This window comes from Cibotium barometz, chromosome 20 (assembly GCF_041138505.1).
Source record: "Cibotium barometz isolate CiBa-2024 chromosome 20, ASM4113850v1, whole genome shotgun sequence".
Taxonomy (NCBI): domain Eukaryota; kingdom Viridiplantae; phylum Streptophyta; class Polypodiopsida; order Cyatheales; family Cibotiaceae; genus Cibotium; species Cibotium barometz.
The window spans coordinates 45042004-45114092 of NC_141065.1; the positions used below are offsets into that span (position 1 = coordinate 45042004).

General features: G+C 40.5%; 1 protein-coding gene across 1 annotated transcript; it reads right to left on the minus strand.

Moving 5' to 3' along the window:
• Nucleotides 1-22370: 22370 nt before the first annotated feature.
• LOC147627922 (uncharacterized) lies at nucleotides 22371-26365 on the minus strand. The gene is made up of 2 exons (XM_086814896.1): nucleotides 23308-26365; nucleotides 22371-22881 (listed from the first exon to the last, which is right to left on the minus strand). The coding sequence occupies exons 1-2, from the start codon at nucleotides 26150-26152 to the stop codon at nucleotides 22487-22489; spliced, it is 3240 nt and encodes a 1079-aa protein (XP_086671022.1). The 5' UTR covers nucleotides 26153-26365; the 3' UTR covers nucleotides 22371-22486.
• Between the last annotated feature and the right edge of the window lie 45724 nt (nucleotides 26366-72089).

Below are 72089 nucleotides of genomic sequence, written 5' to 3' on the forward strand. Positions count from 1 at the left end.
CAATCCCAATGCCTTATCATTTGAGGAGTTAGTTTCTGTTTTGCTGCAAGAAGACCAGTCAAGGCAAAACAGGAATATTATGCGTGTCGCAGATCAAGCTTTCGTTGCTAGTCAGAGAAGCGGGAAAGGTAAAGCTGGCTTTTCTTCTAGTAAGCAGAAATCTGCAAATGCTGCGCAACCAAAGAAGGAAGACAAAGATGAGAAGAAGGGTGACAAACAGAAGACATTTTGCAAGTACTGTAAGGGAAATGATCATGTCATCAAAGCGTGTCCTAAGCTGGCTGCGAAAGATGCTAAGAAGAAAGAGGCTGGTATGGCTGTTGCAGATGCCTCTCCTTCTAACAATGAATCTGCTAATGTTGTGCACGATACAGAATGGGCATTCAATGCGCAGTGCAGTTATGACCCATCTTTGCATGACACATGTATGTCTGCAGTAGATTCAGATGTATGGTACTTTGACAGTGGTGCCACTAAGCATATCACCTCGCAGCGCAGTTTATTCACTTTCCTTGAGTCTGCTCCCACAGGGAATACTGTCACTTGTGCCAATAACTCCTCTTATCCCGTTAAAGGAGTTGGACAGATTGTGCTGAATGTTGCAAATTGCAACACCTTTACACTTTTTGATGCATTGTATGTGCCAGGGATCAAAAAGAATCTGCTGTCAGTCTCCGCATTTGCCAAAACAGGTTTGGTTGTAAAATTTGTGGATGACAGATGTACTGTTCATGATCTCTCTTGTGGTGACATCATTGTAGCATCTGGTTCACTATGTCGAGGGCTGTATAAGCTCAATATGGATGGCAAATGTGTAGAGGATTCAGCATGTGCTATTATGGATACGCAGGCTATTTCAAATGCAAAACTGTGGCATGCACGTTTTGGTCATCTGAATTTTGCAAGTTTGCTGCGCCTGCAGAAATCTGAAATGGTGTCTTCTTTGCCTAAGCTTGAGGCACCTGTCAAGCATGTTTGTGAGGGCTGCATATTGGGTAAAATGCAACGTGCTTCCTTTCCCAAAGATGGATCAGTGAGAGCTGAACGCAGATTGCAGCTTGTTCACAGTGATGTTTGTGGTCCCATGCAAACTCCATCATTTGGAAACTACCTTTACTTCGTGACTTTCATTGATGATTTTACCAGGCATGCATGGGTATATCCTTTGAAGGCAAAGTCCGAAGTGTTTTTGTGCTTCAAACAGTTTTTGGTTATGGCTGAAAATGTGTCAGAAAGTAAGATGGGCACCCTCCGTTCAGATCGAGGGGGGGAGTATATGTCTTCAGAATTTAATGCATTTCTGGCTGAGCGTGGGATAAAACACCAATGTACAGTGCCGTATACACCACAGCAAAATGGTGTGGCTGAGAGAAAAAACAGGTCTCTCATGGAAATGGCAAGATGTATGGTTAAGAGTCAAAGTCTACCACATGGTTTTTGGCTTGAGGCTGTCATGTGTGCCACTTATGTACTAAACAGGTGTCCCACCAAAGCATTACAGGTTGTCACTCCATATGAGGCTTGGCATAGCCGCAAGCCATATGTTGGCCATTTACGTGTTTTTGGTTGCCTGGCATATGCATTAGTGCCTGTGCAACATCGCAGAAAATTGGATGACAAAGCTGTCAAATGTATTTTTGTTGGATATAGTGCTGAGAGCAAAGGCTATCGTTTGTATCATCCACAGACAAAGCGCATTTTGGTTAGCCGTGATGTTGTATTTGTGGAAGATGCAGTTCAGCCCTTGGTTTCATGTACTAAGGAGACAGATATCAGCTCACGTGATGTCTATGATACATTGTTGCCTCTTTTCAGTGGTGCACAGTCAAGTGCAATACCTCATGAGGCAGTTTTTCAGCCTATGCAGGTTTTAAATGATGGCACAGATCAGCCTATATCTGATGCAGATGTGCATGATGCACTTGAGGATGAGAGACAAGAGATTGAGGGCTCTAGGAATATGCCTAGATGGCTGGTGCAGACTTTGCGTGACAGCAAGTTGGATGCCCCTTTGTCTAGTCGCACTCGTTCTGGCTCTCATGGTGCCTCTTATGCGTCAGATTGTTATGCATTGGCTGTTTCTAGTATGTGCGATGAAAGTGAGCCTGTTTCATTTGATGAGGCACAAAGTTCAGAAAATTGGATGGCTGCTATGCAAGCAGAATACGATGCTATTATGAAGAATGGTACATGGTCTTTATGTGACTTGCCCCCTGGCAAGAAGGCCATTGGCACTAAGTGGGTATACAAATTGAAGCGTAAGCCTGATGGCACAGTGGATCGCCATAAGGCTAGGCTTGTTGCAAAAGGTTATGCTCAAGAGAAGGGCATTGATTTTGATGAGACTTTTGCTCCCACATGTCGTATGACCACTGTTCGTAGCATCTGTGCATTAGCAGCTCATAATGGTTGGAATGTACATCAGCTGGACATAAAGACTGCGTTCTCAAATGGAGATTTGCATGAGGAGGTGTATGTATCGCAGCCTCGTGGTTTTGTTCAAAGAGGGCAGGAAAACAAAGTGTGCAGGTTAAAAAAGGCTTTATATGGTTTAAAGCAAGCTCCACGAGCTTGGTATGAAAAAATACATGCATATTTGACTGCACATGGGTTTCAGAATAGTCCAACAGAAAGCACTTTGTATGTTAAACGTGTGGATGGTGTACATCTAATCATTGCTCTCTATGTCGATGACATGCTGCTCACAGGACCAAATGAGAGTCATATTGCTGATTTTAAGGCTGATTTGAATGCCTCTTTTGAGATGTCAGATTTGGGGCATTTGCATCATTATTTGGGGATACAATTTAAGCAGTGTGATGGAGGTATTGCTTTGTGTCAGACAAAGTATATTGAAACATTGTTGCGGAGATTTGGCCTTGAAGACTGCAAGCCTATTGCTACTCCAATGGAGACAGGTTTGAAGTTGAGTCTTCATGATGCTGGAGATCACTTTGATGTCACACTCTATCAGACAGCTGTTGGTTGCCTCATTTATGTATGCATTACGAGGCCAGACATTCAGTTTGCAGTCTCACAGGTGAGCAGATTTATGCATAGCCCAGGCATTAAGCATTGGCAGGCAGTGAAGCGTATCTTTCGCTATTTGAGTGGTACTCGGCATCTTGGGTTGTTTTATCCCAAGGGGGGATCATTGCTGCCAGATTTACATGTTTTTTCAGATTCTGACTGGGCTGGTTGTTATGACACACGCGTGTCCACGAGTGGTTTTTGCTTCATGCTTGGAAGCTCATGCATATCATGGTTGAGCAAGAAGCAGCCTACTGTGGCCACTTCTAGTTGTGAAGCTGAGTACAGGGCAGCTTTCACAGCTACGGTTGAGTGTGTGTGGCTCAGACGCCTTATGGCTGATTTGGGTGTTGGGCAGCCATCTGCCACCACCATCTTCACTGACAGTCAGAGCGCATTGGCAGTTGCGCGGAACCCAGTGTTCCATGCTCGTACGAAGCACATTGAGGTGCACTACCATTATGTCAGGGAGAGACTCTCTGCAGGAGAGATCAGTTTGGCTTATGTGCCAACACAGGATAACCTTGCAGACCTTTTCACAAAGGCTCTGCCTCGTGAGAAGTTCGAAGCTTTTCGCAAAGCTTTGGGCTTACTCCCTTTTGTGGATTCGTCCACATAGCTAGACACTTCCCTATACATGAGTGCTAGCTCTTGTTCACCGCATCACTCCAGGGGGGATTTGTTACCATATTATAGTAGTGATGTGTGTGAACACACTTAGGACCGCCGGGGCACTTTTTCCCTCACTAGGAGGTTTTTTCCCCCGTGCATTGTATATATGCCCATTATCTTCTAGGGCTTGTTATCTTTCATTTTTGGCACTAATAATACACTACTGTGTTGTGCTCAAGCTTCCTCATCTTCTTGAAGTTGTGTGTGCATTCCTGCAACCCTAATTCCAACAGGTTGTGGGCTTCCTCCCCGTAACCCGTCGCTGTATCATAATCAACACAATTTGTAAGATTAAAACAATCATAGAATCAATGAATTAAGTAAACAATCAAATAAAGTGGCAAGATACTTACGAACTCTGCCTCCCATGACTCGACGCCGCCAGATCCGAAATGCGAAGATCCAATGGTCTCCATCTGGATCCGTCGTGCCTCCACATGCTGCCTGCTCTTCACGCCACCTTCTGCTCGTTTCTTTGCCTCCTTCCACTTGCGTTTGTGCGCAGTGGCAGGTTTCTCGGCAGGATAGCCACCCGCAGCTACATTTAGCCGGTCATCGTACGCGAGCTTTTTAAGGTGAGATCTTTTATTACTTAAGATCTCCCTTATTCGCGTCCTTCCCCATACATCCGAGAATGTAGCATGTGGGGGATTGGGGTACCGACTATGTACAGCCTCTATCACCTCCCCAACTAATCGGCTATTTTGATCTTTAAATTTAATAAAACAATTTCTATATGAGTTTGATACTACCCCACGCATGTACTCCATTACCTCCCTCCCCCTCGCATCCATCACTATCCCGCCCCTATCCGTCACATCATAGCAGACCACTCTCTCCATCTCTCTCATCTCCTCCTCTTCCGAACTGTCTCCTCTAACTCTTCTCCCTCTATCTCCTCTCTCACCGCGTGCCCTACTACCTCCCCCACCTCCCCCACCAAAGCACCCGCCGCATCCTCCACTCCCACTCTTCCTACTGCTGCGGGTGGAGTCACGACTGGGGGATTGTCTACGTGACGGTGGCTGTGAGCCCTGACGTGACGGTGGCTCTGAGGGAGCACGTGATGGTGGCTGTGAGGGTGTACGTGAGTGTGTCTGGGATGAGGTATGTCTCCTCGGTGGACGTGGAAGAGGAGAAGCTGCATGCCATCTCGTCGGACTCGGAGGAATAGACGGCACTGGAGTGCCCTCGATACTCGCGACAGGGGTATAGACACCAGGCATGGAAGGAGGGGGATGGGCATACATATACTCTATAAGCTCAACCGGACCAGGATGGCGCCCAAAATGATTCAGCATCTCCATCAGCCAATTGCTGTACGCAAATGGATCGGATGAAGAACCTGGAATATCCATAAAGAACCTGCAAAAACATCTTCATGTACATCATGGGCTATCTCTTGACTCACACAAATATCAAAGTCAGTTGTGTTGCCTGCAAATCATGAATTCTGAAACGCAGTCTCATGTGCAGAAATGCGTGTATACAGCCGTCAAAAAACACGTGTATACACCCGTGCAGAAACGCGTGTATATTCACGTGAACAGACTCTGCAGACAGACTACACGCACTTTTACACGCGTTCCTACACGCGACCTGCGAAAATTTTTTTTCAAAAGGACCGACCCCCGACAAAGACAAAGTGTCCTTATAAAAGGACCATTGTCGCCCCTGTCAGAATCATTCACCCAATCGTGTGCACAGAAGCAAAAGGACGGACAAACCCAAAAAGCATAAACAAATCTGAGGAAAGAGACAAGGCACAGGACAAACTGACTCACCTCTGAAAAAGTGAGTCTTCTCTGCTCCTTCTCTGCTCCCTCCTTCTCCCGTGTGTGCTCCTTTCTCTGCTCCCTCCTTGCTGTTGGAAGAGGCGAAAACAGGCGAAAATGCAAGCAGTGTTGATATGTTAGTTCAAAATCTATATTTGGGGAAGGCGGGCTATTTTTAGTTTAAACATATCGTCGCGTTTATAAACGCGTGTATATTCGCGTGTATAATATTTTAGCTGCGTTTATACACGCATTTTGCAGACATTACCCGCGTTAATACACGCGATTTTTAGGAAGTATCCGCGTTAATACACGCGATTTTTAGGAAATAGCCGCGTCCATACACACGATTTTTAGCAGTTCATTAAAAACATATTATGATTTTGTGTTTTCTGGTTTGTACACAGGATGTCATCAACCTCTTCAAGCAGTTCTGGGGAAGATGAGACAATGTGTCATCGTAATCGCGATGTGTGGTTGGGACAACGGATCAAATGTATGTGTAATCGATGTCAAGGATGCATTGTACGAGCACGTCGAATTACCTTGAATCACATCTCCATGTATGGAGAATGGAATCAAAGTGGTTTAGAGGTGAGTAGATGTAAATTGATGGTATTCAAATGACTCATGGTATCCAAATTAAATTAATAGAGTTGTAATATATAAACTCTAATTGAAGAAGGATGCAGTACCACACCCTAACATGGTACCCTACGCGCGACGAGAGCACGTAAAGCGTCGAGATGATGCTGGAGCTTCGGGATCTATTGTCAGAGATGAGTGGGAAAGGGATGACAATAGCCCTGCGCCCCACGAAGTTGTGGAAGAGGAGGTGCTTGATGATATGGTGCGGAATCTTTTTAAGGATGATCCCAAAGGTATGGACGACGATGATATGGAACAAGAGCATCTTTATAAGGCTTCGTCGACACCGGTGTTTGAAGGGTGCACATTCTCTGTTTTACGTGCTTCACTTGAACTACTTAATATACAAACAGTTTATGGATGGAGCAATGCAAGTCTTGACGCATTGTTGAAGTAAGCATTCTAGCTTACAAATTTGAATTAGTGGTTTAAGGTTTAGGATTTAAGACTAATTATAATTGATGATATTGGATGCAGGCTATTATCAAACATGCTTCCAAAGGAAAATAGACTACCCACCTCAAGAGACATAGCGAGGCGCTATGTGACATCTCTTGGAGGACTGGATTATGATAAAATACATGCATGCGTCAATGATTGCATTCTCTTTCGTGGGACGCATAAGGAGGCTCTACATTGTCCCACTTGTGGTGAAGCAAGGTACAGAACAGATATGAAGAGTTTTGATGTACCTCGTAAAGTCTTGCGACACTTTCCTATAATTCCTCGCATCGAACACATGTTCAAGTGCAAATCCATAGCAGAGCTCATGTCATGGCATTCCTCACATCGATCGGATGATGGCATGTGGAGAATTCTCGCAGACACTCCTGCTTGGAAGCATATTGAAGATGAGTGGCCCAGCTTTAAAACAGAGCCCAGAAACTTGAGACTTGGCCTGGGGTATGGATGGAGTGAATCCATTTGGTTTCAAAAGCACCGCATACAGCGTGTGGCCAGTTGTGTTGGTGAATTACAACCTTCCACCATCAATGGCGATCAAGAAGGGACATCTTATGTTATCCCTTCTAATTCCAGGGAAACATAAAGTCAAGCATATGGATGTTTATCTCGAACCATTGATTGATGAGTTGGAGGAACTATGGAGAGGTGTTGCGGTGGTGGACATTAGTAGGCCTCCCTCCTCTCGACACTTCGACTTAAAAGCAGTGTTGATGTGGACAATGCATGACTTTCCAGGATACAGCGATTGTTCTGGTAAGAATTCGAATTACCTCCCTACTCTATTACTATTGGCTATATATATATATTAATTAGACGGTTTGACTTTATTATTGTAACTTTTATTTATTTTTTAACAGGTTTGAAAACGTCGGGTAAACATGCATGTCCTGTTTGTGGCCCTTCGTTAGTACATGAGTATGCTGACGGTTTGTGTAAGACTATATTCGATAATCATCATCAATTTCTCCCCTCAGATCATCCTAAATATGTTGCTAGTAAGAGTAACATTCCTCCACAAACACTTCGTGCAAAATATTGGAAGCGTATTTGGGAGTGTACAACTATTCTTCCTCCAGATGGCATGAACAGGTATAGTGATGTTTTTTCAATCTTGTTTTGTGTAGTCTCTAATTGGATTAAAGGTCACATAGAGCAATCCCTTGTGTAGGTACTCCATTTTTTTTCGGCTGCCATATTGGACCCATCTTAAGATCAACCATCTTCTTGATCCCATGCACATCTTCAAGAATGTGGGATCTGGTATTTGGGAACATATTATTGGTAAACGAGACAATGTTAGCGTACGTGAGGACTTGCGGGTCGCAGGACGTATGCGTCAAGCTTGGCCACGAGAGGTGGGTGGGCACGTTCGTCTTCCGCCTGCACCATGGATTATATCAAAGAAAGAGGAGAAGCAGGTAAAGCAGGCCATCACCACTTTGCGTACTCCCACTGGATGCATGAGATCATTGAAGGGAGCCTTTACAACCACTAAGAAAAGAGGCGTTGAGCAACTATATGGGTTGAAGTCCCACGATTGGCACAAGATGCTTCAAGTAAGTGTTTTCCAAGTCTTATACGTACGTTGAAATTAAATTTTGTAATGCCATAAACCATACATACATGTGCTCTTATGTGCGTAGTTCATACTACCTACTAGCATCGATCATTGTGCAAATAAGAGTTTGAAAAAATGTATTTATAAGATGGGCGAGCTTGTGAGGTATGTAAAACCCATGCTCAGATCACCCTTCATTATACCTTGCAAAATGAACGTGCATGAGGTATAACGTACTATTTATTTATTTTTCAGATATGTTAGTTCCAAAGCAATTGATCCAGCCACGTTGGATGATGCGCGCGTTATGGCAGTGGAGGTGGTTTGTTTGGTAGAGGAGACTTTTCCGCAAACCATTCTCACAAGTCAACTACATCTCATTATGCATTTAGTGGACGAAATTGCTTTATGTGGTACTGTGCATGCACGCTGGATGTTCTTCCTAGAGCGCTTCATGAAGACCTTAAAAGACTTTGTGAGGCAAAGTGCAAGGCCTGAAGGAAGCATGGCCGAGGGTTGGTTGATACAAGAGTCTCTTGTATATATTTCAGAATTTCTTGGTCAGGTAGACAGCTCTTTGCCACGACTATGGAGCAATGAAGAGGACTTGAGGATGACCTCTATTGTGCCTCAAGGAAAAGGACAGAGTAAAGTAATTGACAGAACATTGATTGATGATCTCAATTTCACTTGTATCCTTAATAGTGATGTGATGAGCAGATGGGTTACAAGATATGAGGATGCAAAGACAAAAAGGCAAGTAGAAAGAGCTCTCTTTCGGAGGCATGGCTCTCGGAAGGCGTACCCTAAGCATCTAGCAACACTTCCGAATGATATCCATGTTGATTGGTTGCATGAGGAAATGGAGAGAGCAGAGAGCGACGAGGGGCTGCATATCACGGCGGAAGAATGGGAGTATGCACGAGGATGCATGTCAAAGGTACATAGAACTAATGTTTTGCATTCGTTGTAAGTGATTTGCTTTTAATATTTATTCACATTGCTTACACAAATATTGCTTCTATTTTGGTCCAGTGCACTATGTTCAATGCTATATGGTGTGAAGGCAAGCATTTTCGAACACAAAGAATTGATGAAAAGAGAAATACACAAGATTGCGGTGTCATTAGTAGCTTTGAGGGAGCTAATGGAAAAATGGATGATTATTGTGGCATAATCCAAGACATATTTAGGCTTGACTTTCGTCGCTTCTTTGTGTATGTTTTGGATGTCAAATGGCAAATGAACGTGGTGGAAAAAGGGCCTGATGCAATGATAAAACACCATGCAAGTGGATATGTAACTATTGACTCTACAAAGTTCTGGCAAACAAAGAAAGATAAGCTCGTATTGCCACAACAATGTGAGCAGGTATGCATTTTTTTACTAATGTGTTTCATGTACATATATATCTAAGCTCGCGTACCCCTTGACTTTTGATATGCTAATTAATTACTGTACTATGTGTATTTGAGTAGGTTATCTATCTACCAATGGTGCATGACATCAAATGGTGGTACGTCATCCCTATTGCACCACGTTCCAAAGTGATGTATAATACATTCACTGATATGGAGCATATGGAGGATGTAACAAGCCGCAACAATGAAGATGATGTCGAACATGCCATTGAAGATGTTGTGATCGATGATCAAGAAATAAGAGATGATCATGATAATGAGGATGAGCATGCCATTTCTCATGATCATGAGAATGACCCTACCATTGAGAATGATGGTGATGTTGATGAGGATGATCAGGACATCGATACCATTATCAATGGAGTACAGAATATCGATAGTGGAATAAATTTAATCGTAGCCTTACAAATTGATCAAATGGATATTGATGTTGATCGTTTGGCAAGGATGGATCTTATTGAAGATGAGATCGAACCCTAACCAATCCGTCACTGTACGTTCTAAATTGATGACATTTCTATCATCTCATATGCATGATTTATTTTTGAATATATTTCATTGTTGTAAATGCATGTAGTGGGATTGTGTAATGATGTATACTGTAATGTACTATGAGATGGTTTAAAGAAAATAGTTTTTAATTTTGTAAAGGAATTCAGTTTTTCTTCAGTTTTTCTCTGCCATGCGTGTATTAATCCGTGTATAGTGGCGTGTATTAATCCGTGTATAATAGCGTGTATTAATCCGTGAATATTACCGTGTATAGATGCGTGTATTACTGCGTGTATATAAACGCGTTTATACACGCGTTGATAAATGCAAATATACACGCGAACTTAAATGCTTAAATACACGCGCTCGATTCTATTCAAATACAGGCGCGACCATACACGCGTTCGTAATTTATCGCGTGTATGAAACGCGTGTATGGCAGCATTGTCTTGTAGTGGTGGAGCCACATCTTGGCAAACCAAGAGACAGATCTTGGTGGCTTCCTCAACAACTCATCAACGAGCTTCATCTTTCTTATGATGCGCCACTTGTCACAATATTTTGTGACACTAAATCTACCATCACCATCGCCAAATCTCCTAAACCATCTAGCAAGCTTAAGCATATGAACATAGCCTATCATCTTCTTAAAAAGGTGATTGAAGAGGGATATATTGACATGTAGTATGTACCCATGAAGGACGACGACATTCTTACCAAGCCTATACCACATGAAAAGCACCGCACCTCCTGTCTTGGTGTTGGCCTTCTCCTCGGTCTCCATTTGAGGGGGGAATCTTCCAAAGAAGATGCTTGATGATGTTTGTTTCAAATGTCCACCTCTTACCTTAAGGGGGGATGCTACTTGGCTAAGGTTCCAGGTGTCCATTTGAGTGGGATAATGCTTAGATTAATTTTATTGTCTCCTTGTTTGTAGGAAGATGCTTTCCTACATTTTAGGAAAGCATATTGCTATTTTATTTCAAATATATAATAGCTCTTGCTGCCTAACGGCCACTACTATTTGTAGTGACCTTATTTTGTATAAAGAGACACTCTCTTTAATTTGGAAATATGATCAACAAGCAAGGTGTTACACACTCAAGCATCTCTCTCTCTCTCTCTCTAGTCTCTCTCTCTCTCTCTCTCTCTCTCTCTCTCTCTCTCTCTCTCTCTCTCTCTCTGTCTACTCAACTCTTTCTTCTCACCAACCTCATAGTTCTCACATGTTATCAGAGCTTTGAGAACTCCTTAGCCAGTCCCAAGCCTCTTTCATCTTGAGATTTCACGTCTTAGCTTCAATCATCTCTACCTCCAAGCTTAAGCTCCTTCTCCTTCAATAATCAAGGTATCAAGGAGGTAGTCTCATCTTTCATTGCAGTAACCAAGCCAAGATTGTTTTCCACTAACAAGCTCAATGGCAACAATTACTTATTATGGAAGCTAATAATGAGTCTATATCTCAAGCAACTTCAATTATGGAAGTACATCAAGGCTGATGCGCTAGTCGTCTCGTGACAAGATACATAAAGATTTCTGTAAATAACGAGGATGTCTATTTTGCATTATGCCATCTATTTTGAATTATTCGTTGATTTCATGACATGATACACATAACGAGGATGTCTATTTTGAAATTGGGAGTGGTCAAACTTGACGGACGTTAAGTTTGACCATTTATTCTTCCCTTCAATGTATTTTGTTCAAATTCAAGTTTGACACCAAAAAGTTTTCATTTTTCTCAAGCTCGAGTTTGATGCTTGATTTGCCTAGTTCTTTTCTCTACACGCACTCTCTCAATTTTGGGTTTGAGCCATTTCTCATGAATGTTTTGAAAAAGTTGGAATGTGATAGTCTTTTTGGCTAAACCATATGAGATTAGCCAGTTCTAAAACTAAAATATGTTAAACATAACCAACTTTCTTCAAGGCAAGTCCAAATCCCAACCACATTTTCAAAAAATCAATTATGAAAAATACATGAACTCTCTCCTAGACTTAATAGCTATTGTTTGGCCGATATAAGGAATGATCAATCCAAAATCTACAAAAAAAAAAAAAATTATTCCCCATAAAAATAATGGACAACATCAAAGACAAGATTCCATGTCTCAAACTTTCAATTTTGCAAGATGGCACCTACAAACCTCCATGTTTGTTACTTGACATCTCATGCCCTCTTTTGAAATTGCTCCAAAATTGTGAAATTTTTTCCCAAAATTCCTAAATTGGTGTTTTAGTAGATTCCAAGATGAATATTAATGCTAGCATCTTTTCTTTTAAATCGTCCTAGTCTTAAGATTACGTATCTAAGCCAAAGGAGTATGCCAAGTACTCCATTTTATATTTACTAAACCATATTTAGCTATATTCTAGCTTTGTAGTAGTAGGTAGTGTGTGAGTAAAGAAGATGGTTGTTAAATTATAAAACAACAAAAAAAATTGAAAATAAAACAAAACAAGACAAAAAACATGACCAAGAAGATATCTATTGCCATGTGGAATCCTGATAAGTCTTTGGAAAACTAGTAATGGTATCATAAGGCCAATGCCTTGACTTTTCATAGGGTGGAACCTTCTGTCTTTGCTTCACTAATAAACCATCGTCATTGTTAGAGGCTCTTAGCGGTTCTTGATATCCTTTTGGTGAGAGTTACTAGGCCATTGCTTTGGTCTCCATGGGGGGTGGAAAGAGTACTAAAAGTGGCTCATAACATGTAAGGGCATTTGGATTTCCCTTCATCATGAGTCTAAGGGTAGAGGCAAAACTATGATATGAATCCGGCAATGCATTGAGAATTGTGGGAACCAATGTACTATCAGGATATATCTCATCCACACTAGTGAGCTGTTCCTAAAAATCTTTGATCTTGGTCAAGAAGCTATCCATTGAGTCTCCCTCATTCATGTGCTCAGACTCTAAATATTTATGTACATATGCAACACATGCTTCATTACACACCTGGTATAATGTAGCAAGTGCATCCCATGCCTGTTTTGAGGTCTTACATGATCGAATATGAGGAATAATGCTGCACTTCACAGAAAGTGTAAGCAATACATGTGCCTGTGCATCTCTTCCATCCCATCTCGTTTAAGTAGTAGCGGAAGGTACTCGTGGTGCATGTGGAAGAGCCTTGGGGGGTTCACTATAAGTAAACCCTCTATATCATGTGCGTTCAAGGCCTATTTTAAAAATCTCTTATCTGTGAAGTTATCATAAATAAAACATACCCTTTTTCTATTCAACTTGTGAATACCCCCTTTAAATGGTACCCTTCTATATGTAAAAAATGTGTAAAAAAGGGATTTTAAAAATCCCTTCTATTGAACCCACATGCTACGCTTACATATTTATGATTGACCCTCCAGAGGGAGGAGCCACATCTGTATCAGATTCTACTTCATATGTACCTATAGCACCTGGTTGCACTGGTAGTTGTGAAACAGGACGAGTTTCACTACCACCTGGTTGCACTGGTAGTTGTGAAACAGGACGAGTTTCACTACCACTGACCACATTCCAAATGCCTTTAGCAACCAGTACATGCCTCATCATATAGGACCACAATGGGTAGTTTGTCCCATCAAGTTTGTCCTCAACAGACAACATATTGAATACATCACTAATGCCAACCGTGACTATCTACCAAATGCAAAATCTTTCAACACACTACAAGTACTAAGTATTCACTAAATGCAATCTCAGATGGCTGCCAAACTGATTGAATCACTAGCAAAGTGTATGAAAAATAACACAAAGTAGAGAATAGAGTGTTACTGGCGACGAAAGTATGATGGTTGATATTGTTGAAGACACTATAGATGCTGCTGCACACCAAATCTTTGTCATTGCACAGCCCAAACACCCAAAATCGAGCAGAATCAATCCAAAATGACGCCTCTCCAGAACGTCTACAGAAACCTTACAGTGCCCAAAACGCACCCAAATTGCACCGCAGACCTAGAACACTCTGTATACTTTGTATACAACACACTAGAGTATATATCTTCTTTTCCTAAGAGGGTATCTCAATCGGAGATAGAAAAACAGGGTCATGAGGAGGGAGCCAGCAGACTACTAGATCAAGTGTCAAGGAAGCTAGCTCTAATACCAATTGTTGTAATTAGGGTTAGGGTTTTCCAACAATGCACACACACAAGATAGAGAAGCTTAAGAGCACACAAACTCACGAGATTAGAATGAACAAATATGTGCTAGATACAAAAGATAAGTACACACCCCAAAATCAGTAGATAAGAGGGTGTACATACGCACGGGGGAAAAAAACCTTCTAGTGAGGGAAAAAGTGCCCCGGCGGTCCTAAGTCTATTCATGCACATCACTACCATATAATGCTATAGTTTTCACATAATCAACAATAGCCATTTTTAAGGAAAAACTTTCTAGCTTGTACCAGAAGTACAAGAAGGAGATTTATGAAGGACCAACAAATGTGCGCACTAGGCAAAAGACTCAAAGTTTATCATCTCATGGTCTTCGTCTTTAAGAAGGCAATGTTTTTATAGATAGCATAGACGAAGATGCTTCCTCCACTTCATCTAGTTTGGCAATGTAACTAAAGTTAACGACACTGGGATAGACATTGAGGAAGAATAGTTCAACTTGATGGTGTGAATGAAATGTTTTTACTAAGTGAAATATTTTTCTTTAAATTGGTTTTGTGCAAAGGTATAAATTACAGACATGTAAAATATGCCACATTTAAGAAGTATTTATTTATTTTGTTTATGTTTGAGTTCTCCTGTCCCTAAAATCATGTTGTTTTCATGATTTTTTTTTTGTTGTTTGAGATTGAGAAGACTTTCAATTTTTGACTCTTTAGAATGTCCTTACGATAATGAGTTTTTCAATTTACATAAAAATATGGCTCTTTTTTATAGTAATCTTTCAAAGATGTCAAATATTTCTCCTATCCATTCAACCCTCAACGGCAATAGTGTTGCTCATAATAAATAAATCCTTCTGCAATACATTAATAACATGATAATGAATGAGACAAGCATCTACATAGCTCTTTCCCAAAGCATGTGATGATGGGTGCGAAATAACAAATCTTAGAGATGCACGAGCAATGTAGCTTTCCTTGTCCTGAGATACATATATGTCTAAAGCTTTGTAGACGTTATAGTATAACACCCACTTGGCACCTATTTCATTACATACCGACTTGGCACCTATTTCATTACAACTTTTTACACATGCAGATCAACAACTGAAAAAAAGACAAATTTGACCAACAAAAGGTCCCAAAAGTGACATTAAGAGAAAATTTAGTTAGGCAATTGACATTTATACCTTAACATAGGTGTCATTTAGACTTAGTTGTAGCTTCCATTGTTGAGAGAAAGCATTAACAAAGATATTTTGGAATGGAGTAAAAATTGGTATATTGATGGTGTAGATTTGGTTGGCTATAGCCTCACATGATGTTCTATTTTCATGTCTAGAGTCTAGAGAAACAAGTCTAAAGTCTAGACTTAAATTGGTATATTGATGGTGTAGAGTTGGTTGGCTATAGCCTCACATGTTCTATTTTCATGTCTAGAGTCTAGAGAAACAAGTCTAAAGTCTAGACTTGAAACAAGTCTAGATTCTAGATTTGTTTCATATCTACTCTAGCTCCCATGAAAGTGTACACAGCATTCACTCCAAATAAACCATGTTTTCACATGCATATGGTATAAAAAGATGCAGGGGAGAAGAGAGCTTGAGCTCTTGCAAGCATACACACACACACTCACAAAACCCTAAAAGAGAGCACACAAGGTGAGAGGTTGAAAATCTTCTTCTTCTTCACTCAACACTCAACACACCATATACAAAGATAAGAGTACACACAATATGAAAGGTACTCAACCAAATACATACTAGGGTTCTCTATAGTGTGAACCCAACTAAATGAGCTGGCGCTATAACTATGCGAGTCTCTAGAATGGCTGTCACATAGCCTGTCATCCCACTGGCCGCATATCACCCATGATCTCACCAACCATGCCAGTGGTGTAAGTGTGGGGCCTATCCCCTAGGCGGGTCATCAGTGTCCACTGCCTCAATAGATGAGCTCGATATCTCAACACTCCCCCCCTCGAGCTCAACTCCATCTCATGTACACCAAGTAAAGCCGTGAATCTGCGGAGCTTCTCTGTACCCAATGCTTTGGTGAAGATGTCAGCGACCTGATCCTGTGTGCTGACATAAACAAGGTCAACGTCTCCTCCCAAGACCTTCTCTCTGACAAAATGGTAGTGGACCTCTATATGCTTCGTATGAGCATGAAAAATTGGGTTCCTAGGCCAATTGTATACTGCTAATGTTGTCACAAAAAATGACAACTTGTCTATCCACTGAATGACCCAAATCTGCAAGTAGCTTTCTCAACCAAGCTACCTCACATGCTGCCATAGCAGCACCTCTGTGCTAGATAGAGCAACTATAGGCTGCTTCTTGCTGCTCCAAGTCATAGCAGCACTCCCCAAAGAAAACATGAAGTCACTAGTAGATCTTCTATCTAAGATACTACCAGCCCAATCAGCATCTGTGTACCCATGTACACATATCTCTGTCCCAGTTTCATAAAATAGTCCACAATTCAAAGTAGACCTCACATACCTCTCAGTATGCGTCTTAATGCATCCAAATGTGCGAGAAACCTGCATAAATTGAGTCACCAACCCAACAGCATAACTCAAATCTGGCGTGGTGATCGTCATGTAGATCAAGCTTCCTACAATCTGCCTATACATAGTAGGATCCTCCAAAATCTCTCCTGAATCTGCACTCAACTTGCCATTCAGATCCAATGACACTGAGATAGGCTTACAGCCTGTCATACGATACTTGGACAACATGTATAAGCCATATTGTCTCTGCAGTAATCCAATACCATGTGGTGACCTAATCACCTTAATGCCCAAAAAATATCTGAGCTCCCCTAGATCCTTCATCTCAAACTTCTGTCAAAGTAAGATCTTTAAATCAAAGATTTCTACATCATGGTCCCCCGTAATGATCAAGTCATCTACATAGATGAAAACAAGCACAACCCCTCTATGACTGTGTCTCACATGCAGCGAGAAATCTGCATTGGCTACATGAAAGCCAATAGTGACAAGATATTCAGAAATCTTGTCAGACCATGCTCTTGGTGCTTGTTTTAAGCCATACAAGGCTTTCTTCAACCTGCAAACATGCTCGGGGTGACTCACATCCTCATAACCAGGTGGCTGCAACATATACACCTCTTCCTGCAACTCCCCATGCAAGAATGCATTCTTTACATCCATCTGATGTAAAGACCATTTCTTTGACGCAGCCACTACTATCACAACTCTCACTGTTGACATCTTGGCAACTGGGCTGAAAGTTTCCTCATAATCAATGCCATATGTCTGCGCATATCCTTTGGCTACCAATCTAGCCTTGTACCTACTTTTGCTTCCATCACTGTTATGTTTTACTTTGTACACCCACTTACATCCAATGGCTTTCTTGCCTTCAGGCAATTGCACTAAATCCCAAGTCTCATTTCCATATAGTGCATCCATCTCCTCATCCATAGCTTTCTCCCAACACACATTTCCAATAGCCTCATCAATGCATGTGGGCTCTACAACCTACACAACCTTTGCCATGTATGCATAGTGATGTGCCACATAACCATCATAGGTAAACCTCTGCATAGGATTCTTCTCTCCCAGATCTTCGCAGCTTTTCATTCATGGCTTCCATAGCCTTCTTTACACCAGGTGTTCTCATATAGCTGGTATCCCAAGCTCCTCATCAAGGCTCATCTCTCAGCCACTAGACTCTCCACCAACATGAGAGTGCCCTGCAGAAATGTCAGGCATACTAAGGGGCTCAACCACTTTCTCTTTTCTTGTACGTGATGTACTAATCACATTTGCAAGACTGGTATTATGACGCAGCCTACCACTCCATGGTCTATCAATTGAACCACTAGATGAGAACTCTCCTGGTCCACTTAAAGACTGTGATTGTTGCTGACTTGTATTCTGTGCAACCACATTTCCACTCACATAAGCCCCAACAGCTTCTTTTTTAGCAGCATACCAGCTCCTCATCTCATCAAAGATATCCCTGCTTACCCTCAACTCACGTGTAGCAGGGTTATAACACTTGTATCCCTTTTGCTCAAGGGAGTATCCAATAAACACACATTTTTCTGCTTTTAGATCGAGCTTAGTTCTCAGCTCATCTGGCACATGCACATATGCAATGCATCCCAGATGAGACAAATCAGGTTTTCTACCAGTAAACCTCTCCTCTGGAGTTACATCATGTATGGCTGCAGTTGGAGTCCTATTCATGATGTAAACTGTTGTAGAAAGAGTCTTAGCCCAATAGCTATGCGGCATATTCTTCTCTTCCATCAATGCTCGCGCAATCTCAGCAATGTGTCTATTTTTTCGCTCAGAAACTCCATTTTGCTGCGGAGTGTACTTGCATGTAAACTGTCTCTGAATACCATTCTTCTTCAAAAATTCAGAGAACTCATTGGAGAAGTACTCTCCCCCTCCATCATCTGACCTTAGGCACTTTACATATTTCCCTGATTGCTTTTCAACCATATCTCTGAAATTCTGAAAATGAGTGAACACCTCACTCTTCTCCTTCATGAAGTATACCCACACTTTCCTTGTGTGGTCATCAATAAATGTGACATAATACTTGCAGTCTCCCATAGACATGGTCTTCGTAAGACCCCATACATCTGAATGCACAACATCTAGTGCATTTCTACTCACATTTCTGTTACGTGGAAATACATGCTTTGTTTGCTTTCCAAATTGGCATGCTTCACATATTCTCTGCATACCTTCAACTTTAAACTTTGGCAGCCCTGTCACAATTCTTTTAGTCTGCATAGACTTCATTCTCTGCACATTCACATGTCCAATTCTTTTATGCCAAATGTTTGTGTCTGCAACAATTCCTGAACCATTTGTAAACATCGCAGCACTCACTTCAGGCATGTTTACATTCAATGTAAACATTCTGCCCACTCTGTTGCCTTTTGCAACCAACTTGCACTTGTCTTTAAAGTCTTCAACATAACAATCATCAGGGTTAAACCGAACCTGCAAACCTTGCTCAATCATCAAGCCAACTGAAACAGATTCTTTGTTATGTTCAGAACATGAAGTACATCTGCAAGGTACTTCACTTTGCCATCCTGCATAGACAATATCACATCTCCAACATGGGCAATTGGATGAGCAGTGTCGTCCCCTTTTTCCACAAAACCTAGTCTTTCAAGGTTTTTCATCTCCTTGAACCACTCCCCATGACTTGTCATGTGGTTCGAAGCACCTGAATCAACGTACCATACATTATCTTTATGTGCTGCTTCAACATTTTCAGACATGGCATTCACGACATGCTGCATAACAAACAACCATTTATTATCCTCATTGTTTCTGCTCAAGGATGCATAGTTGTTTTGCTGCAATTTTCCATTTTGCATGTAAGCCTGCTTCTTATAACAATCTGCCCCTGCACATGTCCAGGCTTATCACAATAAAAGCATACATGTGTATCATTATGCTGCCTTTGCCAATTTCCACGACCTCTTTGACTCCCCCTACCTCTGAATTGGCCTCTTCCACATGCGTGTTGTTGTTGTTGTTGTAAATTCTGGGATTGTTGTTGTTTGCTGCTGCTAGCCATAATTCTGATTACCTGTTCTGCCACCTCCTTGACCGCGTCCACGGCCTCCTCTACCTTGTCCTCTTCCTGAACTTGTGTAGAAGGCCTATTGCTCTGAACTGTTTTTGTTTTGTGAAGACTGTTGGTCTTCACCAGTCTTCACCCAAGCTCTTCTCTTCTATAATCAACATAGACACCAAATCTATGAAATTGGGAATGTTTTCCCGAGTCTGAATAGACGTCTTGAATGCCTTGTATTGTGGCCCGAGACCACGTAGACAGACTTCCACCTTGTCATCATCATCTACTGAAACACCAATAGATGCAAGGGATTCCACAATACCCTTTATCTTCAATGCAGTCATTCATAGACATACTCTTTTTCTCCACAGTATGAAGTTCATTCTTCAACTGTATCTTTCGTGCCTTGGTATTTGTTTCATAGAGTTTTACCAAGGTGTCCCACGCCTCCTTGGGGGACTTGGCATCTTGAATGTGCCCAATATGGTGTCCTGTATACTGATAGAGAGCCAATACATAACTTTTCTGGCTCCTTGGTTCCAATCCTTGATCTCTTTCACATCTGCAGCAGTCGGATTGATCTTCGGTATCTCCGGTGCCTCTTCATGCTCACCTTCTATGTAGTCCCAATAACCCTTTCGCATCAGGAAATTCGTCAACCTGAACCTCCAAGCATGGAAGTTGTTCTTATCAAGTTTCTCAGCAACAATCTGGTTTATGCCATCATTTGGCATCTTGCCAGATACAGCACTCTGGTTTGTCCTGCATAAACTGCTGTATTTTCTGCAGTGATACTATACTACACTCAAATGTCACAAACTGCTGTATTTTCTACAGCAGTACTGTACTACACTCAAATGTCACCAGTGACCTCAATGTGCATACATACACCCAATGGCAACTGTTGACCTCCTTGCAGTACACACAGTGTCTGCACAACCAATCTGTCTTCCTACAGTTCTTAAAATAGAGTTTTGCAGAGAATCGATGACTTATCCACAGTGCTCGAAATTGCTTGCTTTTTGAACAGTGGAGGTCGTAACGTGCCCGAAACGCATTTTCGGCTCGAAAAATTTTGTCTGATAGGACAATATGTTGCCCTATAGCTTTACTCCCGCGAAGAAAGCTCCTCAATCAGAGATTGTTTGTCGGTGCCTCCCGTAGAGCTCCCGACAAGGGTGTAATTGCCAACACAAACAGGGAAGAGTAGTTGAAGCTCTTACCCTCGTACCGTTTCCTGTGCTTCTCTTGCTTGCAGCTTAGTCCTTAGCATGAACCAGGCTCTGATACCATGAAAAGATGCAGGGGAGAAGAGAGCTTGAGCTCTTGCAAGCACACACACACACACACTCACAAAACCCTAAAAGAGAGCACACAAGGTGAGAGGCTGAAAATCTTCTTCTTTTTCACTCAACACTCAACACACCATATACAAAGATAAGAGTACACACAATATGAAAGGTACTCAACCAAATACATACTAGGGTTCTCTATAGTGTGAACCCAACTAAATGAGCTGGCGCTATAACTATGCCAGTCTCTAGAATGGCTGTCACACAGCCTGTCATCCCACTTGTCGCATATCACCCATGATCTCACCAACCATGCCAGTGGTGTAAGTGTGGGGCCTATCCCCCAGACGGGTCATCAGTGCCCACCGCCTCAATAGATGAGCTTGATATCTCAACATGGTAGTGGTGGATGATGTAGATTTCTTGATGCCATGAGTAGATATAAAACAAGGCTATAGTCTAGACTCGTTTTATGTCTACCCTAGCTCCCACGAAAGTGTCACTCCAAGTAAAGCATGTTTTCAATGGTAATGATGGATGATGTAGATCTCTTAAGGCAATGAGAATAGGTTATTCTCCTTACTAAAAGTGCAAATTATAAGGGAATTTTGAGGAATCTTGCTCCATACATAGTGCTAGATGTAATCACTTTCTTGAGGTGATTGGACTGTGGTATGCATATAATCTAAACAACATGTAAGAAGCCATTATGAAAGACATTATGTGCTGGAAGGTGGGTGGAGCGTGGTATGCGTGTAATCCCAACAACATGGACAGAGCCATTCTGAAGTGATTACATGTTGGAAGGCTTGTTGGGAAGAGGTGGGTGATATGTGTTATGCATGTAATCTTAACAACACGCAAGGAGCCATTCTTAAGAAATTACATGCTAGAAGGCTGGTTGGGGAACTTACATAAATGGAAATGTTACATAAGTTATAATGTTCAAAGGACAAGGTGATAGTTTAAGGGTATTTACTATCCCCCTCCATCAAAACTTGGGAGGGAAAGTAAGATGGATAGGGTGCAGTACCATAAATATATACTTTTTCTAACTAGTGAGAAAAATGATGACTTTCATGCTTAACCATGTTTTGTTGAAAGCATGCATCTAGGTTAATCGGCTTTATAGCTAAAATTTTAAAAATTTGAATCTTTTAACTTCAAGATTAGGCAAAATTACATACTAAAAGATCGTTTTTTTTTCGGACATTGATGGGGAGACTCCCAATGCAGGGAGATTTCATTGGAGATGTAGGTTGTCAACTGGATATGGGGGTGGATGGTAAGTCAGGCAAGGCCCTAAGAGGCTAAAGTGATAAGTTAGTAATGTTTAAAAAATCCAAGACAGAGGCCATGACTTATACCATTGCCGATCCATCAATAAATCACAGCCACAATTACGACTGTGAGCATTCCACCTCAAAGCTCATGTCTAGATGCCATTTGCACGGAGAGAGTGTGATGTCCAGGGGCTTGCAATCTCCGCATTCTAAGCCCCATCACAAAGTTCCGAACGACTTTCATGGTGGGTCTCTCCTTGGCTAGCTCGGTACTGCATTTCACACCCATGTCTAGTAGATCCTCGACCTCTTGCAAAATGGTCGGGTCCCTTTGAAGAGCCTTTTGCACGGCCTTGTCTAGGCCGTCTTTTGCATGCCCAGACTCTTGAAGTGCCCTCGCCCATGTGTGTAAGCTCATTCCGCGCTCTTGCAATTGCGGGCTGGTTGGCCTCATTCCCGTCAAGAGCTCAAGGAGTAGCACACCGTAACCGTACACATCAACTTTTGTGGATATACGGGACGCACCGGCATATTCTACAAGTTCAAACACAAGTGTTCATATATTAGCAACATGATTTATTGCACTCAACGATGTGAAAATAATATATTTAAATACAGGTTTTGTTGACAATAATTTTTTATTCAATGTGACAAATAAATACATACATTGTTGACATCCATGTATGTGTGTATGTATATATATGTGTATATATATATATATATAATACTTATCTGCAAATTAAAGCGGCATATTCTTTCGGTTCAAACCAGAAGGTTATACACATGCATAAATAATACTATATATATATATGTACGTACGTACGTACGTATGTGTGTATATATACATATCATTCATAATTCAATCACTAATTGCAATGTCTTCATTAAGGTAATAGATACCCGAAATATATCCAACTTAGTAGATAATAATCCCTTATATATTTAAAGGAAAAGCTATACCTGGAGCGGCATAGCCCACTGTCCCTCTAAACCTGCTGGTGCTCAAGTCTCCTGTCTGGTTGCGATCAAGAAGCTTTGCAATGCCGAAATCAGCTATTTTTGCCACCATCTCCGATCCAAGCAGTATGTTCTTAGGCTTGAGATCACAGTGGACGATGGGTTGGACATATTCATGGTGAAGGTATACAAGGCCGTGCGCGACATCCATAGCCACATTAACTCTCTCCTCCCAACTGAGACTGTTAGACTTTTCGTTATGCAAATGCTCATCTAGATTGCCTTCTTCCATGAACTCCATCACCAGCGCGACCTCCTCTCCATCCACACAGTAGCCCAACACCTTCACCAAGTTCCTGTGTCTCATTTTGCATAGAGTTTTGAGCTCATTCACAAAGCTCCTCCTGGCCTCTATCCCATACTCATACCCCACGCTTAGCCTCTTCACTGCCACTAGCATGTTCCCCCTTGCCTCCTGCATCACCCCCTTGTAGCAGACACTCACCCCACCTGACCCTATCACATTCGATGCATCGAAATTATTCGTTGCCGCCCTTATCTCCCTTGCTGTCCACGCCTTGGACTGCGGCTTCTCAATGTCGAATGACTCCATGTCAGACTCTTCAAATAGGCTCTCCTCGAAGGAGCTGGTGGCCTGCGGATTCCTACCACAGCAGCAGCACCACCATGAACAAGCACATATCAGGGACACCAAAATGCCTCCCCCTATCACACACAGACACACTATGATGATTTCAACTGATCTTTTAGAGTGGTTGGAATGAGAATTGCAGATTGTGGATAAGGGGTACCCACAAAGACCAGGATTCCCCAGGAAAGAAGCAGAAGTGGAGTTTTTATAGATCCCAACGTTAGGTATCATCCCTTGCAATGCATTGTAGGAGACATTCAAGGACACAAGGTCATCAAGGTAGCCCAGGGATGATGGCAAGTCACCAGAGAGCTGATTTTGGGACAAATTAAGGTACTGAAGGCTTTTCATTTCCCCAAGCACGTTAGGAATCTCCCCTTGCAGCTTGTTCATCGAGAGATCCAACACTTGCAGCTCTTGGCAGTCCTCCAAAGTCTCTGGTATTCCACCTGTAAACTGATTGCCGGATAAGCTCATCCTCGTCACACTCTGCATACCTCCCATGGATGACGGGATTGTCCCTGTTAAATTATTGAAAGACAGGTCTAATGATATACTAATCGTGCCAAGATTGGCCAGAGAGTTGGGTATTGGGCCTGTGAGCATGTTATGAGCGAGATTAAGGCTCTCCAACCTTATTAAGCTCCCAAAGATGTCAGGTATTCCTCCAGAGAGGCGATTATTTTGTAAATAAAAATAATTCAAGTGTTGGAGCTGGCCGAGGGCAGTGGGAATTGTCCCTGAGAGTGAATTATAGGACAAATCCATCTCAGAAATTGAATTGCAGCCTGATAATTGAGGAGGGATTGGCCCTGTGAACTTGTTCTCTTGCAAATGCATACCTTGCAGGCTCTTCAGCTCACCCAACCCTGCAGGGATTTGGCCCTCAAAACCGTTGCTACCCAATTCCAGATCTAGCAGAGAGGTTAGGTTTTTCACTTGCTCAGACAAACCTCCTGAAAATCTGCTTGAAGCAAGCCACAAGCCCTGCAAATTGCTCAGATTAAACAAAGAAGTGGGCAGGGAACCCCCTACTGCAGTGTAGTGAATGACTAACTGCTGGACCTGTGCACATCCCCCTATTGTAGCAGGGAGCGTTCCCCCAAGTCTAGAGTTGCCTTTAAATGATAGCCATTGCGCTTGACTTAGCTGCCCTATCTCCTGTGGAATACTTCCTGAAAGATTATTTTCACCTAGCTCCAAATGTATCAATTTAGTACAATTCATGATTGACGTAGGGATAGCACCAGTAATGTCATTTGAATAGAGAAACAGAGACTGCAACTGTGCTAATTTGCCTAATGATTCAGGGATTTCTCCTGTGAAAGAGTTTGTCTCCAAACTGATTTCTGTTAACATGGTGCAGTTACCCAGTGTAGCCGGTATGCTCCCGGACAAGGAGTTGTTGTCAAATCTGAACGTCTGTAAGCTTGCTGCAAGCTCGCTCCAATCAGAAGGCAATGGTCCTGAAAGCTCATTATCACTCAGGCGAAGGAAAAAAAGCTTTGTGCAATTGGTGATAGAAGGCGGTATGCTGCCGTTAAGGCTGGAGCTGCAGAGACGGAAGAACTGCAGGTTAGAGAGAAGGCCGATATCGGATGGCAATTCACCTGTGATTAAGTTAGAAGACAAATCAAGGTAGGCAAGAAGGGTCAAAGTGGTTAGAAATGAAGGAAACTTGCTCGAGAGAGAATTGCTGTTAAGATCTAGGTATTGCAGTTGAGTGCAGTTTGCTAATGAGGTTGGGATGCTACCAGTTAGATCGTTAGCGCTAAGGTCAAGGTGGGTGAGAGAGTCGAGCTTTCCTAAGTGTGGGGGGATGGGGCCATGGAAGCTGTTATTGGATACATTAAGGTAGGAGAGGTTTGATAAGTCTACTAACTGAGGGGTGAGCGTACCATTGAGCTGATTTGAATCTAAGAGAAGCGCAGTGATTACATTTTGGGTGCTGCAATGGATGCCCGGCCAAGTGCAATAATCTGATGAAGTGTTCCATGAGGTTAGGAAGCCTGTTGGATCCAGTGCGATGGACTGTTTGAAAGCAAGCAGGGCAGCGAGGGTGGTGTTATAGCTTGCTGCTGTTGCAGAAACAGCAGCAGCAATGCCGGTGAGATGCAGATCACGGGTGGTGGAACAAGCAGTAGTTACGGCAAGGAAAAGAAGGAGATTTAGTATTGGAGATTGCCGGGAAGCCATTGGATTTGGAATTTGGGATGAGCAAGGCGGCCTGTGAAAAAACCAAAACCTTACAGTGCTCACATTCCGTATCCAGTCTGCTCTTTAATAATATATTCCAAGGGGGAGAGAAGACGACGTTGTCACTACCAAGCATGTGAAATGAAGCATTCAAAAGTTGCTGGCTTCGTTTTGAACTCCACCATGTTTGGCTAAGTTTTCCAAGCTCGCTTCGTGGCACGAAGGAAGTGCCGTGGGAACCTTGCCTTAGTTCCAATGATGAGACAATGATATATTCCTTCTCGTGTGCATAAATAGGCTGTCTAGAAAAGAATCCAAAATGGAGATTCACGATGACATGGCACATCAGTGTCCCGACTCCCAATCCAATCATAGTTGCAATCAGTGCTCCAATCCTACGTCTCCTTGAAACGTTTTTCGATTGTTATCAACGCCAACACATGTGTTTGACAAACAAAAACATAGGCCTTTTCTTCTTAGCTCGTATGAAACCTAAGGCTTTTTAACAATACATTCTACAAAGGTGGTGCATGCACTATATGACAATGCAGAAAAATACAAATATATGACAATGCAAAAAAAAAAAAAACAAGGCTTCAACATGCAAGCCTTTGTAAGAAGGTCAACCAAGATTTTAGGTTGCAAAAAAGAGGCTCACTGCAAATCTTGGACTTATCAAACCTTCTCCTTTCCTTGACTACTCACACCAACTTAACCAAGAAAATGTATGTTTGCTTTTGGCCTACTCTTCTTTGATCATATGAAACCGAAGGCTTTTTCAAGTAGATGTTTTGGCAGATTCTTCTTTGATCATAGCAAACCAAAGGCTTTTTCAAGTAGATGTTTTTCTATTGTTTTTGGTTGTGGGGTCCATTTCTGTAAGTTATTGACACAACTTACAAAAATGGACCAAACAACCAAAAAGAAGAGAAAAAAAAAGCTTTTTCCCAACCGTTTATCCTCAAGCTTTATAAATAATTTTTGTAAAATCTCAAACATTTATTTAATGGCAAATCATAATTTCTCAACTTGGTGGTTTTAGTTTTCCAACTTTGAAAAATACACGAAATTGTAGTTTTTTTAAACCTAAAATATAGGTGTGATTCCTTAAATTTTGTAGGGTTCTTAAAAGTTTTAAAAAAATATTTTACAGGGAAAAAATAAAAGTGTTGTAGGTACATTGTATAGATAACATTACAGTGAGGATGCAAGCACATGAAATGAAGCATTCAATTTGGTAGAAATTGTAAGTAGAGGCGGCTACTCTCATGCGGCTTCATTTTCAACTCCACCACATTTGGCTAAGTTTTCCAAGCTTGCTTCATGGCAATAAATGCACTAAGGAAACCCCGAACCTTGCCTTAGTTCCGATAAGGCAATGATTTATTCTTTGTTGTGTGCATAAATAGGCTATCTAGAAAAGAATCCAAAATGGAGTTTCATGATGACATGGTACATTTTTATGCACATATTTTAGTCCCAATCCAATCATAGTTCTAATAAGGCAATGATTTATTCCTTGTTGTGCATAAATAGGTTGTCTAGAAAAGAATCCAAAATGGAGTTTCATGATGACATGGCACATTTTTTAGTCCCAATCCAATCATAGTTGCATTCATTGCTCAAAGAAAAGAACAATCCTCCAAAAAGTCCCAACCTAATCACTATTTCTTTCGTAGCTCCAATCAGTGCTAGAAAAAGAATTGTCCTCCATCTCTGTTATTTGACTAGTCAAAAAAATGTTCTTTCTACCATTGCTATCAAATGCAACACATTTGTTTGACAAAAAAAAACATAGGCCTTTTCTTCTTCTCTCGTATGAAACCTAAGGCTTTTTAACAAGACCTTCTACATTAAAGAACCCTAGCCCTATAGCTTGAGTCAAAGGTGCTGCATGTACTATATGACAAAGGCTTCAACATGCAACAACAACATGCAAGCCTTTGTAAGAAGGTCAACCAAGATTTTAGGTTGCAAAAGAGACCACTTATTACAAATCTTGGAGGACTCACTTACAAATTTTGGAGTTATCAAACCTTCTCCTTTTCTTGAATACTGCCACCAAACCAATTTAACCAAGAAAAATGTATGTTTACATTTGGCCTACTTTCTTTAATCATATGAAACCGAAGGCTTTCTCAAGTAGATGTTTTGGCCTATTCTTCTCTGATCATAGGCAACCTAAGGCTTATTTCACGTAGATGTTTTTCTATTGTTTTTGGTTGCTCTGTCCATTTCTGTAAGTTATTGACACAACTTACAAAAATGACCCCAAAACCAAAAAGAAAAGAAAAGAAAACTTTTTCCCAACCATTTATCTTCAAGCTTTATAAATAAATTTTGTAAAATCTCAAACATTTATTTAATAGCAAATCATAATTTCTCAACTTGGTGGTTTTAGTTTTCCAACTTTGAAAAATACATAAATTGTAGTTTTTGGGCTAAATTTTTTTATAGAGCTGTGATTCCTTAAATTTTGGAGGGTTCGAAAAGTAGAAAAATATAATTTATAGGTAAAAATAAAAGTGATGTAGGTACATCATATAGAGAACATTATAGTGAGGATGCAAGTATGAAACGAAGCATTCAATTTGGTAGAAATTGTATGTAGAGGCGGCCACTAAGAGAAGCACAGTGATTACATTTTGGGTGCTGCAATGCCTGGCCAAGTGCAATAATGTGATGAAGTGTTTCATGAGGCTAGGAAGCCTGTTGGATCCAATGCGATGGACTCTTTTGTCACGAACTCCGGGTTCGCAAGTACATGCATACGATTCATGACTTGCCTTGTGCATCCATCATGAGGGCACCATCCACATCCATGAAAAATGGTAGAAGACATGGATCGAATGGTAGAATGGCTCTCCTGGGGTTGGTTCATAATGTGTAGATGATGAGCCCCCCTGTTTGGGGAGACACATCGGGAGACCTAGTGCTGTTTTTGTGAAAGCAAAAGCAACTGGCTCCCCCCGGCTAGCACATCTACTATGCACCCCCAGACTCCCTACTACGTCATCTTTGCAGTGGTGAAGATAGACATGAGGGGAGTGGGGGTGCGTCTAGTAGAGGTGGTGTAGGCTCATCACACCCATACCATGATGGGCTTGCACCACCCTACCCCCGCGCCTATCTCACAGGTGTGGTCTGCCGTGATGACTAAGCAAGTGGGGTAGGTTGCCCACACAGGGTTGACTGGTCAAGTGGGGTAGTCTACCCCCATGGCGTCAACTGGCCCGACGACTACAAGCTCGCCTGTATATAAAATTAAAATATAAGACAAAAAGGATATAAAAAATATTAACTTTGTGTATGTGAAAAGTTTTGATGGAACCATACTTGAGTCTATGTAAATTGCGACCAAACTTGCTGCCCATATCGCTCATTTATAATGGACAGCAGATTGGCCATATCGGGATCTTGTGGGTCGATCGACATTACTACTACATACATGCATAGGCAACAAAACATGCTTGCTCTAACCTAAGCCATACTTAAAGCTTAGATAAATAATACAACATGTGATATTAGAACATTGTTAAGACCTCCTACAATACTGCTTAGAGAAGCAGGGTGGACAGTAACCCTTTCGGATGATAGCTTCTAAGGACTTTCCACATGCTTCCCACTATTAAAGCCAAAGGAAACTCCTCTTTTGCAGGTGAAGGATAGTGAGAAGATTGAGGGCTCCCCCTCCACTATGACCCTACTCAACGGATAACCACTCCTAACGTGATATAAGCAACATTTTAGATGGTATATAACAATGCCCCATGTCTCTATGCATAAGTCCATTTCCTAACCCCTTCACCCAAGGGTGCAATAAACATGAGGTTGAATGAATAAGGCCACTTACCTCGCATGTCAAGCCAACCAAGAGAAAACAACAACACAATCTTAGACAAAAAATACAACCTGTGATATTAGGACATTGTTACGACCTCCTACAATACTGCTTAGACAAGCAGGGTGAACAGTGCCCCTTTTGATGATAGCTTCTGAGGACTTTCCACACACTCCCCACTATTAAATCCAAAGGCAAGTCCTCTTTTGAAAGATAAGGATAGTGAGAAGATCAAGGGATCCCCCTCTACTATAACCACCTACTCGCCGCAGATAACCACTCCTAACGTGACATAAGCAGCATTCTAGATGGTAAATAACAATGCTCCATATCTCTATGCATAGGCCGTATGCATAAGCCATAGGGTTTATACGTAGGCCGTATGCATACGGCCTACGTATAAACCCTATGGATATTGCATACTGCCTATGCATAAGCCGTATGCATATTGCATACGGCCTACGTATAAACCCTATGTATATTGCATACTGCCTATGCATAAGCCGTATGCATATGGCATACAGCCTATGCATACGGCATATGCATAGGACTTATGCATAAGTCATATGTAAAGGCTGTATGCATAAGGCCTATGCATACGGCATACGGCCTATGCATATGGCCTATCCATAGGCCGCCGTATGCATACGGCATAAGGCCTATGCATAAGCCCTATGCATAAGCTATATGCATGGGCTGTATGCATAGGCCATATGCATAGGACATACGGCTTATGCATAGGCCTATCCATCGGCCGTATGCATACGGCATAAGGCCTATGCATAAGCCCTATGCATAGGCTGTATGCATAGGCTGTATGCATAGGACATACGGCCTATGCATAGGCCATATGCATATGGCATACGGCCTATGCATAAGGTCTATGCATAGGCCATATGCATAGGCTGTATGCATGTGACATATGGCCTGTGCATACGGTAGGCCGTTTACATACACCCTATGCATAGGGCATATGCATATTGCCTATCCATAGGCCATATGCATACGGCATATGGTGTATAGGCCTTATGCATAGATCATATGATGTATGCATAGGCCTATGCATACGGCTCTTGACCTAAACCTAATCCCTGGCACCCAAGGGTGCAAAAACACAAATAGAAGAAGCATAAACAAAGAGGGCTTACCTCTACTAGCCGAATCCGTATGAACCGTATGAGTGGCCTATGCCCTTGGAGGTCGTTCTCTTGAATAGACCTACAAAATATTATCATAATAAATCAAAACATTAGCTCATTATGCATAATAGGGCTTATGAATAATACGGCTATGCATAAGCCCTATTGCATAAGTGGGCTATGCATAGCCTATGCATAAGCCCTATGCATAAAGAGTGCTATGCATAGCCTAGCCCTTATGCATAAGCCCTATGCATAAAGAGGTCTATGCATAAGCCCTATGCATAAAGAGGTCTATGCATAGCCTAGCCCTTATGCATAGCCCTATGCATAAAGAGGTCTATGCATAGCCTAGCCCTTATGCATATCCCTATGCATAAAGAGTGCTATGCATAAAGAGGACTCTGCGAAGCCTAGCCCCCCTTATGCATAAGCCCTATGCATAAAGAGGTCTATGCATAGCCTGGCCCGTATGCGCAGAGTGCTATGCATAAAGAGGGCTATAAATAGCCTATCCCTTATGCATAGCCCTATGCATAAGAGGGCTATGCATAACCCTAGCCTATTGGCCTAACCCTAATCCTCGGCACCCAAGGGTGCAAAAGCACAAAGACAAGAAGTACAAAGCACAAAGAAAGAGGGCTTATCGTATGAGAGGCTATGCCCAAAACCTTGCTCACTTGAATAATCCTACAAAAAAGAACCATTATAAATAAAAAAGTCAATCCTCATTAACACATTAGTAAGCAAGAAGAACAAGAGAAAAAGAGGTGAGAATCCTAAACCCTACTCTTAATGCATAAGTGAATGGAAAAATTAGTTTATGTTAAGCCTAAACCTATGCATAATGCATAGAATGCTTAATAGAAAGCTTTGATGGGGGAGAGCTCTCCATCAAAGCTCTTTATGAGAGCTCTATGCAATAGGCTAGGGTTAGGGAAAGGGAGAGAAAAGAGAGGGGAAAGGAGAAAAGGAGAGACGGGAAGGGAGAGAAGCTCACCTAAATCCTATTTCCAAGCTTTCCATGAAAGCTTGGAAGAAGACATAAAAGCATGAAAGAGGGACGAAAGGAAGAAGAGCTTACCTTGGAGAGGGAGAATTGATTAACTGAAGACCCTTGCGGGATGAGTAGAGGTGGGAGGAAAACTCGCACTGCAGGGCGTAGCTGTGCATGTCCAGCAATAGGGAAGTAGGTAGGTATTGATGCTCGTTTGGCAACGATTTAGGCGGGAGTGATAGTTTCACAGGTCGATGCTGCTGAGGGAGATTTTGCTATTTTGAGCAGCGTATGTTCGCTCTGTTGGGTAGCATTTTTTTGCTCTATTGGGTAGCATTTTTTTGCTCTGTTGGGTAGTGTTTTTTTACTGCTGTGCAACAAAAAAATGCTACTGTAGTTGCTATGCAGTAGCAACTAAAACCTAGGTAAATTTCTGTTTGCAGTACTGGATGTTGTTGCATGTTTTGTATGATTCCTAAATCAGTTTTGGCTAGGTTAAAGATGTCTAACAGTGATCATCAAGGGCCTAAAGTTGGATCCGTGGCATGGTTGAGAGAGAAAATTCGATGTGTGTGTGATCCATGCAAGGGTCAGTACATACAACAATATATCATCCAACAAATGTTTGAATGTAAGGGGATTCCAAAACTCATGATGTGGCATGCTAGATGGTGTTAACCCATTTGGCTTCAAGTCCACATCATGGCCTGGGCATGGATGGTGTTAACCCCTTTGGCATCAAGTCCACATCATGGTCTACTTGGCCTATTGTATTGGTGAATTACAACCTCCCTCCATGGGTGGCAATCAAGAAAGGTCATATCATGCTTGCTCTCCTTACACTAGTCAAATATAAGGTGGCAAACATGGATGTGTACCTCAAGCCTTTGATTGAGGAGCTTGAGACACTATGGCGAGGTATCAAAGTACATGATGTTTCAAGGCTAATAAATAGGCATGAGGTGGAGGTGAAAGGAGTTTTTCTTTGGATGATGCATGACTATCATGGGTTCTCAGAGTGCTGAGGTACCTACTTGAACCTTATATACATAAGTTTTAGCCTTTAAACTTTAAGTTTATATCTCTATCTCAATCATGTCAATTAAAATAGGGTTGGCAACCTCCGGACATCATGCATGTCCGATTTGCGGACCATTACTTGTTTGACAAACATCATAGATTTCTCCTTCATATCCCAAGTATGTGCCACATGATCTCTCACCACTTATGATGAGAGATAGATATTGGTTTTTGAAGCATGGAGAAACACTCCAAATCCACCACCAAATGGGATGTCTAGACACTCAATCTTCTTTCGACTTTCATATTGGTGTGACATGAAGATCAATCATCAATAGATCCCATGCATATCTTCACGAATGTGGCAACAAATCTTTGGGATCATTTAATTGGTAAAAGAGATACAAAGGGTGCAAGGGATGACTTACAAAACATTGGACGCCTTCAAAGTGCATGGCCAATTGAAAGTGAGAGTGGTAAAATAGTCCTTCCAAAGGCACCAATAAGGTGAAAAGTGTGATTGCCTCTTTTCGTACACCAACGGGAGTAATGCATTCATTGAAGGGTGCCTTCACAAAGACCAAAAAGAAAGGAGAGGAACAATTATATGGCCTCAAGACACATGATTGGCACAAGATATTACAGGTATATAAATATTCGCTTTTTAATTTTCTCTTTGTGGTACATAATTTGTAAGATCATATGCTAACTTCCATTTTTTTCTATGCATAGTTTATTCTGCCAATTGCTATAGTTGGTTGTGGAGATAAGAATGTGAGAGAGGCTATTTACAAAATGGGAAGCTTGGTGAGGTACAAATCTTCTCTTTAATTCACTAAGTTCTATTGCTTATTTAGAATTCTCATGTGCTCACAAGTTATGTATTGGTAAATAGTACACATAATTGCTATGTATGTAGGTACATATCCTTAAACGAGATAGATCCTACATCCATTGAGATGGCTTGTCTCTCAATGCTATTGAGGCAGTGTGTATGATCGAGGACAACTTCCCTAGAACAATTCTCACTAGCCAATTGTATCTTGTGGTGCATTTGGTTGATAAAGTGGCGTTGTGTGGCATTGTTCATGTTTGATGAATGTTTTTCCTTGAAAGGTTCATGAAAACCTTGAGGACTTTGTGAGACAAAGAGAAAGGCCAGAAGTAAGCATGGCAGAGGGATGGTTGATGCAAGAGTCTCTTGTGTATATCTCAAAACATCTATCTCGCATAGATCCTTCCATGCCACGATTATGGAGCAATGAGGAGGATGACCGTCTAATCACTAATGTGCCTTAGGGAAAAGGAAGGCAACGAAGATTGGATGAAGCATTATGCCACAAGGTGAATACATTATGCATTCTGAATAGTCCCATCATGGAGAAGTGTATTGGGAGATACAAGGATATAATCAATAGACAAAAGGATGAGAGAAGAGCTTTCAGAAGAGAAAATAGATGCTTGCCATTCCCGCCTAGCTTGGAACCTCAAGTAAGTGCATTCTTCATCTCTATCTCATGTATATACCTTGTTTAATATACTATATGTGCTAAATGTCATGCTTTTGTTTAATGTTAGTACAAACTATATAATGCAATATGGTCAGAGGGAAGGCACTTTTGAACAGAGCATGTGGATTCTAAAAGAGACACATTTGATTGTGGTGTGATGGTAACTTTTGATCAAGAAAGTTGAGCCAGTAGACATGATACCAATGTCATAGACGACAATCTTCAATATTGTGTAACTATTCAGGATTTTCTTGAGATTGGACTTAGAGCATTTAGTCTATTCATTTTTTATGTCAAATGGTTCAAGGTGCTCAAGCAACCATGAAGAAACAGCCAAATGGGTTCTTCCAAATTGATTCCACAAAGTTTTGGAATGATGAGAAAGATACCTTCGTACTACCTCAACACTGTCAAGAGGTTAGTAACCCAACCAATCCCAAATTAAATCTTGATGTAGCATAATAAAAGTGTAACCACTTTTCTTTGTGATATTAGGTTGTGTTTCATGCCAATCGAATTGATCCAAAGTGGTGGTATGTTATACAAGTTTCCCCTCATTCAAAACATATCTTTCAAGATCAAGATGTGGAGGCGGAATCTCTGGAAAAGGTGCAAGTAATGCCTCAAATCTGCTCATTGGAAGAAGACTATGAAGGAAACATTTTGGACGGGGCTGATGAAGAGCATGAGGAACATCAATCCGAAGAAGATGACGAGTCACCTATCAATCATGACAATGCTTCCTTAGATCATGATAGTAGTGATATTGATATTGATATAGAACCCCATCTTTTCATTGAGCTTCAATTAGATATAGACATTAATGAAGTAACACATATGGATTTATTACAAGATGGGATAGATTCATGATCTTAACATTGTTTTGCTTCTCAAATGTTTTCAACTATCTTTCTTTTTGCTTGAACCATGGCTCCAAGGATTTTAATGGATGATTTTTTAAAACTATATATCATTTTCTTTGTGCCTGTGACATGTATTTTCAAACTTCAACATTCAACAACTCTCTGGAATTTCATGTAGCGAAAATAGCAAAAAAATTTCATTGCTATCAACTCTATTCAGCAGTAAAATCATAGTATAGCACAGAAATTTTGTTGCTAAAAGCAATGCTCAGTAGTGAAATTTCGCTGCTATAAACGCTGTGGAGCAGCAAAATTTCACTGCTAGAAGCACTATTGGGCACAATGAGATTTTACTGCTGCGGACCAGCGAACAAAATCCCCGACATCCCGACAAAAAATGCATTGCTGAAACGCTACTACAAAACACTGTTGCGCCCCCAATGTGTTGTAGTGATATATGTGCCATGTCACGCACCATGCCAATATTATTAACTCTTATTTTGCTAGGGAAAGAAATATCAATCAATGTTTCTTTCATGGCTCCAAAGTCCCAATCCAATCAGAGCTCCAATTAGTGCTAGTAGAAAAAGAATCGTCCTCTATCTCCTATGTTTGACTAGTTGGAAAAAAGTTTCTTTCTACTAGTGTTATCAATGACATTTAACACTGTTGCGAGCAAAAAAGGTAACTGATGAGGGTTACCTAAAAAGATTCCCTCCCAAAAATGTATGAAATCTTAAAAATGGCTTTAAAACATACTTTTTTGAAAACACATCTAGAATTACATGTATAAATTTAAAAATTACATTAATTTTGCTATTTTTTTTCAAGATTGAGAACACGTATGACCTTCGAAGATTTATAAACTGCTACTGTTTGTGACATAAAAATAAACTTGACTTACAAAATGACATAAGAGTCTACAAAACTTAAAGAAATATCAATCTTTTTCAAATAAAAATTTAATTATAAATTTCATGAATATAAGACACTTTTTTAATGGACTTTCTTGGGACAAATTCTACCACTATGCATAAATATGAACATTATTTGACAAGCACTTAAAAAATATTAGAATACATAACAACATAAGCTCCATAATTTATGAAAAGTTCTACAAACGTCCTTAGTCTATTTCTAGACCCAAATAGTAGCAAAGCCTTTAGTACATACTTACCTTGACAGTTTGCATGAAATAATTATTTGCTCTATTATTTATAAGTAGATAGTGTCTAAGGGTAGTACTGTAGAATAAACTCTGGTTATAATTATTTGGAGGACATGCGAAGGATGATGAGAGATGCAATCTTTGCTCACGACATTGTCTTTGTGTACAAAGAAAAAAGAGAGGAGCTTAGGGCTTCTGGAATGGTGGTAGAGAAGATCTTGGAGCTTTCATGAGATGATGGTAGATTCAAGGTCTCCTATGCTGGAGAGCATACTACTGCACATAGGCATGGCAGAGTCCAGGCTCACATGCACCCCCCTCCTTGACATAGATGGTCCCACCACATGTATTTGCTTATAGTTCTTCAGCTTTAAAATTGAATGGTAGAACAAAAATTAGGATTAATGAATCAATTGACTCGTGGTTTTCCAAATCAATAGAGCCTTGCATATCTGGATTAAAATCAATGGATTATAGGTCATCATGGATTATCTCATCTAGCTCTTCTATCATGAATTTTTGGCATCTACTATGTAGCGATATTATTTATGATATAAAGGTTACATGGTTACATAGATAAGCATTTTTTTAATGACCTCCTCTTAAATTTGTAGTCAAAGGTTGTGACCATATGTGTTTTTCAGCTCCTTAGCCCTAAATGTAAGTTCTACCTATATCACTTTATCCCTAGGTATATTTTTTCTTTAATTCTATGATTTATAAGATTTTTAAAAAATTTTGAGATTTTATTGGCTATTATCTACTATTTGGAATGAGCTTTTATAGATATATTGGTAATAAAAATAAAAATAATTCTCATTAAAATGTAAAAATATTTCAAAGTTAAGAAAAATAGCTCCCTAAAAGTTATTGTTTTATATCAAAGTTGATACAAAACATCAACTTTTCTACATAACTCGATGTTTTGCATCAAAGTTGATGCAAAACATCAACTCTACCATAAAACTTGATATTTTGCACAAAGTTTCGGATTCTCCGAAGGAGAAAAAAGTTTGAGGATCGGATATCGATTTTCACAAATGACCTGTTTTAGTGATTCCGCCTACGCGGCCATGCTCAAATGACCTAGTCCACAAATTTTGAGTACCAACACAACTATGTTTTGACGCAATGTGTAGACATCACAAAGCGATTTGCTGCATCAATAAATCTCTTTGTGACATCTGCACATCGCGTCAAAACATAGTCATGTTGGTACTCAAAATCCATGGAATAGGTTGTCTGAGCATGCTTCCATGATCAAAATTGCTAAAATAGGCCGTTTGTGAAAATTGACCTTCGATCCTCCAACTTTTTTTCCAGAGCATTCGAAACTTGCTGCAAAACATGAAGTTTTGTGGTAGAGTTGATGTTTTGCATCAAATTTGATGCAAAACATCAAGTTGTGGAAAAGTTAATGTTTTGCATCAACTCGATGCTGTTTTGCATCAACTCGATGCAAAACATCAACTTTTCCACACAACTATTGATGGTTTGCATCGAGTTGATGCAAAACATCAAGTTTTGTGGGAATTTGATGTTTTATATAACGTTGATACAAAACATCAAGTATTGTAAAAAAGGTAGAAGTTCTTACTCAGCAGTAAGTTGGCTGCAAATGTTGTAGCTAAAACATCCTTACCATGTGTAGTAACCAGTAGGATTCAAACCTAAGTACCTGCTTGATATTTTACAAAAAAGTATTTTGGAAAGTATAAACTTTTGTTTCTTAAAGCGAGCTTTTTCATGCTTGCTAAACTCATTTAATAACTAAAATTACCATTTAACCCCCTTTTTGTCACATTAAGGATACATCTTCTTTAAAATGAGTGTGTAATTATTTTTCAAAATTAAACAACTTTTAAATAGCTTATTCATGATATTTTAAAATTCATCTGTATGTAACGAAATCTTTTAAAAAAAGTATATATTATCAATTAAGAAATTGTGATAATCAAGAGCCTCAAAATGGATTTTAATACTACTCATCAAGAGCCAAAATAGGATTTTATAATTAAGATAATAACTGTATCAAGATAACTCTTTTATAATATAATCATATAAATAATTTTTTATAGTTGCACTCTTTAGCACATCCTTAATCATGCTAACATGCCAAATGACCCAAGAAGTCTAAGCTTGAAGTGTACACATAGAAGAAGAAAAATGTATTTGTGGATAATAAAGAAGAGGATGCCTCGTCTACCTTCTCAGGAAAAGACACATCAAGTAGTGATGGTGTAGCAATGATTATGAGAAACCATAACTATGCCATAAGCTATATGTTTAGAAAATAGTTTCTTTGTATAGTTGTATCATTTTTTTAATGGACTGAAGATGGAAATAATAAACATCGTTAGATTTTCAATTATAATCTCAAAAAGTAAGCAAAATGAAGTCTTTTTTTTCATGTCAATTTTTTTGTAAGAAATGTATAAAGTGCCCAAAATATTATCATTTTTTGGTAGTGTTGTACACATGCGTAGACCACTTTTTAAAAAGAGGTAAAAATTTGAACTTTTTTAATGGAATCTTTAAAAGATGCCAAATGTTTCTCGTTTTCAGGAAATATTATCTATTTTGCCTGCAACAGTGTTATTTATTTGACAAAGAAAAACATAGGCCTTTTTTCCTTCATTTGTATGAAACCTAAGGCTTTTTAATAAGACATTCTACATTGAAAAGATCTAGACCTTTAGCTCAAGTTCATGTGCAATGTAGGCCTCCGTTATACCACCTTTGGCCAGGTCACTTTTTGGGTTGAATGAGGCACATTTTTATGTACGTGCCATGTTACACACCATGATATTATTGACTCCTGTTATGCTAGGAAAAAACTAATCAGTCCCAATCCAATTAGCATTAGAAAAAAATTTCAAAATGGCACATTTATATATACCTACCATGTCACGCACCATGCTAATATTATTGAGTCTTGTTGTGCTACAAAAAAAGATATCGATCACAGCATTGTCAGTTGTTCTTTCATGGCTCCAAAGTTATTGATCCCGATCTAATTAGTGTTAGGAAAAAATAATTCAAAATAAGGTTTGATGATGACATGGCACATTTATATTTACTTGCCATGTCACACACCAAGCCAATATTATTGACTTTTGTTATGCTATAAAAAAAGATATTGGTTAGCACCATTATTGTTTCTTTCATGGCTCCAAAGTCCCAATTAGTGCTTGAAAAAAATAGCATTCTAGTGTACTCATCCCTGCCAAAATTGAGAAAATTGGCTAAGATTTTGAGTACCCCTTATTTTAATGAATGTTTTTTTATATATTTTAGTTATAAGATCGGCATATAGTAAGAGATTTGAGAAACAAAAACCTCTGAATATATGTAAGAGTTCTCTTTATTTTGATTGGTTGAAAAATATATGTAAGAGTTCTCTTTATTTTGATTGGTTGAAAAATAATTTCTTTTAGTAGTGGTCCCAATCCATTGTGTAAATTAGTGGTTCTTTCATAGCTCCAATAAGTTCTTGAAAAAGAACCATCCTCTAAAGTCCCAACCCAATTAGTTTTTCTTTCATAGCTCTAATCAGTGCTAGAAAACGAATCGTTCTCCATCTCCTTTGTTTAACTACTTGGAAAAATGTTTATTTCTACTATTATTATCAATGCCAACACATTTGTTGGACAAAGAAAAATATAGGCATTTTCTTCTTCGCTCGTATGAAACCTAAGGCTTTTTAACAAGACATTCTACATTCAAGAGTCCTAGACCTATAGCATTATGCAAAAAAATAGTGGGTGGCAATAAATCCTCCCCCCCATTTGGCGTTCGATGGTGGTGAAACTTTGTGAGCGGAGGGGTAGAAACCCCGTGGACCCGCTCACAAAGTTTCATCACTATCGGACTCTAGATAGGCATAATGCCCTATCCAAACCTACTATTTTTTGCGTAGGGGACTCTTTGAGCACTATGCAAAAAAAAGCGAGTGGCAACACACTGTCCCACCCATCCGATATCTGATGGTGGTGAAACTTTGCAAGTAGAGGGGTAGGATCCCCATGGACCTGCTCGAAAAGCTTCACTTCCATCAGACATCGTATGAAAATGATGCCCCACCCAAACTTACTCTTCTTTAAATAGGGGACCCCTTGGGCACTATTCGAAGAAATAGCAGAGAGCAACACACTATCTCGATGGTGGTGAAACATTGTGAGCAGAGGGGTAGTAGTATGATGGACATGCTCGCAAAGTTTCATCACCATCAAACACCGGATGGGCATGATGCCCCACCTAAACCCGCTATTTTTTGCATAGGGAATCCCTTGGACGCCATGCAAATAAATAACAAGTGGCAACACACCGTCCCGCCCATGTGGTGTCCGATGGTAGTGAAACTTTGCAACAATGAGCAGAGGGGTAGCATTCCCATGGACCCCCAATCACAAAGTTTCACCACCATCGGACGCCGTATGATAATGATGCTCCACCCAAACCCGCTATTATTTGCATAGAGGATCCCTTGGGCATTATGTGTGAAAAGATGCAGAGGAGAAGAGAGCTTGAGCTCTTGCAAGCACACACACGCTCACAAAACCCTAAAAGAGAACACGCAAGGTGAGAGGCTGAAAATCTTCTTCTTCTTTACACCACTCAACACACCATATACAAATATAAGAGTACACACAATATGAAAAGGTACTCAACCAAATCCATACTAGGGTTCTCTTTAGTGTGAACCCAACTAAATGATCTGGTGTTATAACTATGCGAGTCTCTAGAATGGTTGTCACACAGCCTGTCATCCCACTGGTCGCATATCACCCATGATCTCACCAACCATGCCACTGGTGTAAGTGTGGGGCCTATCCCCCAGGCAGGTCATCAAAGGCAGGTCATCAGTGTCCACCGCCTCACTAGATGAGCTCGATATCTCAACACTCCCCCTCGAGCTCAACTCCATCTCATGTACACCAAGTGAAGCCCTGAATCTGTGGAGCTTCTCTGTACCCAATGCTTTAGTGAAGATGTCAGCAACCTAATCCTGTGTGGTGCTGACATAAATAAGGTCAACGTCTCCTGCCAAAACCTTCTCTTTGACAAAATGGTAGTGGACCTCTATATGCTTCTTGCGAGCATGAAAAACTGGGTTCCTGGCCAACTGCATACTACTAATGTTGTCACCTTTTGCCATGTATGCATAGTGATGTGCCACATAACCATCATAGGTAAACCTCTACACAGGATTCTTCACTCTCCCAGATCTTCGCAGCTTTGCAATCATGGCTTCCATAGACTTCTTTACACCAGGTGTTCTCATAGAGCTGGTATCCCAAGTTCCTCATCAAGGCTCATCTCTGAGCCACTAGACTCTCAATCAACATGAGAATGCCCTGCAGAAATGTTAGGCATACTAAGGGGCTCTACCACTTTCTCTTTGCCTTTATGTGATGTACTAATCACATTTGCAAGACTGGTATTATGATGCAGCCTGCCACTCCATGGTCTATCAAAATTGAACCACTAGATGAGGACTCTACTGGCCCACTCAAAGGCTGTGATTGCTGACTTGCATTCTGTGCAACCACATTTCCACTCACATCAGCCCCAACAGCTTCTTTTTCAACAGCATACCAGCTGCTCATCTCACCAAAAACAACATCCCTGCTTACCCTCAACTCATGTGTAACACCTGTATCCCTTTTGCTCAAGGGAATACCCAATAAACACACATTTTTCAGCTTTTGGATCTAGCTTAGTTCTCAGCTCATCTGGCACATGCATATATGCAATGCATCCAATTTGAAATACTTTCAGATAAGATAAATCAGGTTTTCTGCCAGTAAACCTCTCCTCTGGAGTTACATCATGTATGGCTGCAGTTGGAGTCCTGTTCATGATGTAAACTACTGTAGCCTCAGTCCAATAGCTATGCGGCATATTCTTCTCTTCCATCAATGCTCATGCAATCTCAGCAATGTGCCTGTTTTTTCGCTCAGCAACTCCATTTTGCTGCGGAGTGCATCTGCATGTAAACTATCTCCGAATACCATTCTTCTTTAAAAATTCAGAGAACTCATTGGAGAAGTACTCTCCCCCTTCATCTGACCTCGGGCACTTTACATATTTCTCTATTTGCTTTTCAACCATAACTCTGGAATTCTAAAAATGAGTGAACACCTCACCCTTCTCCTTCATGAAGTATACCTACACTTTCCTGTGTCGTCATCAATAAATGTCACATAATACCTACAGCCTCCCATAGACATGGTCTTCGTAGGACCCCATACATCTGAATGCACAACATCTAGTGCATTTCTGCTCACATTTTTGTTACGTGGAAATACATGCTTTGTTTGCTTTCCACATTGGCATGCTTCACATATTTTTTGCATACCTTCAACTTTAAACTTTGGCAGCCCTGTCACAATTCCTTTAGTCTGCACATAGACTTCATTCTCTGCACATTCACATGTCCAATTCTTTAATGCCAAATGTCTGTGTCTGTAACAATTCTTGAACCATTTGCAAACATCGCAGCACTCACTTCAGGCATGTTTATATTCAATGTAAACATTATGCCCACTCTGTTGCCTTTTACAACCAACCTACACTTGTCTTTAAAGTCTTCAACATAACAACCATCAGGGTTAAACCGAACCTGCAAACCCTGCTCACTCATCTGGCCAACTGAAACCATCGGAATATGAAGCACATCTGCAAGGTCCTTCACTTTGCCATCCTGCATAGACAATGGCACATATCCAACATGGGCAATTGGATGAGCAGTGTCATCCCCTGTTTCCACAAAACCTAGTCTTTTAAGGTTTTTCATCTCCTTGAACCACTCCCCATGACTTTTCATGTGGTTTGAAGCACCTGAATCAACGTACCATTTATGTGCTGCTTCAACATTTTCAGACATGGCATTAACGACCTGCTGCATAACAAATAACCTTTCATTATCCTCATTGTTTCTGCTCAAGGATGCATAGTTGTTTTGCTACAATTTTCCATTTTGCATGTCAGTCTGCTTCTTAACAATCTGCGTGCACATGTCCAGGCTTACCACAATAAAAGCATCCACATGTATCATTATGCTGTCTTTGCCAATTTCCATGACCTCTTTGACTCCCCCTACCTCTCTGAATTGGCCTCTTCCACCTGCGTGTTGTTGTTGTGAATTCTGGGACTGTTGTTGTTGCTGCGCTGGCCATAATTCTGATTAAATATTTGGCCACCTCCTTGGCCGTGTCCACGGCCTTCTCTACCTCGTCCTCTTCCTGAACTTGTGTAGAAGGCCTGTTGCTCTGAACTGTTTTTGTTTTGTGAAGGCTGTTGGTCTTCACCTAAGCTCTTCTCTTCTATAATCAACATAGACACCAAATCTATGAAATTGGGAATGTTTTTCCGAGTCGTCTGAATAGACGTCTTGAACGCCTTGTATTGTGGCCCGAGACCACATAGACATACTTCCACCTTATCATCATCATCTACTGAAATGCCAATAGATGCAAGGGATTCCACAATACCCTTGATCTTCAATGCATAGTCATTTTTTTATAGGCATACTCTTTTTCTCCACAGTATGAAGTTCATTCTTCAACTGTATCTTTCGTGCCTTGGTATTCGTTTCATAGAGTTTTACCAAGGTGTCCCACGCCTCCTTGGGGGACTTGGCATCCTGTATGTGCCCAATCATGGTGTCCTGTATACTGATAGAGAGCCAATACATAACTTTTCTGGCTCCTTGGTTCCAATCCTTGAACTCTTTCACATCTGTAGCAGTCAGATTGATATCTGGTATCTCCGGTGCCTCTTCATGCGTGAATCTTCTATGTAGTCCCAATAACCCTTTCTCATCTTAGGAAATTTGTCAACCTGAACCTCCAAGCATGGAAGTTGTGCTTATCAAGCTTCTCAGCAACAATCTGGTTTATGCCATCATTTGACATCTAGCCAGACACACAAATTTACTAGAAACAACACTCTAGTTTGTCCTAGTTTGTCCTACACAAACTGCTGTATTTTTTGCAGCGGTATTGTACTACACTCAAATGTCACAACCAGTGACCTCAATGTGCATACATACACCCAATGGCAACTGTTGACCTCCTTGGAGAGCACACATAATGTTTGCACAACCAATCTGTCTTCCTGCAGTTCTTAAAACAGAGTTCTGCAGAGAATCGATGACTTACCTGCAGTGCTCGAAATCGCCTACTTTTCAAAAAACGGAGGTCCTAACGCGTTTTCGGCCCAAAAAAATTCGTTCGATAGGATATTATAGTTGTCCTATAGCTTTACTCCCGCAAAGAAAGCTCCTCAATCAAAGATCGTTTGTCGATTCCTCCCGTAGAACTCCCGACAAGGGTGTAGTCACCAACACAAATAGGGAAGAATAGATGAAGCTCTTACCCTTGTACCGCTTCTTGTGCTTCTCTTGCTTGCAGCTCAGCCCTTAGCATGAACCAGGCTCTGATACCATGAAAAGATGTAAAGGAGAAGAGAGCTTGAGCTCTTACAAGCACACACACACTCACAAAACCCTAAAAGAGAACACACAAGGTGAGAGGCTGAAAATCTTCTTCTTCTTTACCCAACACTCAACACACCATATACAAAGATAAGAGTACACACAATATAAAAAGGTACTCAACCAAATACATACTAGGGTTCTCTTTAGTGTGAACCCAGCTAAATGATCTGGTGCTATAACTATGCTAGTCTCTAGAATGGCTATCACACAGCCTGTCATCCCATTGGCCGCATATCACCCATGATCTCACCAACCATGCCAGTGGTGTAAGTGTAGGGCCTATCCCCCAGGCGGGTCATCAGTGTCCACCGCACTAGATGAGCTCGATATCTCAACAATATGAAAAATAATGGGTAACAACACACCGTCCCCACCATCCGGCATTCAATGGTGGTGAAACTTTGTGAGTGGTGGGGTAGCATCCCCATGGACTCGATCGAAAAGTTTAATCACCATCGGATGCCGTATGATAATGATGCCACACCCAAACCAACTATTTTTTGCATAGTAGATCCCTTGGGTACTATGCGAAAAAATAACGGATGGCAACACACCATCTAGTACATTTGACCTTTGATGGTGGTGCAACTTTGTGTGAGGAGAGGTAGTAGCCTCGTGGACCCTCTTGCAAAGTTTCATCACCATCTAATGCCGGATGGGCATGAATATTCTCCACCTAAACCTGCTATTTTTTTGCATAGGGGACCCCTTCAATGTTGGAATTAGGGTTGCAGGAATGCACACACAACTTCAAGAAGATGAGGAAGCTTGAGCACAACACAGTAGTGTATTATGAGTGCCTGAAATGAAAGATAACAAGCCCTAGAAGATAATGGGCGTATATACAATGCACGGGGGAAAAAACCTCCTAGTGAGGGAAAAAGTGCCCCGGCGGTCCTAAGTGTGTTCACACACATCACTACTATAATATGGTAACAAATCCCCCCTGGAGTGATGCGGTGAACAAGAGCTAGCACTCATGTATAGGGAAGTGTCTAGCTATGTGGACGAATCCACAAAAGGGAGTAAGCCCAAAGCTTTGCGAAAAGCTTCGAACTTCTCACGAGGCAGAGCCTTTGTGAAAAGGTCTGCAAGGTTATCCTGTGTTGGCACATAAGCCAAACTGATCTCTCCTGCAGAGAGTCTCTCCCTGACATAATGGTAGTGCACCTCAATGTGCTTCGTACGAGCATGGAACACTGGGTTCCGCGCAACTGCCAATGCGCTCTGACTGTCAGTGAAGATGGTGGTGGCAGATGGCTGCCCAACACCCAAATCAGCCATAAGGCGTCTGAGCCACACACACTCAACCGTAGCTGTGAAAGCTGCCCTGTACTCAGCTTCACAACTAGAAGTGGCCACAGTAGGCTGCTTCTTGCTCAACCATGATATGCATGAGCTTCCAAGCATGAAGCAAAAACCACTCGTGGACACGCGTGTGTCATAACAACCAGCCCAGTCAGAATCTGAAAAAACATGTAAATCTGGCGGCAATGATCCCCCCTTGGGATAAAACAACCCAAGATGCCGAGTACCACTCAAATAGCGAAAGATACGCTTCACTGCCTGCCAATGCTTAATGCCTGGGCTATGCATAAATCTGCTCACCTGTGAGACTGCAAACTGAATGTCTGGCCTCGTAATGCATACATAAATGAGGCAACCAACAACTGTCTGATAGAGTGTGACATCAAAGTGATCTCCAGCATCATGAAGACTCAACTTCAAACCTGTCTCCATTGGAGTAGCAATAGGCTTGCAGTCTTCAAGGCCAAATCTCCGCAACAATGTTTCAATATACTTTGTCTGACACAAAGCAATACCTCCATCACACTGCTTAAATTGTATCCCCAAATAATGATGCAAATGCCCCAAATCTGACATCTCAAAAGAGGCATTCAAATCAGCCTTAAAATCAGCAATATGACTCTCATTTGGTCCTGTGAGCAGCATGTCATCGACATAGAGAGCAATGATTAGATGTACACCATCCACACGTTTAACATACAAAGTGCTTTCTGTTGGACTATTCTGAAACCCATGTGCAGTCAAATATGCATGTATTTTTTCATACCAAGCTCGTGGAGCTTGCTTTAAACCATATAAAGCCTTTTTTAACCTGCACACTTTGTTTTCCTGCCCTCTTTGAACAAAACCACGAGGCTGCGATACATACACCTCCTCATGCAAATCTCCATTTAAGAACGCAGTCTTTATGTCCAGCTGATGTACATTCCAACCATTATGAGCTGCTAATGCACAGATGCTACGAACAGTGGTCATACGACATGTGGGAGCAAAAGTCTCATCAAAATCAATGCCCTTCTCTTGAGCATAACCTTTTGCAACAAGCCTAGCCTTATGGCGATCCACTGTGCCATCAGGCTTACGCTTCAATTTGTATACCCACTTAGTGCCAATGGCCTTCTTGCCAGGGGGCAAGTCACATAAAGACCATGTACTGTTCTTCATAATAGCATCGTATTCTGCTTGCATAGCAGCCATCCAATTTTCTGAACTTTGTGCCTCATCAAATGAAACAGGCTCACTTTCATCGCACATACTAGAAACAGCCAATGCATAACAATCTGACGCATAAGAGGCACCATGAGAGCCAGAACGAGTGCGACTAGACAAAGGAGCATCCAACTTGCTGTCACGCAAAGTCTGCACCAGCCATCTAGGCATGTTCCTAGAGCCCTCAATCTCTTGTCTCTCATCCTCAAGTGCATCATGCACATCTGCATCAGATATAGGCTGATCTGTGCCATCATTTAAAACCTGCATAGGCTGAAAAACTGCCTCATGAGGTATTGCACTTGACTGTGCACCACTGAAAAGAGGCAACAATGTATCATAGACATCACGTGAGCTGATATCTGTCTCCTTAGTACATGAAACCAAGGGCTGAACTGCATCTTCCACAAATACAACATCACGGCTAACCAAAATGCGCTTTGTCTGTGGATGATACAAACGATAGCCTTTGCTCTCAGCACTATATCCAACAAAAATACATTTGACAGCTTTGTCATCCAATTTTCTGCGATGTTGCACAGGCACTAATGCATATGCCAGGCAACCAAAAACACGTAAATGGCCAACAGATGGCTTGCGGCTATGCCAAGCCTCATATGGAGTGACAACCTGTAATGCTTTGGTGGGACATCTGTTTAGTACATAAGTGGCACACATGACAGCCTCAAGCCAAAAACCATGTGGTAGACTTTGACTCTTAACCATACATCTTGCCATTTCCATGAGAGACCTGTTTTTTCTCTCAGCCACACCATTTTGCTGTGGTGTATACGGCACTGTACATTGGTGTTTTATCCCACGCTCAGCCAGAAATGCATTAAATTCTGAAGACATATACTCCCCCCCTCGATCTGAACGGAGGGTGCCCATCTTACTTTCTGACACATTTTCAGCCATAACCAAAAACTGTTTGAAGCACAAAAACACTTCGGACTTTGCCTTCAAAGGATATACCCATGCATGCCTGGTAAAATCATCAAATCTGCGACACGCATAATATTCCTGTTTTGCCTTGACTGGTCTTCTTGCAGCAAAACAGAAACTAACTCCTCAAATGATAAGGCATTGGGATTGCCTTTCATCATCAAGCGAAGAGTGGAAGCAAAACCCTGATAAGAATCTGGTAGACCATTCAAAACAGTCTGCACAAGTGAACTGTCTGACAGGATTTCATTTGCAGAAATGAGCTGCTCTTTGAAATCCTTGATCTTTGTCAAAAAGCTATCCATAGAATCACCTTCGTTCATATGCTCACTCTCCAACTGTTTTCGGAGGTAAGCAACACGAGCCTCATTTCTTGCCTGATACAATGTGGCAAGTACATCCCAAGCATCCTTAGAAGTCCTGCAGGAGCGAATATGTGGGATAATGGTACGTTTGACAGACAGCGCAATCAAGGCATGAGCCTGCGCATCTCTACCATCCCAACGAATCTGCTCTGCTGAAAGTGGTGGTTCTGGAACAGCTGCTACAGCACTTGTGCCTGCACCATCATCAACAGTACCTGTTTCTGATGTGTTTGCAGCATTCCCAGCCACAATAGGACGTGCATCAATACCCTGCACAATGTTCCATAACCCCTTTGCTACCAATACATGTCGCATCATATATGCCCACAATGGATAGTTGGTGCCATCCAACTTATCCTCAGCAGCCAACATGCGGAATACATCATTGTTGTCAGCCATGGCCAATGACTATACTACTAGATGTAAATGCTGTCTGTAAGAGGTAAACCTGTATAAAATCGACCTGTGCTATGTAGCACAGCCCAAAACAGACGAATGGGCACCTGTCCTGCAGATTTTAATCTTGACAGAAAATCTGCACAGTAGGACGATTTTGCCTGCGCAGTACTTGGAATGCAAAAACGGAGGGCGAAATGACTTCAGATCAAAATTCTGAAACGAACGAGCCCTATGGGCTCGCCCACGGCATATACTAACCTGCAGACGCTCGTGAAACCTCGTCGCAATCGGAGGAGATGAAGCGGCAGGTGCCGGTGATGCTGCCCGGGAGGAGGAAGCCTGCTCTGATACCAATTGTTGGAATTAGGGTTGCAGGAATGCACACACAACTTCAAGAAGATGAGGAAGCTTGAGCACAACACAGTAGTGTATTATGAGTGCCTGAAATGAAAGATAACAAGCCCTAGAATATAATGGGCGTATATACAATGCACGGGGGAAAAAACCTCCTAGTGAGGGAAAAAGTGCCCCGGCGGTCCTAAGTGTGTTCACACACATCACTACTATAATATGGTAACATTCAACACTATGCGAAAAATAGAGGGTGGCAACAAATCATCCTACCCATCAGGCTTCTAATGGTGGTGAAACTTTGGGAGCGGAGGGATCGGTGCCCCATGGACCCTCTTACAAAGTTACACCACCATCACATGCCGTATGATCTAATGATGCCCCACCCAAACTCTTTTTTGCATAGGGGACCCCTTGGGCAGTATGCAAAAAAATTGCAGATGGCAACACACCGTACCACCCCCATCCGGCGTCCGATGGTGGTGAAACTTTATGAGCAGAGGGGTAGTAGTCCCATGGACCCTCTCTCAAAGTTTAACTACCGTATGTCATCTGATAATGATACCCCACCCAAACCTGCTATTTTTTGCATAGGGGACCCCTTGGGTACTATGTGAAAAAATAATGGGTGTGGAAACACACTGTCCCGCTCATCCGAAGTCCGATGGTGGTGAAACTTTGAGAGAAAGGGGTATTAGCCTTGTGGACCTAGTCAAAGTTTCATCACCATCAGATGAGCGGGACAGTGTGGAAACACACTGTCCCGCTCATCCGAAGTCCGATGGTGGTGAAACTTTGAGAGAAAGGGGTATTAGCCTTGTGGACCTAGTCAAAGTTTCATCACCATCAGATATCGTATGGTAATGATGCCCCACCCCAATCCACTTTTTTTGTATAGGGGACCCGTTGGGTACTATGCGAAAAAATAGCGGGTGTCAACACACCATCTCAACCATCCAACATTCGATGGTGGTGAAACTTTATGGGAGGATATGTAGCAGCCTCACGGACCCTCTCCCAAAGTTTCATCACCATAGGATGCCGGATGGGCATGATGCCCCACCTAAACCTGTTATTTTTTGCATAGGGGACCCCTTCGACACTATGCGAGAAATAGCAGGTGGCAACAAATCATCCTACCTATTGGGCATCTGATGCTGGTGAAACCTTGGGAGTGGAGGGGTAGGTGCTCCATGGACCTACTTGCAAAGTTACACCACCATCGCACACCGTATGTTGATGATGCCCCACCCAAACTTGCTATTTTTTGCACAGGGGACCCCTTGGACACTCCGAAAAAGTAGCTGGTGGTAAGATACCATCCCACCCATATGGTGTCCGATGGTGGTGAAACTTTGCGAGTGGAGGGGGAGAAGCCCCATGGATCCGCTCGTAAAGTTTGATCACCATTGGATGTCGTATGATAATGATGCCCTACCCAAACCCGCTATTTTTTGCATAGGAGACCCCTTGGGTTCTATGTGAAAAAATAGCAGGTGGCAACACACCGTCCTGCCCATCTGGAGTTCGATGGTGAAACTTTGTGAGAGAAGGTGTATTAGCCTTGTGGACCTAGTCGCTAAGTTTCATCACCTCAGATACCGTATAATAATGATGCCCCATCCAAACCCGCTATTTTTTGCATAGGGGAACCCTCTCCACCTCTCCACTTAATTAAGGGAGGGCTAGGGCCTCTACTAAGGTGGGTTAATGGCCACCTACTCCAAGAACAAAAAGTCTCTCTCTCTCTCTCTCTCTCTCTCTCTCTCTCTCTCTCAAATCAACACATTCTTCATAAGGAGGTAAATGGTGGTTATTATCAACATAATAATTCCATACACTCACATTTTGGCATGGTTTCTCACTTCTCCAACCTACACTAGTGTCTAACCCTTGGGGAAGTCCTTTATAACTACTATCTCTTAGATATATATCCCCACTAAAAATGCTTTTGAGCATTTTTTGTAACCCATAGCCCCCCCATAACTTGATTGAAACCTGATTTCTACTGCTAAATTTCAGCAAATTCAATGGTAAGACCTTCTCAAAGTTCTTTTAACCTACTCCACATCTGCGTGCCCCTAGTTAACCTTGGGCTAACACCCCCCCTCCCGCTTCTAGGTCCATCCCTAGACATAAAGGTCTTGAGGGAATTGTGGTGAGAACATTGGTGTGTTGAGCCACAAACAGGGTCATGATGGGTGTTGGTGGCAAGATAAACTATGACTGATGAATGCAAGTGCCTAGGTGAGAAAAAGAAAGAATGTGTCTACTGCAGGTGCTTGAAAATTGCAAGCACCTACTTGCTTATATGCACCACAAAAACTAAACAATCATGCTCTATAAAAAAGATAAAAAAATAAGGAATGGTTTCTGTGATGATGAGGCACTAATTACACGTGTGCACCGTGCATGAGTGAAAGTGTTGTGTGTGAGTGGATGTGCACAGTGCATGCTTGATGTAGTTTTGAAAGCATGGGAGATATAAGTTTTTTGTATCATCTCTTGTGGATGAGAGGAATGTGACATACAATTATTCCACATTGGTAGCAACAACAGGGTGAAACGATTGTTAAAGTTAAATTTGGGTGTTTTTGGCAAGGGTACTGATGTTGTGCCAATGCATGTGCCTAGGATAAATAATAGAAGTGTGCCAAATGCATGTGCTTGGGATAAATATTAGAAGCATGCCAAATGCATGTGCTTGAAAAGTGCAAGCACCTACCTAGTTACATGCTTTCCTAGTCTAGAACATGCTATGCTAGCAAGAATTGAAGCAAGTGCAAGCATCTCCCACGTTTTTCAAACTCCTACCGTGTCAAGAGGCACCTTTGAATAGAGAGGTAGTAGCCTCACTTTTCCATATGTATGTCACTATCTCTGAGTGGAGAGGTAGTAACCTCACTATCTCTGAGTGGAGAAAAAATACCTAGCATGTCTTCCCAAGTTGCTTGTTGGAGACTAGTCATTAAGTTGATCGTTCCGTTCGTGCTTGTGTGGTTCGTGCTAACATCGCACGGTGGGTTGGGAGGCATGTAGATTCCAAACAACTTTTGATCTTAATCGTTATGTTTTATAAACCAAAGCCGCCTCATTAATGCACGCAAAAGCCCCTTTTCCAGTTTGTAAAACGCATCGCTGCTAATTACTGCAGTCTTTGCATTTGGACTACTATAGATTCAACTGTACCTCCCAATTTACAATCCACGCAGATAAGAAGCAACTCGCCCTCAAGAAGGATGGGGATTAGTCGGCCTCAAGAAGGATGGGTATGGTATCGTGAGAACCCTAATGGTACAAAATGACTTTGATTCTGATGTATTTCTACTGCGTAAGTATTATTATCATTTTTTAAATGCGAGAGGGTTCGTTTCTTCTTAACCCCATCCTTGAGAAGGTGGGGGCTTTGGTGAGGGGGCCTTGTAGGTTTCAAGTTTTTCGACCTGGCACCCCAGCATCCGGAATGAATGTTTTTGGTTTTACTAGGAGCTCCATTTAGAGAGAGTCTATCAAAATTTCAAATACCACCAGGTTCCAGCTATATTGCTTTTAATGCAAGCCTTTCCAAATGAATGATTTTGGTTTTACTAATTAGAAATGACACTTCTAGCTTCCATCTATATTGCTTTCATCGGAAGCCTTCCCATATGTATGTTTGGTTTTACTTAGCGTTTCACTTAACTTTGCGGTTGCTTCTTCCTATTTAAAAAATTGACACACTAGAATAAGTTCAAGAAGAAATTTAAAGTACTTTCCATGGCATGGTCATCATGGTTTCTTCACTTGTTGCACATGTGTGGGACAAACGTTTCATAGTAGCTCCCTTGGTTTGATAATTTAATGTGCTTTTTAGAAAAAGTACTATATATGTATGTATGTATATATTTACAAACACCCCCACACACATTCTTGTGTGTGTAATATTTATATATATATACACACATATGTACACACAATATATATGTAAATGTTTGTGTGTGTATATATATACACACGCATCCATATATGCATGTGAGAAAAATATGGGGGAGAGGAGCTCCTTACTACAAAGAAAACATACACACACAAGAGTAGACAAGCACAAGAGAGATGGATGGTTAAATTTTTTTCTATTCTTTTCTCTTCTCTATAACCAAGAAAACTAAAGAGATAAGAGTATATATTATAAGGAAAAGTACTCTCCTACTATAACATAACACTATTATAAATCTAGTATACAAAAGTGACTGGTTACACAACTTGTAAACCAGTGGCGATGTATCATGCATAATCTCACCAAATATGCCAATGATGTAAGTGCGAAAGCTATTACATAATCTCACCAAATATGCCAATGATGTAAGTGCGAAAGCTATTACCCAGGCAGGTCATCGATGTCCACACTAGTTTAGCTAGATATCTTAGCACTCCCCCTCAAGCTCAACACGGCACATTGCACTCATAGTTCTGAGCACAATGATTTTATTGATCATATTATGATAGCAAAGAAAAACCTTGAACTAAGGGTGAAAAAACCTGGGACTCAAGATACAAGAGGTTAAGGAGGGTAGAGCTAAGAAGATATTATTGAAATATCAAGTTCAACTAGTGTTATGAGCATTGATGATCCGCCTAGGTGATAGCATCTACACTTATATCACTAGCATAGTTAATAGGATTATGATTGATATGCCGCCAATGGTAGATGACAAGCTATGTGATAGCCACTTTGGAGTACTAGAGTTATGGCATAGTTACAGTGCTAGCTCATGTATTCGGATTTACACTATGGACAGAGCCTTGAAAGTTATAGTAGGAGAGTTCCTTTCCATATAGTATATACTCTTATCTCTTTATATTAATGGCTATAGAGAGAAGATAAAAAAGAAGAAAAATCAGCCATCCATCTCAGATCTCTTATGTCTTGCTTTCTTTTGTGGGTGTATGTTTGCCTGCAAGGAACTCAAGCTCTCTCTCTCTCCCTTGCATTATCTTTATGGTATCAGATCTTGAGTTCATGTGAGAGCTAAGGAGATAAGCAAGAGGCAAGAACAAGGTAAGCAAGAAAGCAGTACACGGGTAAGGATATTTTCATATCCTTCTCTCTTCGGTATATCTTTGGTAGCTGTGAGAGCTACAGTGGTAGACAAGAAAGTCCTTATCTCAAATTAAGGCGGATGATCCTGCTCTGGGTGAAGGAACAAGATCGTATTACGTGCATTTAATTTTATTAACTATGTTTTTGTGCATCTTGGGACACGTTTTAAGTAAGGTACTCTATGAAGTATCAATTTTAACTATCTATGCCCAATTTTTGGTTCGATGCAAAGTTATAACATAAATTTGGTTACATAGAATCTAAGTATTACACGTGTTGGTGGATATATATATATGTGATTGGTTCATATATAGTGGTATTATAACAGGTTTACAATATTGCTATAGATTGTAGATTTTCTATAACTGCAGAATGTGTTTTGCAAGCATTTTTTAGTAAGTTGCTGCAAATAAAGATGTTTGACAATCTACCATAGATAATGAGTGAGAAGCTAGATAAGATTAACTTCCAAGCATGGCAGTTCAGGATGACTAATCTCCTTATGGGAAAAGGATATTGGGAGCTCATCACAAGTAATGAGAAGGAGCATGAAGAAAATTTGACCCCTCAATAAGTGTAAGTATATAAAGCATGGCATGAAAGAGTAAAAAAGGTATTATATTGGTTGTCTATCAGTGTGATAGATTCTATGATTATGCATATATAGGATTTAGAAATGCTTGAGGCTTGGGATACCTTGGTAAAGATGCATAGCAGCACAAATACCCACGCTTCAACAAAGGCGTACCCAAAACAGGAGCTGCATAATGTGATAAGAGAAAATTTGAGTATAGATGACTATTCAGTGAAGGTTAAAGGGCATGTAAATGCCCTTGCTTCAATTGGATCGTTAGTAGTAGGTGATGATGATATAGCTTTGGTGAAACCTTGAATGGTCTTAGCAAGGAATACAACTAGTTTTAGACCTCCATTAGAGTTTGAGAGGATTTTTTGATTTTCAAGAACTGATTACTCTTCTCATTCATACGAGATGAATATTAGGAGAGTTTCATCCTCTAAAAATTCAAATGAGACGTAGGACTTCTTCTTAGATATAGATAGAGGCAAAGGGCAGATCATCATGAGACCAAGATGGGGACCGTTTTGGAAATAGAACTCATAGCAATAATAATAAAAGGAATAAAATGTACAGATAGGTGGAAGAGCCTCTCTAGAGGTAGGGGAGCTAGAGAGGCTGATGTAGTTAGCAAAGAATTCAAAATGAAAATAGCACAAAGTGCTATTACTGTAGCAAATTAAGGCATATGGCAAAGGACTGCTATAAAAAGAGGTAGGGGAGCTAGAGAGGCTGATGTAGTTAGCAAAGAATTCAAAATAATAAAAGGAATAAAATGTACAGATAGGTGGAAGAGCCAGTCTAGAGGTAGGGGAGCTAGAGAGGTAGGGGAGCTAGAGAGGCTGATGTAGTTAGCAAAGAATTCAAAATGAAAATAGCACAAAGTGCTATTACTGTAGCAAATTAAGGCATATGGCAAAGGACTGCTATAAAAAGAAGAATGATATCAAAAGTGGAAAGCTATAGCTCAAGCAACTATGCATCAAGTAAACATGGTAATAGCAAAAATGAGCACTTATTTGTGATGCAGTATTATATGCTCAGTTCTACGAGAGCAGATACATTAGGATCCAGAGATGTTTGGTATCTGGATTTTGGCACCTCTAACCACATGACGAGTCATGGTCATGAGTACTTTAGAGATATACAAAAAATAAAGAAAGCTAAGATATGTGAAAATAAGTGATAAATTGTGAATCCCATTATGCATGTTGGTAAAGTGCCATTTCCTACTCAATATGATGGCAAAATTAAGTACTTGGAAGATATACTTTATGTTTTAAATATTACAAAGAATCTAGTTTCTATTGGACAAATGGTTGAGCAGGGTCTCCAAATGAGGTTCAATTATATTAACCTTTCTTTTCTTCTTTTTTTTCAAAAAAAGATCCTAGCTCTTAGTTTTACCAAGAAAAAACAACCATGCTAGCTAAGTATTGACTCAGCTCCATCGCGAGGGAGAAATGACAAAAAAAGATACAAGGGGTGGGGGGTGCTCTTCTCCCCTAGCTAGCCGCTTTAGGCAGAGGAGTTTACCTCATACGAGCCTCACGAGCCTCATATAGTGGGGGGGTGGTAGGGAGGAAAAACCATACCAGTTGGTCGATAATGCCAAGTGGGTTTACAACCTTACCAATAATAAGAAAAAGATCGTGACAACAAATCCATAAGAAGTCCTCATGGTGTTTCCACGCATCCATTGCCTCAAGAGATCTTTGCTCTGAGAAGTGTGTAAAGAGACCCAATAGGAGAGCTGAACTATCTTGAGTGCTGTGTGTACTATACCAAAGGTATGTCATAATGGTGTGCATACTCCCTCAAGGGTGTTCTATGGAAGGATTCAAAAATTAGTCACTTGCAAAGGATAAGAGGAATGGCAAGATATATACTTTCGATGTGAACATGCCTGAGGTGAAGGCAGATATTTATAAGATAAGTGTCATTTGCAGATATTAATATATAGGACAAGTACATTGGTCATGTGAATATATATAAGCTAAAATCTATGCAAGCCCAAAATATTGTAGGTTTGCTAAAGTTTAAGATTGATGGTATACATAAAATATGTGAATCATCCCAGCTTAGTAATAATAAACAAACCAAACATGCTTTCTCACATGAAAAGCATATCAGTGAAAGGCCATTGGAAGTTATACATTTGGATGTATGGGGATCGACCAAGACTCTAACAATTGCATGTTGTAAGTATTATGTTACATTTATTGATGATCACACTAGGAAAGGGTGGATTTATTTCACGAAGGAGAAAAGTGAGGTATTTGCTCATTTTCAGAGATTGAAAGTCTTGGTCAAGAAGGAAAAAAGTATGCAAGTAAAATTGCTATGATAGGATGGTGGGGAAGATTATTCTCCAACGAGTTTAGTGATTTCTTGAGAAAGCAGAGAATCAAGAGATAGTTCACATGCAGGTACACTCTGTAATAGAATGGTGTTGCAAAAGGAAAAATAGACACATTACAGAAGTGACATGTGCCTTGATATCTAAAAAGAATATGCTAGATTATTTTTGGGTAAAAGCAGCAGTAATTGTTATTTACATTATGAATAGGACTCCCACTGTAGCTGTTCATGGTATAAAACATAAGTTTATTGGACCCCCATTATAGATTTTTATGGTATTATGATACTTGAACATAAGTTTATAGCAGGTATAAAACTAGATGTGTATCACTTAAGAGTGCTTGGGTTGTATTGCATATGTGCATGTTCTCGATGAAGTGAGAACAAAGTTAGATCGAAAGGGGAAAAATTGTATCTTTATTGGTTATGCTTTGGAGAAAAAAGGTTATAGATGTTATAACCCTACCACTTGTGTGAGATGCGAGTATGCACAGAGATGTTTTCTTTTATAAGATAAGTAGCTAGTATGCAACAACAATGAAGGCAATAGAAGATAGAGATGTAATAAGTAATGATGCTGCCCCACATGTAGATAGTAGTAATCATAGATGCTTAGTGAACTTGGAGAGTCTTCTAGTAGTGGGTCCAATGCTAATCCATAGTCAATCATGTTGAGAAAGGATGTAGATACATATATATCGCATAAAGGGAAGGAAAAGGTAGATTACCCTTTTATGCCTGATCTGTCAACATGTCACTCATATGTGGATGGTGACTCTATTGTCTTCGTCATTCTATACATGGTTACTCCAGGTGCAAGCTCAACAACCAAAGCTCTCGGTAGTAATCCAAGTGTATGCATGTCTATGAAGGTTATATACCTTGTTGACAGGTTCAGATATGATGAATATATAGCCCATCATTATGCTTACATGGTCAAAGCAATACATGAGTTGAAGCCCCTTGTTTTGAGGAGACACTTAGAAATAAAAAAAGGAAATATGCCATGGATAAAGAGATGACAACATTAGATATAAATGCAACATTCGGAGCTAGCTACTTTACCCAAGAAATTAAGACAATCGGATTTAAGTGGGTGTATAAGATCAAGCATAACTCGAATAGCTCAGTGAGGAAAGATTGGATATAAGTGGGTGTAGAAGGTGAAGAATAACTTAGATGGATTAGTGAGGTAAGATTGGTTGCCAAGGACTATGTGTAGACTTATATCATTTGACTATGAGGAGACATTCAGCTTGATTGGAAGAATGGAAACTGTCTAAGTTGTCATTACTATAGTTGTAGCAAAGGGTTAGTATTTACATTAGATGGATGTAAAGAATTCTTTATTTCATGGTTATTTGCAAGAAGAAGTATACATGATGCAGCCACTGGGGGCATGAGAGTGATGCACACCTAGATTTTATGTAAAGAATTCTTTATTTCATGGTTATTTGCAAGGAGAAGTATACATGATGCAGCCACTGGGGGCATGAGAGTGATGCACACCCAGATTTTATGTGCAGCTTATGCAAAGCCTTATATTACTTGAAGCAAGAATTTAGAGTCAAATGAAGGGATTTTTAAATTAAAAAATTTAAGGCAAATTTACATAAATACATTTATAGAAGGGGTTTTTTAAATCGATTTTGAAAAAAAACCCCATAAGTCTATAAAGAAAAAGAAGTCATTTTTTTAATTCATGAAAAATTCACAGGCAAGGGATTTTTTAAATACCCCTTGAATGCATGTGATGCATAAGGTTTCTTGGTAGGACACCCCCCGAGGGTGAACCTTTGAGCTATGTTATTGGACTTGTGAGTTAGTTTACGCAGGCCCCTAGGAAGATACACTTGGATGTGGCTAGAAAAATTCTCAAGTATATGAAGTCCATAGTTGATTATGGACTTTTCTATGAGGTTGGCATCGAGCTATAGCTACTGGGTACATAGATATTGATTGGGTAGGTATCATAGAAGATCTACAAGTGGCTATGTATTTTATTTTGGGAGTACTGCTATGAGTTAGAGTAGTAAGAAACACCCGACAGTAGTTTCCTTGTCGAGTACAAAGGCCGAGTTTAGGGGTTAGAAACTTTTGTAGTAACTTGGTTTCAAAAGCTGCTTCGTGATATATGTGAGCCCATGGATAGGGCTATTATCATTTATTGTGACAATATAAGGAGCATACAGCTAGCCACTAACCCAGTATACCATGCTAAGATAAAGAACATTAAGATGCATTCTCACTTTGTGAGGAGAAGGTTCTAGCAGGTGGTGTTGGTATATGTGAGCACAGAGAATCAGGTGACTAACATCTTTACAAAGATACTTGGCACGAGGAAGCTCCATAGGTTTAGGAGCTTACTTGGAGTACAGTGTGTGGAGTTAAGCTTGAGGATAGGGAGTATTGAGATATCAAGCTTAAATAGTGTTCTGTAGACATTGATAACATGCCTAGGTGATAGCATCTACATTTATGTCACAAGAATGGTTGGTGAGATTATAGTTGATATTCTACCAGTGGTGGATGGGGTTGCCAATCTTTGGAGAGGTCCAAAGGATAAATACAAGAGATATAATTCAAGCATCCCAAAAACCTTTGGGGAACCTTGATATGAAGGAATCTTTCTGGAAAACTCTATATTTTATGGATTATATACTCTTGCAACATAATCTATTCAAGGTATATGTAATTCAATCATCCCGAAAACCTTTGGGAAACCTTGATCTTAGGTAATCTTTATGGAAAAGTGTATATTTTTGGATTATATGCCCTTGCAACATAATCTATCTAAGGTAGATTGTTACTCATATAAAGTTTATCTTTTGGAGAAACATATGTAATTTCTTCTCTGAAATTCTCCAATACATCATAAACTAATTCAAGGTGCCTGATATGTTCATTGAAGCATTTAAAAAATAGTAAAACATCACCAATATATGGGACCACAAATTTTCTAAATCGCCTAAATACTAAATCTATGCAGCTCTAAAACTCAAATAGTGTATTATTCACTTCACACGGCATTGGCTTCCACTTATATTTCCCTTAAGGAACCACAAAAGATGTGATATGTTGATCTTGCTCGACAATCTTCATCTCATGGAAGCCAGACTTCATATCTAGCTGTGAAAATCATTTTACCAAAGAGATTTACTTAATAAGATCATCTTTGTTTGGAACTAGATACTTTTTGTCAATCAGATGTTGATTGAATTTTTTGTAATCTATCACCATTCTTTTTTTTTCTCCTTTTGATATCATTATGTTTATTTACAAAGAAATTACGAGAAGACCAATTTGATTCATCTTCCACAATCAATCATTTCTATGTCATATCATAAATAATCTCTTTGTATTCTTCGAGGTCATCAAAACTCATTCTTGGGTGAGATGCCTTTGTAGGGATGGCACCTTCTTTTAATGGTAGCTCAACTTCAAATCTAGACTTTTTCCATCTAGCAAGTGGTTCCTTAGAAGACAAAGTTAGATATTTCTTCTTGATTGTCTCAATCTCAAGAGCATACATTTTCTTTTTTGAGTTAAAGAATGCTTTAGTAGAATCTTCTTTGTTAGAAAGATGGAATGCCTTTGTTTATTCTCTACATAGAGGTATCAAATCACCAGCTCATGTGAAGAGCTCAAGGTAAGCAAAGGAAGAGATACAAGGGTAAAGGTAATTCTATCTCTTTCGCTTCTTTGATTTTGGAGCAAAACCTTTGGGTAGTAGTTATGAGAGCTATAGGTAAACAATATCTCATATTAAGCGAACCTTATGTGTGAAGGAAAAAGACCTTGTTCTATTTAGTTGTCTATGTTATTGAAATTTTATGCATTTAAGCATCATTTGGGAATGTTTCATGTCCTATTTTTGGCTCTACTAGTTTTTGTAGGCACTATGTGAAAGTATTGATTTTGACTATATATGCCCAACTTCTGGTTTGGTGCAAAGTTGTGGTAAAAATTTGGTATCAGAAAAATGTAAGGGAGAGGACGACCTTGAGATCCTTGCATATAAACACACACAAAAAGGGTAGAAAAGCACACAAGTGAGACAGATAGTTGAATTTTCTTCTATTCTCTTCTCTTCTATATAACCATAAAATCTAAAGACAAAAGAGTACATATAACACTCTACTACTATAATATACAATGGTCAATCTCCTACTATAATATACAATGGTCAATCTATAGTGCGAACAACTACATGAACTAGTGTTATAACTTTTCCATGACTCTAGTACACCAAATTGACTATCACATAGCATGTAAACCATTGGTAGCATATTATGTATAATCTCACGAACCATGCTAGTGACATAAGTGTAGAAGCTATAACCCAATAGTGCTTGTTAGTTGATTGTACAGGTTAAAAAGTTTGAGGTGGGTTCGCTTTCAAGTCTTGAGACTGCCGCAACGTTCATCAAAATATATCTACATCAAATTGCAAGCTGTCTCGTCAAATCAAGGAGATCTCCAATTACAGGTGTAATTCTTCCATACCCACTCTCTTTCGTTTTTACTGTTCAATTAATTGCATGAACTATAATGCATGACCACATGGAAATTGTCAATGTACTACTTAGTTTTTGAAGTTGCTTGCATGCTAGTGTAAATCATTAATGAGCTTAACTTTATTGGAAATATTCCTAGGTAGCATGACGTCTTTAGTTAACCTTGGAATACGATTGTCTTAGGTCTAGGGTCAAACCATCTTAATGTTTGACACCTAGCCATGTGTGTGTTGACCTCTAGGACATAGCTATTACCCCTTTGTCGAAAGGATGCAAGACAAATTATAGTTCAGGAGCAAAGATCAAAAGAAATAGCTAAAAAAAAAGCCTACAACAAATGGCAATACAAGTCTATGATGTGCTTTAATGTTGGCCTATCGCCTTGGTAGGCGAGGAGTATTTTACTCCAGACCGATGCCTTGGTTGGTAGGGGGTAGCCTTGCCTAAGGTGAACTAATAGATTCCGGGATAATGCCTTGTGTTAAACATGGTACCAGGATCGATGTTAGTTTTGCCTTAGGAAGGTCGCCATTGTGTGTAAAAATTATCACGTGCATTTTTTTTTTAAAAAAAAGGCAAAAGGCTCCTATAACTCTAATGTTTCTTGTGTCCCTAGAATCTTGGTATTAACTTGTTCTTAGAGTAGACACAGTGTGGTCATCTGTTTATTTATTAAGCTTGGTTATTTTCCTTGACTTAGGCCAGTTATAAACCTTGATTAACCTTTGACACCTTGCTAACTCTTGATTTACTTTCAATAATTTTAAACTCCTGTTAATTTGATACACTAGCTCATTCATGTGACCCTTAAACTAAATTCTCATAGCAGCATCCATTGTGGTCTAACATGCTTAAATTTACACACTTTATATCTTTTAAATTCCAGCATACTTTCACTCTACTTCCCTGTTTTGCAGACGGTCTACCACAACAACCCTCCCGAGCTTACCATACCATAGCTTCCGAGGACGGAATCTACATCACGAAGGGGGGCATGTTAACCTATGACGGACATTCAGACGTACTATGTTTTACGTCATTAATTTAAATATTCTGAGTCATGGGCCGGGCTTGTCGGCACCATATGTTAAGGATGAAGGGATTGGGTGATCGCCGATGAGAGGCGCACCTTGAATATCAGTAGGATAAGGGTTAGGATCGGTCGGCCATGTATGGGCGCCCAAGTGTGAACGGCCAAGTCACCTATAAGAGTCAAATGTAACCCTAAAATCCTCATTCTCATGTGTTGTGAATACAAGAGTGCTCTTGCCTTATCTCTTTGGTTTCCTTCTCCTGCGTGTGTGAGAGAGAGAGAGAGAGAGTGAGAGAGCGATCGAGCACTGTGTAGCGGCACGGCGGCGGAGAGGCGGTAGAGCGGCGACGGCGGCTCCTTCTTCACTGCGACGCGGGAATCCTTCAAGGCGGCGGAGTGACACACCCTTTGCATTCTGTTTGAGCTTCCTTCCCTGGTTGTATGCTTGCAGCCATTCGTGGCTCGCATACGGTGTCCCCAGCTACGACCTGTGCGGCAAAAGCGCACAATGAGACACAAGGCTACGAATCCTCTTTATAGAAGAGGCGCCATTTTATGAACCACATCTCCATTTTCTCATGACTCATTACCCTAACCGTGACTCTATGGACTTAGTCATGTTTATATTTTAACAAGAGGATGTCCATCTTGCATAAGACAAAAGAGCTGACACATAGCTGACTCTAGATCATCTTTCAGCCCACTATCGCATCTGACTATTGATTTAATGTTGACTACTCATAGACCTTTGATAGTGATCTCTAACTCTCAAACACTTCTCTTAGTCCCCAGACAAGCCAAACCAAGCCCTCTACACCTTTAACTGACTTCATCTCATGCTCAGCTCTGACACACAATTGACTCTGTATCCTCTCTCATCACATTCTGATTGAGTTAGTGTGCTCACTCAGAATCAACTCCCCAGTCATCAAACTGACACCCATAGGGGTTCAACTTCCATGAACTCAATCAAACACAGTGATTGAGTTAGTGTGCTCACTCAGAATCAACTCCCCAGTCATCAAACTGACACCCATAGGGGTTCAACTTCCATGAACTCAATCAAACACACTCAATCACCACCACAACTATAACATAAAAACAAAGACTTTACATTCACTCACGACAACCCAAACCAAACTCTTTTATTTCTTCATATAGACAAAAACACAATAGTGTCTCAATAGTTGTGAGACATGGGCACAAACGAATGAGAAGAACATGCTAAATTAAGGGCTAACCGGGTCAGGGATAGAATGTATCCAAGAAACGAACCAACAAGGGAAAGGGAATTGGACGTACCTACTCCAATTCTAGAAGAGACGGAAGAGAGATCTCAAGGAAACACGATGTCAAGAATGTTTGAGGAAGATGTGTAGGATGAGTCTATCCATTCATTCCCTAGGGATGGATACGAGATGCACACATGGAAGGAACCCTCATTTGCTAGAGAACTCTGAGACATAGGCACCCTCACGGTTGTACTATCCACTTCTATGCAAATGCCATTGGGACAATTGCTACGCAATTCACCAACATTATGGGCAGACATAAACGAATGAGTAGAAGGCGGACTAAGGCCAGCCGACACTACAGAGGATGTTCTATCACCTCTGGTATAGAAAGAACCTTAAAACACACAAGGGAAAGAATAACCAGAGTCATCAAGATACCAGTTAATCAATTGGGGTATTATTACGAAAGTGACAACACTAATGCTATGATCCCAATTCGGCATAATGGATACCAAGAATTGGCTATCATGGATGGTGGGGCAAGGGTTAGTATCATCACAAAACAATGTTGGGAAAACTGGGAAAACCCGATCTAAAAAGAGAAGATCTTATCGTTAAAATGGCAGATGAAACATCTTCAAGGCCCATTGGGCATTTAGAGAATTTGAGACTCAAACTCTTTATGTTTCTCTACCATCGTACATTTGTAGTAATGGACTTTCTCCGCCAACCAGACTCACATGACATAATATTGGGGAGACCTTTCATGAGGGAATCCAAATTGGTGCACGATTGGGCATTAGAACATGTGTATGTCCGTAGGGATTTGCAAATTCTAAAGATAGATCTGAGAACATGGAGAGCACACCCCATGGAAGGACAACTGTTCGGTAATGCTTTGGCCACAACCAAACAAACCACATCCGTACAAATATGCCTACCCAACGATGAAAAATTCCAAAGAGGAAGAGGAAATGGAAATGTATGCATCACTTCCTCCTCCGAATTTCAATGAAAATTGGATGCATGTGCTAGCTACCATATATGTGATGCAACCCCGAGGAACCCAATATGTGGAATCTGGAACTGTTCCCACTGCCTCTATCTATATGGTCAATTGGCAAACCATTGTGATGAGGAATCAGAAGAGGAGGTCTCTAGCATAGAAGGGGTTGCATCACAAGGCCGTACCAGTGCCCAACACTTTAGAAGATGGAAAAAGCAGAAATGATATATCGCTCGACGAAATGCCCTACTACGAAGAAACTCCACAAATGCCTAGTGGCTAAGATACCTTGAATCCACTAAGGTACACGATGAGTTTTCTAAGGATTGGGGTGAGGAATTGAGTAAGATATCACTTAAAGGGAAACATAGGGAGGAAGTCATTCTTCAAGAACTGGAAATGCCTAAGCTTACAAAAGTTGGGCGCCGAAAACAAAACAAAGCTTTGGCAGAAGATGAGCGAGAGGCCAAGAAAGTTATGGCTAAGACAAAAAGTGAGAATGAGGATAAACCAGACCTACTTTCAGTACTACCAAACCATTTCAAAACCTACATAATTATCAAAAACAAAAGGTGGTCCGACCTGACGACAAAAATAGTTAAGGAAAGATGGGTTTTCTACATCATACGATGGCCCAACTAAAGTCAAGGAAGTTGATATTGCAGAGCCAAGGGAGGAAACCAAACCTATTTATATCGCTTAGGACTTGACTCTCCGGTTGAGGAAAAGGAACTAGTTTCTCTCCTTAAGTGCAAGAGGTGGACTTGCATATTTGTAAATTGAATGAATATGCACCAATCAAGAAAGAACATCTGAATGCATATGAGAAGCATGCAAGAAGACAACATGGTCGGACTAATTAATGTAGATCTTTGGATTGATGGATATTTATATCCTAATGATCCTTCTTTGCATTGTCATCCACCCTTCACTAGTCTCCCTTCATTTATTCAGTTTGTTGGAGAGGGTGAGAATGGGCTGCTTGGGTATTGTAGAAGGTTAAGCATGAGCGATGCATGGAGAGTATAATTTCTCCACTCACAAACACAAATCTTAAAAAGCACTCTGAGTAGTGCACAACATGCACTACAAGATGCACAAAATAATATTGTAGAGCTAGAGAAAAGAGACAAAGAGAAAGAGGCTCGTGTTATGAAGTTACAAGACACAATCTCTCGCATGAAGAGTGTTGAAATTTGAGCATTGTGATGAGCTATGGTGGATCAAACACTAGAATCAACATCATTAATAAAGTGATTAGCAAATAATTAAGATTAATGTAGGCATGGATACCCAAAAACCAGCAAATTCTCATTAGGGCTATGCCTAAATTTATAGAGTTTACATCAAGCATCAAATCCCATTGATTTCTCCATGATTCACTCCCAGAATATCTCCACCTCTTGCCTGATTCTCTCCACCTCTTTCCGTGACCAGTGTCTACACCTCCCCTTAAGTTATCTCAGCACACCTGGACCCTGTATCAAGTTTCTTTCTTACTTAACAGTCCATGACCAGTGCCTCAAGTCCCTAAACTCCATAGTCCTTGACACTCTCTCTCTCTCTCCATGTGTCCAAGGCTACTATAAGTGCCCGCGACTTTGACTAAAGTGCTCACACATACATCTACCACGTGGCCTACATCATCGGTGGCTCAGAGGTGGTTTTACTTTATTGGGGCAGGTTACATTGGGTTGTGGGGTCTCTCTCTCTCTCTCTCTCAGAGACTTTCACATGGCTCCTCACTCTTTGGAGCCTCACATCTTCTCTTGTCTTCAGTCTTCTTCTGGTGGCAGCATCTCTCCACGCGTCCGTCTCTTCTTTCAGTCTTCTTGGGACAGCTTCTCTTCTTGTGGCAGCTTCTCTTCTCGTGTCCATGTCTTCCTTTAGATCTTCTTGGTGTGGATATTCCTCTTGGAAGGAGATGTTCTTCTTCTTTCATGGCTAGGGCCATGAGCTTGTCCGTTAGGTCTTTTTGCTCCATGTGAGCAACACATTTCAATGTTTTGCTGACAGTTCCTTTGGGTTTTTGATGTTTATCTTGTGTCATTATGCAATGCAAACCCAAATTTATGCGGGAGGTCTTACCTCTTGCCTTATTCTGGACAAGGGCAGTGTCTGATCCCATATTTACACTGATGCAATGTGCCCAATACATAATGTGTATAGCATCCATTCTTATGCACATTCCCAAATGCAACTCTAGTTGTGAATAATCGTGAATTTGAGTGAGATTTACAGGCATTAACCAAGGTTTAAATGCAAAATGATGATTATCACAATTTTATCACAACTCTAGTTGTGAATAATCTTGAATTTGAGTGAGATTTACAGGCATTAACCAAGGTTTAAATGCAAAATGATGATGCAAAATGATGATTATCACAATTTTATCAGCACAATTTTACCAAAAATTACATTAAATCAAGGGTAACCAATTTGTACGGGATGGTTGGAGTATCAAACCAACTCCGAATTGCAATCTGAAGTTATAGGGATCTGTATCAGATACCTAATGGTTAATTTGAACCCTCAATTGCACCAAAATACAGTGATTAGCACTGATTAATCACTGATTAGCAAATTAATGCTCTGTTTTGTGTACAAAAAACAGAGTATGCGAGGAGTCCACATCTGGTGCCTTAGACTTCAAATGAGCTCAAATGCTTTCAAAGGCATCAATAGCAATGAGTCTAGTAGAGGATTAAGCCAAGAAACACAAGATTTGACCAAATTTTGAAAGCTTAATCTCTGTTTTACCAAAGTCACTTGCAGATTTGATGAAGAGCTTGGATCTCACTGTAGACTTGATGAAACTAAATTCTGTCTTCACCAGCTTGTAGAGCATGCTTGAAAACCCCTGGGGCTAAGAGGAATTTGACCCATTTGATTTGATGAAGTAGAAATCATTGATTTATTGCAGAAAAACGTAGCTTTTTAATCAGCGAAAATCGGGAGCTTGTGTGGGCAGTTTGTGCTTCTGATTTGATGGGCTGGAGCTCCTATGGGTTAGCTATCTTGGGCTAGAAGGGTTTGGGCAATGGTTGAGTGTGCAAGGAGAGGGAGCTCCTCCACTGGCTGGGGGTACAGAGGCTAATTGAAAAAAGAGGAAAAATTATAATTTTTTTACTAATCCTAATTAGCAAAATAATTAACAAGATAATTGGCTCACAAATTAGCATGGCTCTGATACCATGTTGAAATTTGAGCATTGTGATGAGCTATGGTGGATCAAACACTAGAATCCACATCATTAACAAAGTGATTAGCAAATAATTAAGATATAATTAGTGGATAATTAACAAATAGATTAATGTAGGCATGGATACTCAAAAACCAGCAAATTCTCATTAGGGCTATGCCTCAATTTATAGAGTTTACATCAAGCATCAAATCCCATTGATTTCTCCATGATTCACTCCCAGAATATCTCCACCTCTTGCCTGATTCTCTCCACCTCTTCTCTTTTCCCTGAATATCTCCCAGAATAACTCCACACTCCTAAATTCTCTCATGCTACCCTTTATTCTCTCCCAGTAGATTCTTCTCACCTTTTCATAGGTTCTTTCACAATTACATCTCCTCTTTTACAGCCTCTAACCAAGGGCTTGTTCCCACACACACCCTATTCACTTGTATATTTCAACAAAGAGCACCCCCGTGGGAACAAGAGAGCGAAAGAGGACAATCAATAACATTCAAAAACTCGATGGTGCTCACGCAAGCGAAGAATCCATGTAACAAGGTTTGTTTTTTGTTCTTTGGCTATTATTGTTGATGCAAGTAATTTTGATTAAGGTATTTTTGGTTTTTGTGGTTGTTATAAGCAATAGATTAAGGTGTTTTTGGTAATTTTTAATGGTTTATGATAGGAACTTTTGAAAGAAGCATGTGGTGATAATGGTCCTCAAGATTTTGGAGAAATATTACGTAGTTGTGTGAGGAGGCGTGGCATTATTACCATCATTCAAGACCCATGCCATAAGAAGATATGTCAGGTACTCACAAATGAGATAATGGATGACATTACCAATCTTCTAAGCATTGAGGATGATGAAAAACAGGTAGAGGGAGAGGAGACACACCCATAGGAGCAAACCCTAATGTATAAGTCAAACCCTAACCATAGTTGGAAGCCATGTCCCTTCTTATACAATGCATAAAGCCATAATCCATAAGCTACAACACACTACATGTGTTGTGTCCACACACACAGCTAACCCTAGCTAATGTCCACACCCTATGACCAGCTGGACGTGGTCACTTATGTCTCACACATGTTACTACCTAACATGCCAGCTGTGAGGTCCCTATCCCCACCACGCAACAAATTCAAGGGTGCTAGCAGTGGAAGTAGCACTTCTTGCATGGGGCAAGGTCCCACACTCGGGGCCTCGCCCACGGATATCCGGACAAGAGACTAATCCATCGGTTCTTCCAAAACCGAACCCGGAAAAACTTCCCTTTCCTGGAAAGCACGGGCGATTCCTCCAGGATAACTTTTCTCTAACGTAGTCAAAAGCCTTAACTAACTGAACTGATCTAACCGAACCCGTAAGTCCCATAGTCATATTATGGAAAAGATTGTACTTGGATCATAGAGACCAACGCTTTTTTCCTCATTGAGAGGCACAGCCGTTGATTCTTTTACATAGAACAATTTTTGTCTGGGATTTACTTCATCTATCGAACCAGAACAGAATTGAGTCTCAATTTAGGGATCCATCACTCCAGCCTAACCCCATCCAGTCCTATGGATTAGCCAACCGCCCAACCACTGTAGTGATGGGATCCAATTAAGAATTTGGTTAGGTTGTCCTGGGTGGGTACTAGGGAAAAGAGTTCCCAGGCCCCCTATGCGGATATTCATGCAAACTTAAAACTAGTCACACCACTTATACACCCAATATGAAGTTGCCTTTTTCACAGATTCAATAGTCTTTAAAACAATCATTTAATGAAACCATAGTGTCACTTGTCATAATCCTCTAATTATCCAGTTGAATCCTTATTTCCAAACATTCCTTCATCGGTGTACCTACTATGGCATCATTGGCAGCCAGAACGCTCACCCCTTGTCCACTCAGGGGCCTTTTTGATAGTTCCTAGCTCATAGTAACCGGCAAGTATTCACTTTAACAAAAATGGAGTCTCTGTTGAAGATCAGCAAGATCAACCAACAAATCCATATAAAAGAGCCATGGACTCATCCGTTGAGGACCAGCAAGGTCAACCAACCAGATCCATGCCCGAATTCAGAAAATAACTCTTACTCCTTGTTCCAATATCTTCCCCGACGTACGTGTTGGTATCTTCGGTGACCCAGAGCCCGAGCACCCTATGGTCAGCACCCTCTAGGATCCATCGTAGGTCACCTAGCGCTTCAGTCATAGGCCGCTTCCTTGGTCCCTCATCCACTGTACCAGAAGCTCACCATTTAAATCAAACTGAGACCTTGGCCGACCTTGCTACGCGAGACGTCCTCCGTTGACTCTCCGTCTCGGCAGTTGCAACTTTAACAGATAGGTCTCCACGACCTCATTCACAAGACGGTCAAAATGCTTCCCCAACATTCTTGACATTAAACATTTCTATCTCATCCTTATTTCCTCATTTATCCTCATCAGATCTCATCCACTTGCATCTACCCATACATCTGATCACTTCACATACATTAACATCTATCCAGTTTACATCGCATCTTATCACATCCCGATTCACATGCTAATACATTCATTCACGTCCCTTATCGTTCATTCACATCTCGATTCACATCCCTTATCGTTCATTCACATCACATCACATCCATTCACATCCCTTATCATTCATTGACATCTCGATTCACACGTTATCACATTCATTCACATCCTATATCGTTCATTCACATCCTATATCGTTCATTCACATCCCAATTCACATGCTAACACATTCATTCACATCCTATATCATTCATTCACATCATGATTTACATTCTAACACATTCATTCACATTCTATATCATTCATTTACATCCTGATTCACATGACATCACATCTCATCACATCTATTTACCTCTCATTCTCATCACTTCTATTTTCATCACATCCATCCATCCATTCTTCTGATTTGCATCCCATCTCATCACATCTATTTACCTCTCATTCTCATCACTTCTATTCTTATCACATCCATTCTCTATTCATTCTCATTTATCTGATTCATATCACATCTTATCACATCTATTTATAGAATGTAAGAGAATTCTTATTTTTGATATAAAGATTCTTTACGCATCTATTTATACATAAGAACAACTTCAGTGGGAGTTTATGCATCTATTTATGCATAAATTCAATTTTAAGGAGAATAACACTGTCAAAAAAAAAATCTTTTATGCATCTTTCTATGCACAAATTCAATTTTAATGAGAATAACTCTTTTGAAATAAAAATAAATTTCTTTATGCATCTTTCTGTGCATAAAATCAAAATTAATGAGAATAACTCTTTTGAAATTAAAAAAAATTCTTTATA

Excerpts from the sequence above, each read along its gene's own strand:
- LOC147627922 (XM_086814896.1), bottom strand. The coding sequence starts at position 26,152 with ATGGCTTCCCGGCAATCTCCAATACTAAATCTCCTTCTTTTCCTTGCC. Across the intron at positions 22,882-23,307 it reads AGTGGGCTATGCCGCTCCAG|AATATGCCGGTGCGTCCCGT; the intron begins GTATAGCTTTTC and ends TTGAACTTGTAG.